The sequence below is a fragment of the Notolepis coatsorum genome, assembly GCF_963971535.1.
Source record: "Notolepis coatsorum genome assembly, chromosome: 4".
Classification (NCBI taxonomy): Eukaryota; Metazoa; Chordata; class Actinopteri; order Aulopiformes; family Paralepididae; genus Notolepis; species Notolepis coatsorum.
In genome coordinates, this window is record NC_140168.1 from 115289894 (window position 1) to 115361982 (window position 72089).

Below are 72089 nucleotides of genomic sequence, written 5' to 3' on the forward strand. Positions count from 1 at the left end.
CACTATATCGTCGAGTTGGACGTAGTCTATTAAGCTAATAATAGTCTGTTAATATATAGTGCTTCGTGCGGTGAGAATACTACCGTAGTCAGTACCCCATCGTTTCGGGCAGAGAACTGGCTGCTTACCCAGGGTGGTTGACCCTATGTGAAGCTGCACCCGAGGAGCCCCAGAGCCGACGAGCGAGTGGACCTGTATACCGGATTATTCTACCGACGACAGCCCGCCTTCCCAGGCACGGATTATGCTTTGTATACTTTGATTATTCCATGGATAAAGACCCCCGACACTGCCGTGTGTTGGAACCCCCCCCCCTGGAGAGGACGCAAGGTGAGGAGACGCTCTGCAAGACGAGGTCGCTTCACGTCTCTCCCCCGTGGACCGGAGAGAGCCGGCCCACAAAGAGTCCACCTGCTTTCATCTGTGGTCCAAGGATCGCCGGCGCATTGAACGGCACTACAGTGGGTTCACCTGGGATACCCTTGGCCGGACGAGGCAGCCGGATTCTACCCCCCCCCCCCTCCTACTCCTGTCGGCTTACAAGCGACCGGATTAACCCCCTCTAGTGTATCTAGTATAATCATTAAAGTATCATTGCTGTTATTCCTTAACTATTCCAGGTCGTATATTTACCACCTGCGCCTTCAGAGATTGGACATTCTCTATTGATATACCGACGAATACTCCTTGCCATAAAAGTGCATACTATTTCAATTCATAAATGTAATTAAGTGATTAAGTGCTTGTTCTACACACCATCGCTGTGTAGAAATAAAGACCTGTTTCGACTTCGTACATTTGTGTTGGATCCGTTTCATCTACGTGAGAGTGTTTATGATAATATATTTATGCCGTGTACTGGGTGGCCGAATATTAAGTACAAAGGTAGTGGTAGTAAGTATCATATCTAGTAATACAGTCAGGGAATTGTACCCCTCAGTTACATTAATCATATCAATGAATCCTTTTCCTAACCCCATCCTTTCTAGTACTGCCCATAGATACGACCATTCCAGCCTGTCAAAGGCTTTCATAGCATCCAGGGACAGCATCGCCTTAGGTATGGTGTCATCCTTGTCGGCATCTAGTACGTGCAGTATTCGTCTTATGTTATCAGTGATCAGGCGGCTTCTTATGAAGCCAGTTTGGTCCGGGTGAACTAAAGACGTCATATGCTTTTGTAATCTGATGGCTAATACCTTAGAGTACAGTTTGATATCGGTTCCGAGGAGGCTTAAAGGTCTATAACTACCGCACTCGTTGGGGTCTTTGTCTTTTTTAAGAACTGTTATGAGTGCAATATTGTCATTCTTATGGAAGTTCCCCTCCTTGACTGAGTATAAGATCATATTTAGTAATAAGGGACCAATTATGTCCCAACAAGAAAGGTACATTTCTGATGGGAAACCGTCTCTTCCAGGAGCCTTACCACTTTGCATTGCGGTTATGGCCTTCTTGAGTTCCTCTAGTGTGATCGGTGTTTCTAACTGTTTAGCGTCATCCTCTGAAAGTTTAGGGAGAATAATTTGATTAAGAAATGTGTCCATTTTGTTTTGATCGAAGGTCGTTTCTGATTTATATAAGTCGGAGTAGAATTCTTTGAATGTATCGTTTATTTTTACAGGATCTGTTACAAGTACTTGTTGTGCTCTAATGGTAGTTATATCTGCAAATTTTGCATTAATTCTTAATCGCATGGCTAATAGATGACTAGGTTTGGAACCTTGTGAGTACTGCTGTTGTCTTGTGCTGCGTATTTGTTTTTCCGATTGTTGTCTGTATATGGCATTGATCTCTATTTTTAGTACGTTAACTTGATTCTCTAGTCGAGTTGAGTTGTTGTATTTTAGAGAATTAAATAACGTTGAGTAAAGCGTTTCCAGCTCAGCCAGTTTTGTGCATTTATTCTTGCGCATTTTGGAGGAAAAGCTATCCGTGAAATCTTTGATCATTCCCTTTACCGACATCCATATTATTCTGGGGTCTTGCACCGAGTTTGCATTCTCCCGTTGGAATACTATAAGAGCTTCTTTGAGTTGTGTAATGAATTCCTTGTTATTAAGCAGCAACGAGTTAAATCGCCATCTTGGGGCTCGGGAGGATAGTATACCAAATGTACCTTTAAGGAGTAAATAACAGTGATCTGATCTGCGTTGGGTATCATTTCCACTTCATAATTATCAAATAATCTCTGTGATGCAAAGACATAATCTATTCTGGATAATGTATTATGTCTCGTAGATCGACAAGAGTACTTTCGGGTCGTGGGATTAAGTAACCGCCATAAGTCATTTACACCTGTAATCTTCGACCAATCCTTTAATGCCTTCGATGAATTCTTTTGTTCGCTGGAAAAGGCGAGGTAAGATTTGTCCATCCTTGGGTTCCAGATGGCATTAAAATCCGCACCTATTATAAATGAGTAATCGGGAATGTCTAACATTGCATTGGTTAGTGTAGTGAAGAAATCTTCTTCGTACAAATTTGGGGCGTATACCGCTACCAACGCTATTTTCCTGTTCTTATGTTCAATCTTAGCTATAGTTATCCGACCTTCTACATCAGACCATACTCCCTTTAGTACAATATTCAACTTACGTTTAACGACTATGGCTACACCCCGAGTTCTCGTACCAATAGAAGAGTGACTAATATTATGGTATGTGTTGTCCGCTAATTTATCTATGTCTTTCTCTAGAATGTGCGTTTCGCTTAGCAGAGCAATGTCCACATGTTCTTTTTTCATCAGTGTGAGCACGCTTTTGCGTTTGAGTTGGTTATTTATTCCCCCGGTGTTCCATATCATTATATTCAAACTAGCCATAATCTATACATGTTGTAGTGTAATTTTTGGTAATGCTTCTAGAGTGCGAGGCAATAATAGATATACATCCCACTAGTGAGGTCCCGTTGAGCGCCGAGCTTAAAAACATACATATATACAAATAAAAATCCCCTACCCTTCCCTCCCACGAGAGTCATACAGGATTGTGTTCCATGAACACAACCTTTGCGTATGACTCCCTCCCTTGCACCACCGGATATCCCAGAATGATCCAATTATCCTTAACATTCCTATGTATACCATAGGATCTAACACTCTACCATAAGTAGAATGTCGACTGTGGCTTGGCCACTTTCCCGTAAAATAAAAATTTAAATAAGATAAAACTAAAAATAAAGACCAAAAATAAGCTTCAATTATCATGCCCTAATCACTTACATTTTATATGAACTTGTGTAATTTATAGTAACCCATGAATAATATGGAGTATTCTGGTAGTATGTCTGGCCACGTATTGCTGTTATTCCAGAATGTTCCCTATATCAAATAATGTTTTAGATGTTCTAGATTATTCCAATATGTCGTTTTTACATTGTTTGAATGTTCCAGTATGTTCTGGAGTGTTCCAATCTTGAATCCAATTATGTCCGCAATAATAGAAACCCGACGGGGAAAGCATTCACTAACTCTGAGCTCGTAGGTCTCTCTGTCCCAAATCCTCGGTTCATTAAAGATTATACTATATGGTGTCCTTGCATAACAGAGATTAAAAGGCCATTTATACACTATCCTGCGTGTTGTGCAGACAAGTATTTGGCTGCATCTTCAGGCGAGTTGAGGAAAACCCTTGCTCCTTTTTTATCGACAATGCGAAGTATTGCAGGGTATATTAATAGGGGTCTGTATTTCTCCAGATAGAGTTGAGACATCACCGTCTTGAACTTGGCACGCAGGTCCACTACATCACGACAATAATCTTCAAAGCAGTGTATTGGTACATCCATGTATTTCAGATTGCCTTTCATTCTGCGAGTTTCACGAATAATAATTTCTTTTATTCTGACTTGGCGCAGGATAACCAATATCACTCTGGGCTTAGCGTTATTGTCAATGGCACTGTTCCACCTCTGGTACTTTAGGAAGGATCTCTGTTCCCAAGATTTTCTGTAATTCTGTGGCAAACTCTTCAGGGTGAGCACATCTCACTGACTCGTCCAGACCGACTATACGAATATTCAGCTTGCGTTTTTGATATTCCATCTCGAATATTTTGGCTTTCTGTTCTTCATTGATTCGCTTAAGCTCCATCGTTATATCGTTGAGCTCCGTCTTGATTTCTTTGTAGTTTCCCTTCATCTCAGCAGTTAGGTTAACGTTGATAACCTCTACTTCTTTGTAGATTTTAGAAAGGTTTTTTACATTTCTATAACCTTTATTTACCCAGGCAAGCAAGTAAGAACAAATTCTGATTTTATTTATTGTCAAAAGTATGCATAATGTTGTGTTAATTCCACAACAAGAGATATGTAATGTTAATTACCTGAAATTATTCAGTTTTTTGGGGGGGGGAAACCCTGCATATATCAGTATCGGTTGATATCGGTTGATATTGGTATCAGAAATTAAGAGTTGGACAATATCGGTATATCGGTATCGGTAAAAAAGCCAATATCGAGCATCCCTAATATCGATTCTTCGGACAACGATATGATATTTGCCGATATCTGCCACGATACGATACAATGCAGGTGCCTGCAATCGATATGAGATGATATCAGCCCATTTAATTTAATTTAACACAATCAGTAACATTTAGATCAACTCAAACAAATATAATTTGGAAAAAAAATGTAGCTCTTCCAGACATTTAAATGAAAAACTATTTATTGTTTTTAATACAAATAGACCTCCTGTTCACTATAAAGTGCCACGTTTTGATGTATTGAGTGAAGAACACGCAACCTAAAACCCCTTCCTCTCCCAAACCGTTCCTGCAATTGTTTTCTGTTGCATGATGATCATGCATACATTTATTATGTATTGTATTTTTTATGTTTAAATATCATCTGTGCACCCTCAGTACATTTACTATCAATATAATATACTCGTCTGACTTCATCATATCTTTTCAAACGCACACGCACACAGACAGAATGCCTCCCCCTCCTTCCCAGTCCCCACTCTGCTGTTCTCTGTCGCTCTGAACAGGGTTTTGGCTTGTGGTTAGCTTATGCTAACGCAACGGTAATTCCGGTCTTAAACACGACGTGGTCATAAAGAAATGGCGAGGATTGCAAAGCATGTTATATGCATTTGACCCGTTGCGGAATAAAACAGCAGGGATTTGTTTTGGGTCGCGAAATAAGCACACTAGCCTTGCTATGTTGCAATGTCCGCGTTCCAGACGCTACTGCTACTACTGAGACGAGTACTGCTGTGTGCTGTGGAGCGGATATGAGTCACGACACCACGGATTTTCAAAATAAGAGTATCGATATGAACTGAGCATTGCTAGCTGCCGGAGCCATAGATATTATAGCTGGAGCTGCGCTTAGGCGAAAATGAGACCCGCGACAGGATTTTCAAAATAAGAGTATCTATATGAACCGAATGCCTATCGCACCAGTGCTACTGAAGTAAATCCATTCATCGCACAGACCGCTGTTGCTGTAGCACGTGCAACATATATCTCGCACTGTACAGCCCTGCCATAATGCCCTGAGTGGCATTATGGCATAGATGGTGCTCTAGTCTGTATATTATGGTCTATAGATGGTGCTCTAGTCTGTATATTATGGTCTATAGATGCTCCTCTAGTCTGTATATTATGGTCTATAGATGGTGCTCTAGTCTGTATATTATGGTCTATAGATGGTGCTCTAGTCTGTATATTATGGTCTATAGATGCTCCTCTAGTCTGTATATTATGGTCTATAGATGCTGCTCCTCTAGTCTGTATATTATGGTCTATAGATGGTGCTCTAGTCTGTATATTATGGTCTATAGATGCTGCTCCTCTAGTCTGTATATTATGGTCTATAGATGCTGCTCCTCTAGTCTGTATATTATGGTCTATAGATGCTGCTCCTCTAGTCTGTATATTATGGTCTATAGATGCTGCTCTAGTCTGTATATTATGGTCTATAGATGCTGCTCCTCTAGTCTGTATATTATGGTCTATAGATGCTGCTCCTCTAGTCTGTATATTATGGTCTATAGATGCTCCTCTAGTCTGTATATTATGGTCTATAGATGCTGCTCCTCTAGTCTGTATATTATGGTCTATAGATGGTGCTCTAGTCTGTATATTATGGTCTATAGATGCTGCTCCTCTAGTCTGTATATTATGGTCTATAGATGCTCCTCTAGTCTGTATATTATAGTCTATAGATGCTGCTCCTCTAGTCTGTATATTATGGTCTATAGATGGTGCTCTAGTCTGTATATTATGGTCTATAGATGGTGCTCTATTCTGTATATTATGGTCTACAGGTATATAAATGTTGTTATAGATACATGTATAGTTAACAATGTAGTAGTTAGTAGATAGATGGATACCAGTGCAGTCCTCTTGTTCTCCAGATGGTGGCAGTGTTGGAGCTGTTTGTCCACAACCTCAGTCTCTTCTGACAGAGCATCTTCCAGCTGACGCACCACCTACACAACAATACACAATATAACACACACCACCTACACAACAATACACAATATAACACACACCACCTACACAACAATACACAATATAACACGCACCACCTACACAACAATACACAATATAACACACACCACCTACACAACAATACACAATATAACACTCACCACCTACACAACAATACACAATATAACACACACCACCTACACAACAATACACAATATAACACACACCACCTACACAACAATACACAATATAACACACACCACCTACACAACAATACACAATATAACACACACCACCTACACAACAATACACAATATAACACACACCACCTACACAACAATACACAATATAATAAACATTAAAACACACCACCTACAAAACACACAATATAATAAATACACCACCTAAACAACAATACACCTACATTCACTCCCTCACATACCAGTGTGTGTGTGTGTGTGTGTGTGTGTGTGTACCTGGTTGTGTGTGTGTGTGTGTATACCTGGTTGTGTGTGTGTGTGTGTGTGTGTATACCTGGTTGTGTGTGTGTGTGTGTGTGTATACCTGGTTGTGTGTGTGTGTGTGTGTGTATACCTGGTTGTGTGTGTGTGTGTGTACCTGGTTGTGTGTGTGTGTATACCTGGTTGTGTGTGTGTGTGTGTGTGTACCTGGTTGTGTGTGTGTGTGTATACCTGGTTGTGTGTGTATACCTGGTTGTGTGTGTGTGTACCTGGTTGTGTGTGTGTGTGTGTGTGTGTGTGTGTATACCTGGTTGTGTGTGTGTGTGTATACCTGGTTGTGTGTGTGTGTGTATACCTGGTTGTGTGTGTATACCTGGTTGTGTGTGTGTGTATACCTGGTTGTGTGTGTGTGTGTATACCTGGTTGTGTGTGTGTGTGTGTATACCTGGTTGTGTGTGTGTGTGTACCTGGTTGTGTGTGTGTATACCTGGGTGTGTGTGTGTGTGTGTATACCTGGTTGTGTGTGTGTATACCTGGTTGTGTGTGTGTGTATACCTGGTTGTGTGTGTGTGTGTATACCTGGTTGTGTGTGTGTATACCTGGTTGAGTGTGTGTATACCTGGTTGTGTGTGTGTGTATACCTGGTTGTGTGTGTGTATACATGGTTGTGTGTGTGTATACCTGGTTGTGTGTGTGTGTATACCTGATTGTGTGTGTGTGTATACCTGGTTGTGTGTGTGTGTGTATACCTGGTTGTGTGTGTGTGTGTATACCTGGTTGTGTGTGTGTGTATACCTGGTTGTGTGATTGTGTGTGTATACCTGGTTGTGTGTGTGTATACCTGGTTGTGTGTGTGTATACCTGGTTGTGTGTGTGTATACCTGGTTGTGTGATTGTGTGTGTATACCTGGTTGTGTGTGTGTGTATACCTGGTTGTGTGTGTGTGTACCTGGTTGTGTGTGTGTGTATACCTGGTTGTGTGATTGTGTGTGTATACCTGGTTGTGTGTGTATACCTGGTTGTGTGTGTGTATACCTGGTTGTGTGTGTGTGTATACCTGGTTGTGTGTATATACCTGGTTGTGTGTGTGTGTGTATACCTGGTTGTGTGTGTGTGTATACCTGGTTGTGTGTGTGTATACCTGGTTGTGTGTGTGTGTATACCTGGTTGTGTGTGTGTATACCTGGTTGTGTGTGTGTGTGTGTGTGTGTGTATACCTGGTTGTGTGTGTGTGTGTGTATACCTGGTTGTGTGTGTGTGTATACCTGGTTGTGTGTGTGTATACCTGGTTGTGTGTGTGTGTGTGTGTATACCTGGTTGTGTGTATGTATACCTGGTTGTGTGTGTGTGTGTATACCTGGTTGTGTGTGTGTGTGTGTGTATACCTGGTTGTGTGTGTGTGTGTGTGTATACCTGGTTGTGTGTGTGTGTGTGTGTGTATACCTGGTTGTGTGTGTGTGTATACCTGGTTGTGTGTGTGTGTGTATACCTGGTTGTGTGTGTGTGTGTATATACCTGGTTGTGTGTGTGTGTGTATACCTGGTTGTGTGTGTGTGTGTGTGTGTGTGTGTGTATACCTGGTTGTGTGTGTGTGTATACCTGGTTGTGTGTGTGTATACCTGGTTGTGTGTGTGTGTATACCTGGTTGTGTGTGTGTATATACCTGGTTGTGTGTGTGTGTGTGTATACCTGGTTGTGTGTGTGTGTGTGTGTATACCTGGTTGAGTGTGTGTGTGTGTGTATACCTGGTTGTGTGTGTGTGTGTATACCTGGTTGTGTGTGTGTGTGTGTATACCTGGTTGTGTGTGTGTGTGTGTATACCTGGTTGTGTGTGTATGTGTATTAGTGGTCTGCCCGTGCCCAGCCCGAGCCCATGACGTTCAGGCCCTGCCCGACAATCAGCCCGACTGTAATGCAACATTTGAAGCCCTAGCCAGAGTGAAAGCCCAAAAAAAAAATATTAGACTTAAAAAGTTCTTTTTTATTTGTATTTGTTTTAAATATTCGAAATACGGTTTTATATGAACTTAATAAATAAACAAAAACTAAAATGTCCAATATGTCTACCTAAATAACAGATAGGCGCATATCGCGCTGAAAACGAATGAAGCATTATAATTACATATTAAAATATTAAATAATTGTTTTGTTTTAAATATTCGAAACACTGTTTATATATTAACTTAATAAATAAACAAAAATGTCCAATAGGTCTACCTAAATAATGCTGAAAACGAACAAGCATTATAGGCCTATAGCCTGTTTCGCGAATGCCTTCTATTTCCATTTCCCAGCACGCGTGTTACTGAACACGGTGCCTCGTCATCACAATCAGTCCAAAAACTGCTCGGATGCTACCGAATCCGATGTCGCGAGTACAGAGGTACTGGCAGACACAGACTAAAACACTAATGTCATCATGACACAAAAGTATACAGAAAAAACTCGACCGCAGCAGCCAATTATAATATAAAATAAATCAGGACTCACCACGCTGTTGACGTCAGCAGCAAAAACGTCTGCCGTTGAATAACGTTAACAAAACTTCGCCAACCAGCTGCTACATCCAAGAACAAATTAAAACGTTCGCCAACTGGCTATATTCCAACTTCAAACAACAATTGAAGTTATTGAACCACTTTGTTCGGTCTGCTCTTCATTTGTCCACCATCCACCGTTGATGTCCTTCAGCACTGTTCTACTGTCCTCGAATTCTCCCTGCGGTAATTACATCCAAATGTTTCCAAAAATGCAGCTTTCCCAGACGCATTGGGAACTTTCAAAAGCTCTCCCTTTCCCTAATTCCATATCTGTTAACTTATCCATCGCGACTCAGAGACACGAGGCTCTGACTCTCTGATCTCTGATGACAGCTGGCGCAAAACAGAAACTGAAAGCGTAAGGTTATCCTATAACCCTAGTTATACGAGTATAGCGAGCGCGGAATATTTTTCTTTTTAAAGAGGGCGCTGCCCGGCCGAGCCTGAATTATTTATTTAAAAACAAAGCCCTACACAGCCCGAACCCGTCGGGTCGGGTAGGGCCCCGTCGGGCTCGGGCAGGGTTGCAGTGCACTAGTGTGTATACCTGGTTGTGTGTGTGTACCTGGTTGTGTGTGTGTGTGTACCTGGTTGTGTGTGTGTGTGTGTGTGTGTGTGTACCTGGTTGTGTGTGGTCTTCATCTCGTCTTTCTCCTCCTGATATTTCTTCATTGCTTCGTTCCTCTCCTCTTCCTGACACCTCCAGCCCTCCACCAGCTTAGCCAGGGTCTGTGCACACACACACACAGACACACACACACACAATGTGGAAAAACAAATGACTATGACTAATCATGACTTTCACAAAGCTTGTGAAATATCCAGAATAACAGAGAGTGTGGAAGAGTGATTCAGTTTTCATATCACCTAACGTTATATACATAATATTAAAAAAAGAACGCAGACATTTTTATGACGAAAAGTGTGTAAAAGATGAATTTGAAACGACTGACTGGAATCAGAAAGCTGGAGACGAGCGAGTGAAACAGACGGTTGTAGGACGTCGTCAAAATAACCAGAATTGAAAGAGAGAACGTTTTACGTAGATGAGGAAGAAATTCCACCTATAAGGGAGAAGCCAGGGACGTTTGTTTAATAATGAGGAGAGGAATGAGTGAACAGATAGAGACACTCAGGAAAGAGGTTGTAGAGGGGATGGGAAGGGTAGAGAGGGCAGGGCGTCCAGGCAAGTTGAGGTTATGGTGTTTGCAGTTTGGTTTATTCCCTTTAAGTCCAATGCACACGGCGGGCGACCGACGTCGCCTGGCGATGCGATCGTCTGTCGCTCAGCGACAATCGCTTAGCGCCCCACACCAGACCGTTCACAGGTATAATAAGCTATTATGTGTCGCACTGTTTAGCTGGGGGTGTGGTTTCCCCCCGGGAGATAGGCTGTCGTGAAGCGAACATGTTAGCAGGTAGCTGTGTTGTGCATTACGAGGGAAGTATTAACCTGTAAAACCCATATTGAGCTGGAATTAAACCACCATATACGAATACAACCCCTCCTCATTGTTCCCGACATTACTGCACGACTGATCGCTACAATACGTTCACTACCACCGATTGGACAAGTATTGTTATGCACCTGCTGAGAGAGAATGTTTTTTCACGGAAGACGCAAACTGTTCTGTTCTCAACCATCATTTTCTTTGGACAATAAACCTTATAAACCACATCAGCTGCAGCCTGGACATTAAACTATGTCAACATCCACAACTTCTTTTGTTACCCGAGTATAAAAACATCTAGTAGGTGCATCGTGGCGCATTGTCAATTTATTAGTTAATGACAAGCGGCCACTATAGCTTCTCCAAATAACGTTATTTATTTAAATTGTTCGCGTTAATAATAATTAACATACGTAGCATGGTAATAATACGTAGGTTATTGATCAATGAATGTATTGATAAATTAATTTATATTACAAATGATACACCAGTAGAAGTCATGTTATTTGCTCATTGTCCTTGCTGTGTCGCCTGCCGTCGCCTCAAAAAATAGGATTGAGGTGATGTTTAGCCAGGCGACAGAAGTTGCTCCGCGATCGTCGCTAGAAAATCTCCAATTCTGTCGGTCGCCTCGCTTTAAAAAATCGGTCGTCTGGCAAAAATCGCCCGCCGTGTGCGTTGGACTTAAGTTGATGTGGTCAGCGTCAGTATACACACAGTATGAAGTGCCAATATCAAAGGTGGAAATGCTTGAGCGGTTGGTTCATTTGTAGGAGATGGCGAGGAGTTCCCCTGTGTATAAGTAGTGTGGCGTTGTATGGGAAAGGTATTCTCCAGCTACCAGTAACTAGTCTAACTAGAGGAGTATACTTGTGTGAAGGTGAGAACAGAGTTGTTGCTATCAGGGAGTAAAGATACAGTAGTTAGTACATTTACATTTAGTCATTTAGCTGACGCTTTTATCCAAAGCGACTTACAAGTTCTGTACGACAAGTCATCAGGAAGGGCACAACTCTAACAATAATGAACAATGTTCATCAAAGTGTTGAGTGCTACAGTGTATGTTAGTATATTAGGACAAGTGCATGACAGTAAGGTTAGTTAGGGTTAGATTATTATTATATATTTTTTTTCATTTCAGATAATGGTTGAGGATGTGCGTCTTTAGTCTACAACGAAAGATTGGACGGGTTTCGGCTGTCCTAACTGTGGTGGGCAGTTCGTCATTCGAGAAATGTAGTTTTTTTAGGCAGGCTTGAGTCAGGCCACCTAAAGGCAGCTTGAGTCAGGCCACCTAAAGACAGCTTGAGTCAGGCCACCTAAAGACAGCTTGAGTCAGGCCACCTAAAGACAGCTTGAGTCAGGCCACCTAAAGACAGCAGCTTGAGTCAGGTCACCTAAAGGCAGCTTGAGTCAGGTCACCTAAAGACAGCTTGAGTCAGGCCACCTAAAGACAGCAGCTTGAGTCAGGTCACCTAAAGACAGCTTGAGTCAGGCCACCTAAAGGCAGCTTGAGTCAGGCCACCTAAAGACAGCTTGAGTCAGGCCACCTAAAGACAGCAGCTTGAGTCAGGCCACCTAAAGACAGCTTGAGTCAGGCCACCTAAAGACAGCTCGAGTCAGGCCACCTAAAGACAGCAGCTTGAGTCAGGCCACCTAAAGACAGCTTGAGTCAGGCCACCTAAAGACAGCTTGAGTCAGGCCACCTAAAGACAGCTTGAGTCAGGCCACCTAAAGACAGCTTGAGTCAGGCCACCTAAAGACAGCTTGAGTCAGGCCACCTAAAGACAGCTTGAGTCAGGCCACCTAAAGGCAGCTTGAGTCAGGCCACCTAAAGACAGCTTGAGTCAGGCCACCTAAAGACAGCTTGAGTCAGGTCACCTAAAGACAGCTTGAGTCAGGCCACCTAAAGACAGCTTGAGTCAGGCCACCTAAAGACAGCTTGAGTCAGGCCACCTAAAGGCAGCTTGAGTCAGGTCACCTAAAGACAGCTTGAGTCAGGCCACCTAAAGACAGCTTGAGTCAGGTCACCTAAAGACAGCTTGAGTCAGGCCACCTAAAGACAGCTTGAGTCAGGCCACCTAAAGACAGCTTGAGTCAGGTCACCTAAAGACAGCTTGAGTCAGGCCACCTAAAGGCAGCTTGAGTCAGGCCACCTAAAGACAGCTTGAGTCAGGTCACCTAAAGACAGCAGCTTGAGTCAGGTCACCTAAAGACAGCTTGAGTCAGGCCACCTAAAGACAGCTTGAGTCAGGCCACCTAAAGACAGGTTGAGTCAGGCCACCTAAAGACAGCTTGAGTCAGGTCACCTAAAGACAGCTTGAGTCAGGCCACCTAAAGACAGCTTGAGTCAGGCCACCTAAAGACAGCTTGAGTCAGGCCACCTAAAGACAGCAGCTTGAGTCAGGCCACCTAAAGACAGCTTGAGTCAGGCCACCTAAAGACAGCTTGAGTCAGGCCACCTAAAGACAGCTTGAGTCAGGCCACCTAAAGACAGCTTGAGTCAGGTCACCTAAAGACAGCTTGAGTCAGGCCACCTAAAGACAGCTTGAGTCAGGTCACCTAAAGACAGCTTGAGTCAGGCCACCTAAAGACAGCTTGAGTCAGGCCACCTAAAGACAGCTTGAGTCAGGTCACCTAAAGACAGCTTGAGTCAGGCCACCTAAAGACAGCTTGAGTCAGGCCACCTAAAGACAGCTTGAGTCAGGCCACCTAAAGACAGCTTGAGTCAGGCCACCTAAAGACAGCTTGAGTCAGGCCACCTAAAGACAGCTTGAGTCAGGCCACCTAAAGACAGCTTGAGTCAGGCCACCTAAAGACAGCTTGAGTCAGGTCACCTAAAGACAGCTTGAGTCAGGCCACCTAAAGACAGCTTGAGTCAGGTCACCTAAAGACAGCTTGAGTCAGGCCACCTAAAGGCAGCTTGAGTCAGGCCACCTAAAGACAGCTTGAGTCAGGCCACCTAAAGACAGCTTGAGTCAGGCCACCTAAAGACAGCTTGAGTCAGGCCACCTAAAGGCAGCTTGAGTCAGGCCACCTAAAGGCAGCTTGAGTCAGGTCACCTAAAGACAGCTTGAGTCAGGCCACCTAAAGACAGCTTGAGTCAGGTCACCTAAAGACAGCTTGAGTCAGGCCACCTAAAGACAGCTTGAGTCAGGCCACCTAAAGACAGCTTGAGTCAGGTCACCTAAAGACAGCTTGAGTCAGGCCACCTAAATGCAGCTTGAGTCAGGCCACCTAAAGACAGCTTGAGTCAGGTCACCTAAAGACAGCAGCTTGAGTCAGGTCACCTAAAGACAGCTTGAGTCAGGCCACCTAAAGACAGCTTGAGTCAGGCCACCTAAAGACAGGTTGAGTCAGGCCACCTAAAGACAGCTTGAGTCAGGTCACCTAAAGACAGCTTGAGTCAGGCCACCTAAAGACAGCTTGAGTCAGGCCACCTAAAGACAGCTTGAGTCAGGCCACCTAAAGACAGCAGCTTGAGTCAGGCCACCTAAAGACAGCTTGAGTCAGGCCACCTAAAGACAGCTTGAGTCAGGCCACCTAAAGACAGCTCGAGTCAGGCCACCTAAAGACAGCTTGAGTCAGGTCACCTAAAGACAGCTTGAGTCAGGCCACCTAAAGACAGCTTGAGTCAGGTCACCTAAAGACAGCTTGAGTCAGGCCACCTAAAGACAGCTTGAGTCAGGCCACCTAAAGACAGCTTGAGTCAGGTCACCTAAAGACAGCTTGAGTCAGGCCACCTAAAGACAGCTTGAGTCAGGCCACCTAAAGACAGCTTGAGTCAGGCCACCTAAAGACAGCTTGAGTCAGGCCACCTAAAGACAGCTTGAGTCAGGCCACCTAAAGACAGCTTGAGTCAGGCCACCTAAAGACAGCTTGAGTCAGGCCACCTAAAGACAGCTTGAGTCAGGTCACCTAAAGACAGCTTGAGTCAGGCCACCTAAAGACAGCTTGAGTCAGGTCACCTAAAGACAGCTTGAGTCAGGCCACCTAAAGGCAGCTTGAGTCAGGCCACCTAAAGACAGCTTGAGTCAGGCCACCTAAAGGCAGCTTGAGTCAGGCCACCTAAAGACAGCTTGAGTCAGGTCACCTAAAGGCAGCTTGAGTCAGGTCACCTAAAGACAGCTTGAGTCAGGCCACCTAAAGGCAGCTTGAGTCAGGTCACCTAAAGACAGCTTGAGTCAGGCCACCTAAAGACAGCTTGAGTCAGGCCACCTAAAGACAGCTTGAGTCAGGTCACCTATAGACAGCTTGAGTCAGGCCACCTAAAGACAGCTTGAGTCAGGCCACCTAAAGACAGCTTGAGTCAGGCCACCTAAAGACAGCTTGAGTCAGGCCACCTAAAGACAGCTTGAGTCAGGTCACCTAAAGACAGCTTGAGTCAGGCCACCTAAAGACAGCTTGAGTCAGGCCACCTAAAGACAGCTTGAGTCAGGCCACCTAAAGACAGCTTGAGTCAGGCCACCTAAAGACAGCTTGAGTCAGGTCACCTAAAGACAGCTTGAGTCAGGCCACCTAAAGACAGCTTGAGTCAGGCCACCTAAAGACAGCTTGAGTCAGGCCACCTAAAGACAGCTTGAGTCAGGCCACCTAAAGACAGCTTGAGTCAGGCCACCTAAAGACAGCTTGAGTCAGGCCACCTAAAGACAGCTTGAGTCAGGTCACCTAAAGACAGCAGCTTGAGTCAGGTCACCTAAAGACAGCTTGAGTCAGGCCACCTAAAGACAGCTTGAGTCAGGCCACCTAAAGACAGCTTGAGTCAGGCCACCTAAAGACAGCTTGAGTCAGGCCACCTAAAGACAGCTTGAGTCAGGCCACCTAAAGACAGCTTGAGTCAGGCCACCTAAAGACAGCTTGAGTCAGGCCACCTAAAGACAGCTTGAGTCAGGCCACCTAAAGACAGCTTGAGTCAGGCCACCTAAAGACAGCTTGAGTCAGGCCACCTAAAGACAGCTTGAGTCAGGCCACCTAAAGACAGCTTGAGTCAGGCCACCTAAAGACAGCTTGAGTCAGGCCACCTAAAGACAGCTTGAGTCAGGTCACCTAAAGACAGCTTGAGTCAGGCCACCTAAAGACAGCTTGAGTCAGGCCACCTAAAGACAGCTTGAGTCAGGCCACCTAAAGACAGCTTGAGTCAGGCCACCTAAAGACAGCTTGAGTCAGGCCACCTAAAGACAGCTTGAGTCAGGTCACCTAAAGACAGCAGCTTGAGTCAGGCCACCTAAAGACAGCTTGAGTCAGGCCACCTAAAGACAGCTTGAGTCAGGCCACCTAAAGACAGCTTGAGTCAGGCCACCTAAAGACAGTTTGAGTCAGGCCACCTAAAGGCAGCTTGAGTCAGGCCACCTAAAGGCAGCTTGAGTCAGGCCACCTAAAGACAGCTTGAGTCAGGTCACCTAAAGACAGCTTGAGTCAGGCCACCTAAAGACAGCTTGAGTCAGGCCACCTAAAGACAGCTTGAGTCAGGCCACCTAAAGACAGCTTGAGTCAGGCCACCTAAAGACAGCTTGAGTCAGGCCACCTAAAGACAGCTTGAGTCAGGCCACCTAAAGACAGCTTGAGTCAGGCCACCTAAAGACAGCTTGAGTCAGGCCACCTAAAGACAGCTTGAGTCAGGCCACCTAAAGACAGCTTGAGTCAGGCCACCTAAAGACAGCTTGAGTCAGGCCACCTAAAGACAGCTTGAGTCAGGCCACCTAAAGACAGCTTGAGTCAGGCCACCTAAAGACAGCTTGAGTCAGGTCACCTAAAGACAGCTTGAGTCAGGCCACCTAAAGACAGCTTGAGTCAGGCCACCTAAAGACAGCTTGAGTCAGGCCACCTAAAGACAGCTTGAGTCAGGCCACCTAAAGACAGCTTGAGTCAGGCCACCTAAAGACAGCTTGAGTCAGGTCACCTAAAGACAGCAGCTTGAGTCAGGCCACCTAAAGACAGCTTGAGTCAGGCCACCTAAAGACAGCTTGAGTCAGGCCACCTAAAGACAGCTTGAGTCAGGCCACCTAAAGACAGTTTGAGTCAGGCCACCTAAAGGCAGCTTGAGTCAGGCCACCTAAAGGCAGCTTGAGTCAGGCCACCTAAAGACAGCTTGAGTCAGGTCACCTAAAGACAGCTTGAGTCAGGCCACCTAAAGACAGCTTGAGTCAGGCCACCTAAAGACAGCTTGAGTCAGGCCACCTAAAGGCAGCTTGAGTCAGGCCACCTAAAGACAGCTTGAGTCAGGCCACCTAAAGACAGCTTGAGTCAGGCCACCTAAAGACAGCAGCTTGAGTCAGGCCACCTAAAGACAGCTTGAGTCAGGCCACCTATAGACAGCAGCTTGAGTCAGGCCACCTAAAGACAGCTTGAGTCAGGCCACCTAAAGACAGCTTGAGTCAGGCCACCTAAAGGCAGCTTGAGTCAGGCCACCTAAAGACAGCTTGAGTCAGGTCACCTAAAGACAGCTTGAGTCAGGTCACCTAAAGACAGCTTGAGTCAGGCCACCTAAAGACAGCTTGAGTCAGGCCACCTAAAGACAGCTTGAGTCAGGCCACCTAAAGACAGCTTGAGTCAGGTCACCTAAAGACAGCTTGAGTCAGGTCACCTAAAGACAGCTTGAGTCAGGCCACCTAAAGGCAGCTTGAGTCAGGTCACCTAAAGACAGCTTGAGTCAGGTCACCTAAAGACAGCTTGAGTCAGGCCACCTAAAGACAGCTTGAGTCAGGCCAACTAAAGGCAGCTTGAGTCAGGCCACCTAAAGACAGCTTGAGTCAGGCCACCTAAAGGCAGCTTGAGTCAGGCCACCTAAAGACAGCTTGAGTCAGGCCACCTAAAGACAGCTTGAGTCAGGCCACCTAAAGACAGCAGCTTGAGTCAGGCCACCTAAAGACAGCTTGAGTCAGGCCACCTAAAGACAGCAGCTTGAGTCAGGCCACCTAAAGACAGCTTGAGTCAGGCCACCTAAAGACAGCTTGAGTCAGGCCACCTAAAGGCAGCTTGAGTCAGGCCACCTAAAGACAGCTTGAGTCAGGTCACCTAAAGACAGCTTGAGTCAGGTCACCTAAAGACAGCTTGAGTCAGGCCACCTAAAGACAGCTTGAGTCAGGCCACCTAAAGACAGCTTGAGTCAGGCCACCTAAAGACAGCTTGAGTCAGGTCACCTAAAGACAGCTTGAGTCAGGCCACCTAAAGACAGCTTGAGTCAGGCCACCTAAAGGCAGCTTGAGTCAGGTCACCTAAAGACAGCTTGAGTCAGGTCACCTAAAGACAGCTTGAGTCAGGCCACCTAAAGACAGCTTGAGTCAGGCCACCTAAAGGCAGCTTGAGTCAGGCCACCTAAAGACAGCTTGAGTCAGGTCACCTAAAGACAGCTTGAGTCAGGCCACCTAAAGACAGCTTGAGTCAGGCCACCTAAAGACAGCTTGAGTCAGGCCACCTAAAGACAGCTTGAGGCAGGCCACCTAAAGACAGCTTGAGTCAGGTCACCTAAAGACAGCTTGAGTCAGGCCACCTAAAGACAGCTTGAGGCAGGCCACCTAAAGACAGCTTGAGTCAGGTCACCTAAAGACAGCTTGAGTCAGGCCACCTAAAGACAGCAGCTTGAGTCAGGCCACCTAAAGACAGCTTGAGTCAGGCCACCTAAAAACAGCTTGAGTCAGGCCACCTAAAGACAGCTTGAGTCAGGCCACCTAAAGACAGCTTGAGGCAGGCCACCTAAAGACAGCTTGAGTCAGGCCACCTAAAGACAGCTTGAGTCAGGCCACCTAAAGACAGCTTGAGGCAGGCCACCTAAAGACAGCTTGAGTCAGGTCACCTAAAGACAGCTTGAGTCAGGCCACCTAAAGACAGCAGCTTGAGTCAGGCCACCTAAAGACAGCTTGAGTCAGGCCACCTAAAGACAGCTTGAGTCAGGTCACCTAAAGACAGCTTGAGTCAGGCCACCTAAAGACAGGTTGAGTCAGGCCACCTAAAGACAGCTTGAGTCAGGCCACCTAAAGGCAGCTTGAGTCAGGCCACCTAAAGACAGGTTGAGTCAGGCCACCTAAAGACAGGTTGAGTCAGGCCACCTAAAGACAGCTTGAGTCAGGCCACCTAAAGACAGCTTGAGTCAGGTCACCTAAAGACAGCTTGAGTCAGGTCACCTAAAGACAGCTTGAGTCAGGCCAGGCCACCTAAAGACAGCTTGAGTCAGGCCACCTAAAGACAGCTTGAGTCAGGCCACCTAAAGACAGCTTGAGTCAGGCCACCTAAAGACAGCTTGAGTCAGGCCACCTAAAGACAGCTTGAGTCAGGCCACCTAAAGACAGCTTGAGTCAGGCCACCTAAAGACAGCTTGAGTCAGGCCACCTAAAGACAGCTTGAGTCAGGCCACCTAAAGACAGCTTGAGTCAGGTCACCTAAAGACAGCTTGAGTCAGGCCACCTAAAGACAGCTTGAGTCAGGCCACCTAAAGACAGCTTGAGTCAGGCCACCTAAAGACAGCTTGAGTCAGGCCACCTAAAGACAGCTTGAGTCAGGCCACCTAAAGACAGCTTGAGTCAGGTCACCTAAAGACAGCAGCTTGAGTCAGGCCACCTAAAGACAGCTCGAGTCAGGCCACCTAAAGACAGCTTGAGTCAGGCCACCTAAAGACAGCTTGAGTCAGGCCACCTAAAGACAGCTTGAGTCAGGCCACCTAAAGGCAGCTTGAGTCAGGCCACCTAAAGGCAGCTTGAGTCAGGCCACCTAAAGACAGCTTGAGTCAGGCCACCTAAAGGCAGCTTGAGTCAGGCCACCTAAAGACAGCTTGAGTCAGGTCACCTAAAGACAGCTTGAGTCAGGCCACCTAAAGACAGCTTGAGTCAGGCCACCTAAAGACAGCTTGAGTCAGGCCACCTAAAGGCAGCTTGAGTCAGGCCACCTAAAGACAGCTTGAGTCAGGCCACCTAAAGACAGCTTGAGTCAGGCCACCTAAAGACAGCAGCTTGAGTCAGGCCACCTAAAGACAGCTTGAGTCAGGCCACCTAAAGACAGCAGCTTGAGTCAGGCCACCTAAAGACAGCTTGAGTCAGGCCACCTAAAGACAGCTTGAGTCAGGCCACCTAAAGGCAGCTTGAGTCAGGCCACCTAAAGACAGCTTGAGTCAGGTCACCTAAAGACAGCTTGAGTCAGGTCACCTAAAGACAGCTTGAGTCAGGCCACCTAAAGACAGCTTGAGTCAGGCCACCTAAAGACAGCTTGAGTCAGGCCACCTAAAGACAGCTTGAGTCAGGTCACCTAAAGACAGCTTGAGTCAGGCCACCTAAAGACAGCTTGAGTCAGGCCACCTAAAGGCAGCTTGAGTCAGGTCACCTAAAGACAGCTTGAGTCAGGTCACCTAAAGACAGCTTGAGTCAGGCCACCTAAAGACAGCTTGAGTCAGGCCACCTAAAGGCAGCTTGAGTCAGGCCACCTAAAGACAGCTTGAGTCAGGTCACCTAAAGACAGCTTGAGTCAGGCCACCTAAAGACAGCTTGAGTCAGGCCACCTAAAGACAGCTTGAGTCAGGCCACCTAAAGACAGCTTGAGTCAGGCCACCTAAAGACAGCTTGAGGCAGGCCACCTAAAGACAGCTTGAGTCAGGTCACCTAAAGACAGCTTGAGTCAGGCCACCTAAAGACAGCAGCTTGAGTCAGGCCACCTAAAGACAGCTTGAGTCAGGCCACCTAAAGACAGCTTGAGTCAGGTCACCTAAAGACAGCTTGAGTCAGGCCACCTAAAGACAGGTTGAGTCAGGCCACCTAAAGACAGCTTGAGTCAGGCCACCTAAAGGCAGCTTGAGTCAGGCCACCTAAAGACAGGTTGAGTCAGGCCACCTAAAGACAGCTTGAGTCAGGCCACCTAAAGACAGCTTGAGTCAGGCCACCTAAAGACAGCTTGAGTCAGGTCACCTAAAGACAGCTTGAGTCAGGTCACCTAAAGACAGCTTGAGTCAGGCCACCTAAAGACAGCTTGAGTCAGGCCACCTAAAGACAGCTTGAGTCAGGCCACCTAAAGACAGCTTGAGTCAGGCCACCTAAAGACAGCTTGAGTCAGGCCACCTAAAGACAGCTTGAGTCAGGCCACCTAAAGACAGCTTGAGTCAGGCCACCTAAAGACAGCTTGAGTCAGGCCACCTAAAGACAGCTTGAGTCAGGTCACCTAAAGACAGCTTGAGTCAGGCCACCTAAAGACAGCTTGAGTCAGGCCACCTAAAGGCAGCTTGAGTCAGGCCACCTAAAGACAGGTTGAGTCAGGCCACCTAAAGACAGCTTGAGTCAGGCCACCTAAAGACAGCTTGAGTCAGGCCACCTAAAGACAGCTTGAGTCAGGCCACCTAAAGACAGCTTGAGTCAGGCCACCTAAAGACAGCTTGAGTCAGGCCACCTAAAGACAGCTTGAGTCAGGCCACCTAAAGACAGCTTGAGTCAGGCCACCTAAAGACAGCTTGAGTCAGGCCACCTAAAGACAGCTTGAGTCAGGTCACCTAAAGACAGCTTGAGTCAGGCCACCTAAAGACAGCTTGAGTCAGGTCACCTAAAGACAGCTTGAGTCAGGCCACCTAAAGACAGCTTGAGTCAGGTCACCTAAAGGCAGCTTGAGTCAGGTCACCTAAAGACAGCTTGAGTCAGGCCACCTAAAGACAGCTTGAGTCAGGCCACCTAAAGACAGCTTGAGTCAGGCCACCTAAAGACAGCTTGAGTCAGGCCACCTAAAGACAGCTTGAGTCAGGTCACCTAAAGACAGCTTGAGTCAGGTCACCTAAAGGCAGCTTGAGTCAGGTCACCTAAAGACAGCCTGAGTCAGGCCACCTAAAGACAGCTTGAGTCAGGCCACCTAAAGACAGCTTGAGTCAGGTCACCTAAAGACAGCTTGAGTCAGGCCACCTAAAGGCAGCTTGAGTCAGGCCACCTAAAGACAGCAGCTTGAGTCAGGCCACCTAAAGACAGCTTGAGTCAGGCCACCTAAAGACAGCTTGAGTCAGGCCACCTAAAGACAGCAGCTTGAGTCAGGTCACCTAAAGACAGCTTGAGTCAGGCCACCTAAAGACAGCTTGAGTCAGGCCACCTAAAGGCAGCTTGAGTCAGGCCACCTAAAGACAGCTTGAGTCAGGCCACCTAAAGACAGCTTGAGTCAGGTCACCTAAAGACAGCTTGAGTCAGGCCACCTAAAGACAGCTTGAGTCAGGCCACCTAAAGACAGCTTGAGTCAGGCCACCTAAAGACAGCTTGAGTCAGGCCACCTAAAGACAGCTTGAGTCAGGCCACCTAAAGACAGCTTGAGTCAGGCCACCTAAAGGCAGCTTGAGTCAGGCCACCTAAAGACAGCTTGAGTCAGGCCACCTAAAGACAGCTTGAGTCAGGCCACCTAAAGACAGCTTGAGTCAGGCCACCTAAAGACAGCTTGAGTCAGGCCACCTAAAGACAGCTTGAGTCAGGTCACCTAAAGACAGCTTGAGTCAGGCCACCTAAAGACAGCTTGAGTCAGGCCACCTAAAGACAGCTTGAGTCAGGCCACCTAAAGACAGCTTGAGTCAGGCCACCTAAAGACAGCTTGAGTCAGGCCACCTAAAGACAGCTTGAGTCAGGCCACCTAAAGACAGCTTGAGTCAGGCCACCTAAAGACAGCTTGAGTCAGGCCACCTAAAGACAGCAGCTTGAGTCAGGCCACCTAAAGACAGCTTGAGTCAGGCCACCTAAAGACAGCAGCTTGAGTCAGGCCACCTAAAGACAGCTTGAGTCAGGCCACCTAAAGACAGCTTGAGTCAGGCCACCTAAAGACAGCTTGAGTCAGGCCACCTAAAGACAGCAGCTTGAGTCAGGCCACCTAAAGACAGCTTGAGTCAGGCCACCTAAAGACAGCTTGAGTCAGGCCACCTAAAGACAGCTTGAGTCAGGCCACCTAAAGACAGCTTGAGTCAGGTCACCTAAAGACAGCTTGAGTCAGGCCACCTAAAGACAGCTTGAGTCAGGCCACCTAAAGACAGCTTGAGTCAGGCCACCTAAAGACAGCAGCTTGAGTCAGGCCACCTAAAGACAGCTTGAGTCAGGTCACCTAAAGACAGCTTGAGTCAGGCCACCTAAAGACAGCTTGAGTCAGGCCACCTAAAGACAGCAGCTTGAGTCAGGCCACCTAAAGACAGCTTGAGTCAGGTCACCTAAAGACAGCTTGAGTCAGGCCACCTAAAGACAGCTTGAGTCAGGCCACCTAAAGACAGCTTGAGTCAGGCCACCTAAAGACAGCTTGAGTCAGGTCACCTAAAGACAGCAGCTTGAGTCAGGCCACCTAAAGACAGCTCGAGTCAGGCCACCTAAAGACAGCAGCTTGAGTCAGGTCACCTAAAGACAGCTTGAGTCAGGCCACCTAAAGACAGCTTGAGTCAGGCCACCTAAAGACAGCTTGAGTCAGGCCACCTAAAGACAGCTTGAGTCAGGCCACCTAAAGACAGCTTGAGTCAGGCCACCTAAAGACAGCAGCTTGAGTCAGGCCACCTAAAGGCAGCTTGAGTCAGGCCACCTAAAGACAGCTTGAGTCAGGCCACCTAAAGACAGCTTGAGTCAGGCCACCTAAAGACAGCTTGAGTCAGGCCACCTAAAGACAGCTTGAGTCAGGTCACCTAAAGACAGCTTGAGTCAGGCCACCTAAAGACAGCTTGAGTCAGGTCACCTAAAGACAGCTTGAGTCAGGCCACCTAAAGACAGCAGCTTGAGTCAGGTCACCTAAAGACAGCTTGAGTCAGGTCACCTAAAGACAGCTTGAGTCAGGCCACCTAAAGACAGCTTGAGTCAGGCCACCTAAAGGCAGCTTGAGTCAGGTCACCTAAAGACAGCTTGAGTCAGGCCACCTAAAGACAGCTTGAGTCAGGCCACCTAAAGACAGCTTGAGTCAGGCCACCTAAAGACAGCTTGAGTCAGGTCACCTAAAGACAGCTTGAGTCAGGTCACCTAAAGACAGCTTGAGTCAGGCCACCTAAAGACAGCTTGAGTCAGGCCACCTAAAGACAGCTTGAGTCAGGCCACCTAAAGACAGCAGCTTGAGTCAGGCCACCTAAAGACAGCTTGAGTCAGGTCACCTAAAGACAGCTTGAGTCAGGCCACCTAAAGACAGCTTGAGTCAGGCCACCTAAAGACAGCAGCTTGAGTCAGGCCACCTAAAGACAGCTTGAGTCAGGTCACCTAAAGACAGCTTGAGTCAGGCCACCTAAAGACAGCTTGAGTCAGGCCACCTAAAGACAGCTTGAGTCAGGCCACCTAAAGACAGCTTGAGTCAGGTCACCTAAAGACAGCAGCTTGAGTCAGGCCACCTAAAGACAGCTCGAGTCAGGCCACCTAAAGACAGCAGCTTGAGTCAGGTCACCTAAAGACAGCTTGAGTCAGGCCACCTAAAGACAGCTTGAGTCAGGCCACCTAAAGACAGCTTGAGTCAGGCCACCTAAAGACAGCTTGAGTCAGGCCACCTAAAGACAGCTTGAGTCAGGCCACCTAAAGACAGCAGCTTGAGTCAGGCCACCTAAAGGCAGCTTGAGTCAGGCCACCTAAAGACAGCTTGAGTCAGGCCACCTAAAGACAGCTTGAGTCAGGCCACCTAAAGACAGCTTGAGTCAGGCCACCTAAAGACAGCTTGAGTCAGGTCACCTAATGACAGCTTGAGTCAGGCCACCTAAAGACAGCTTGAGTCAGGTCACCTAAAGACAGCTTGAGTCAGGCCACCTAAAGACAGCAGCTTGAGTCAGGTCACCTAAAGACAGCTTGAGTCAGGTCACCTAAAGACAGCTTGAGTCAGGCCACCTAAAGACAGCTTGAGTCAGGCCACCTAAAGGCAGCTTGAGTCAGGTCACCTAAAGACAGCTTGAGTCAGGCCACCTAAAGACAGCTTGAGTCAGGCCACCTAAAGACAGCTTGAGTCAGGCCACCTAAAGACAGCTTGATTCAGGTCACCTAAAGACAGCTTGAGTCAGGCCACCTAAAGGCAGCTTGAGTCAGGCCACCTAAAGACAGCTTGAGTCAGGCCACCTAAAGACAGCTTGAGTCAGGTCACCTAAAGACAGCTTGAGTCAGGCCACCTAAAGACAGCTTGAGTCAGGCCACCTAAAGACAGCAGCTTGAGTCAGGCCACCTAAAGACAGCTTGAGTCAGGCCACCTAAAGACAGCTTGAGTCAGGCCACCTAAAGACAGCTTGAGTCAGGTCACCTAAAGACAGCTTGAGTCAGGCCACCTAAAGACAGCTTGAGTCAGGTCACCTAAAGACAGCTTGAGTCAGGCCACCTAAAGGCAGCTTGAGTCAGGCCACCTAAAGACAGCTTGAGTCAGGCCACCTAAAGACAGCTCGAGTCAGGCCACCTAAAGACAGCTTGAGTCAGGCCACCTAAAGACAGCTTGAGTCAGGCCACCTAAAGACAGCTTGAGTCAGGCCACCTAAAGACAGGTTGAGTCAGGCCACCTAAAGACAGCTTGAGTCAGGTCACCTAAAGACAGCTTGAGTCAGGTCACCTAAAGACAGCTTGAGTCAGGTCACCTAAAGACAGCTTGAGTCAGGTCACCTAAAGACAGCTTGAGTCAGGCCACCTAAAGACAGCTTGAGTCAGGCCACCTAAAGACAGCTTGAGTCAGGCCACCTAAAGACTAATTCAATGACCGACGTTAAATGATTCATGTAGTATGGGTGATATATAGATCAGAGCAGTTTGTATGGATAATAATAATCAAAAACGCTGAAACTCACGGCAGCCTCCTCTTACCGTTGGGCGATCACACTGGTGCAAACAGATCCCAGTTATGGTTTGTATAATACTAATATACGTCCAATCATGTTGTTTATTGAGTTATGGCAACGGATCGATATGCATGGTGTCTGGATTGAGTCTCGGGAGCGATAGCGAGTGGCCGGACGGAATAGGGGACGGACTAAGCACTTCCGGCCACTTCCGGTTTTGGCAACTCGCCGATTGGCCACCAGGTGGCGGTATTGAAGCGTTGCAGAGTTGAGCGGAGTCCTACAATACCAGCCAAGACTCCGTGGGTGAAATGTGAATACCATGACGAAAATATGAAATATTGATCTCAAAGATTGGCAGATTACGCATGGTGGAGAATGACATAGCGGAGAATGGGTTAACTAGCCCTTTATTAGTTTAATCAGGTGTGCTGGTGGTGGAATTTAACAAATACATGGAACGGCTGGGGTGTCTCGAGGAGAGGTTTGGGAACCACTGGACTAGAGCAGACATTTGAGCCATCAAAGAAATGAAGCAAAAGTGGTTACCTGTGTTGAACTGGTTTATTTTTTTGAAAATAAAAAAAAATACTGGATTACTATTACGACTACTACCACTGCCAATACTACTGATACATCACTATTGGCAAACTTTATATTTAAATGTTTCCTTTTTTTTTTTTACACTTTTTTTTTTGGTTCATTATACAACTGTGGCGGGACTAATTAGACTGTGCGGGCCGCCACCGTCTAGGTAATTACTGGGAGACACTGACTGTTTAAACACGCCTGGCATCGTGCATCTGGTTTGAAATGTGTTTGTAGAAAGTGTAATGGTGCCAGTATCAGCTTCCCCTCCTTTGCCTGGCTGTCTTTTGGTGGCGCAGTGTTTCCTTCAACCTAGTTGAACTTTGGGTGCAAGCCCACCAAGGAGTGCCCTGCGCCTGTGCTTTGCTCAGCACAACAGAAAGACGCCATTACGCAGTGCAAAACATTCTAAATAATGACTTCTTTTAATTTTGTGTGGCGTCTTTTTGCTGTTATCTTTGCTATAATGAAAGGCACATAACAGAGAGAACTTACTATTAACACACTAACCCTGAGCTGACTCTGTAAAAATCACCTGCTCCGCTTGTTCAAGAAGAAGAAGAAGAAGAAGAAGAAGAAGAAGAAGAAGAAGAAGAAGAAGAAGAAGAAGAAGAAGAAGAAGAAGAAGAAGAAGAAGAAGAAGAAGAAGAAGAAGAAGAAGAAGAAGAAGAAGAAGAAGAAGAAGAAGAAGAAGAAGAAGAAGAAGAAGAAGGGGAGGAAGGGGAGTGATTTGTACCCTGTCCAGCTGTTCGATCATGATGTCCTTCTTCCTGTCAGCTGACACGGCAAGAGCCAATCGCTGTTGGACTTCTAGAAACCTGGACTGTAGCGCCATCAGCTGGCTTTCACACTGCTGCGCGTTACACAACAAACACAAGATACTCAAGATACACAACAAACAATATACACAATATACACAACAAACACAAGATACTCAAGATACACAACAAACAATATACACAATAAACACAAGATACTCAAGATACACAACAAACAATATACACAATATACACAACAAACACAAGATACTCAAGATACACAACAAACAATATACACAATATACACAACAAACACAAGATACTCAAGATACACAACAAACAATATACACAATATACACAACAAACACAAGATACTCAAGATACACAACAAACAATATACACAATATACACAACAAACACAAGATACTCAAGATACACAACAAACAATTTACACAATATACACAACAAACACAAGATACTCAAGATACACAACAAACAATATACACAATATACACAACAAACACAAGATACTCAAGATACACAACAAACAATATACACAATATACACAACAAACACAAGATACTCAAGATACACAACAAACAATATACACAATATACACAACAAACACAAGATACTCAAGATACACAACAAACAATATACACAATATACACAACAAACACAAGATACTCAAGATACACAACAAACAATATACACAATATACACAACAAACACAAGATACTCAAGATACACAACAAACACAATATACTCAAGATACACAACAAACAATATACACAATATACATTTATAATTTTTTTTTATCATTCTTTCGAAAAGAAAAGAGGCATAGAAGCGTGGCTAACGCTAATGGCACGCATACCAGAGGCTAACTGCCTACGAAAACAGGCACAGAGGCACTGAAAGAGGATTTCACCCATCTAATGAACACACTAGACTAGACAAATATCAAGATGTATCCATCAGTGGACCAATTGCATGCTTTTGCAGAGGACAAGAAGCCTTCAGTCGACTCCTTCAGACATTAAGCACCCCCCACAGCCCAAATGGAATGAAAAAAAAAAAAAAAAAAAAACATTTAACTTTTTTTTGTTTAATTTTGTACTTTTTTTTCTTTTTTTTTAACCAATAGTCGACTAACGGCAAATTTTGGCCAATCATAGTCGACCATCCAAATCCTTAGTCGGGGACAACCCTAAAATACATATATATAGTATATATATATTATATATATATATAACTGTATATTTATACGGTATATTAGTTATATTATATAAATATATATATTAGGGCGGCTGGGTGGCACAGCGGACATTGCGCTCGTCACCAACGCAAGAGACACCGGGTTCGACTCCGGCTGTCGGCGTTGCCTCCGGCTTGAGCCAACCGTCATACTGACTCAATGGCAGAGTTAGCGGGTGGAAGTCGATGGGTGGTAATCTGGACGTTGTGGACAGCGACTCCTACAGGTCGGTTGGGGGACGCCTGCACAGCAGAGACAGGAAATGGTGGGGGCAGTGTGAGCCTCCCACACGTTACACCTCGCCACTGAGAGTCCGCGCTGGCAGGTGAAAAGATGTGACAGGCTGCCTCCTCGTGTACCGGAGGGGACATGCGAGCAACCTTCAAGACAAGGGAGGGGAGAATTGGCACGGCAAAATTGGATGGTAGGAAAAATAGAAAGTGGATCAAAAAAAAAATATATATATATATATATTATGTATATTTCAATATATACAGTATGTTATAGTTATATATATATATATATATATATATATATATCCTCATCTGTTACCTTCCACCTGCTCCTCTCAATCTAGACTCCAACTAGATATTATATATATATATTATGTATATAATAATATAGACATATATACAGTTATATTTCTATATATTTATGTTACTTTCTGTCTGCCCCTCGATCACTCCAGACTAAGACTATTATATATAAGACTAAGACTAGATATAAACTCCTCAAAAAAAGTTCGGAAACGTTATTTCGGTCGATTATTCCTCCCCTTTAATAATACCAATTGGTATTGTATTTTATATATCTCTGGAAAGGCTGATTAGTCACCTTTACAACGAGGTACAACTTGTAAGGATTGTGCATTCGTGGAATGAGCAACACAGCTAACCGTGTGGGTAGCGGCCCAAAATAATTTGCCAAAATCCCCTGCAATATTCTTCCGTTTGTATTGTTTTGAGTTGCTTGGTGGATTGGATGATTGCACTCTCCCACAGTAATAAGGAAAACACAACACATATTGGCCATTTTTACACTTTATTCATTTGACACTGTGGGGGACCTCAGTAGCGTGTGGAAGATCCATACACAGCCTGGCAGCTTGGCACCTCATGCTGGTCACCAGCGTGGTCACACACTGCTGTGGGATGGCATCCCATTCCTCAACCAGGATTTGTCGCAAGTCAGCCAAGATGGTTGCGTTGTTCACTCTGGCACGTACAGTACAGCACGCCCAAGCTGATCCCACAAGTGTTCAATTGGGTTGAGGTCTGGACTCACGGCAGGCCATTCCATCCTCCCCACTCCCAAAGTCTGGAGGTACTCTGTGATGATCCTGGCTCTGTGGGGGCGACTCGGGCGAGCGTTGTCATCCTGGAGGATGGAGTTAGGTCCCCAGATTCCAGAGATATGGGATCGTCACTGGCTCCAGAATCGCATTCCGATATCTCACTGCATTGAGATTGCCTTCGATGATGACAAGTTCTGTTTTGCCTGTGAGAGAGATACCGCCCCACACCATGACACTGCCTGTGAGAGAGATACCGCCCCACACCATGACACTGTGAGAGAGATACCGCCCCACACCATGACACTGTGAGAGAGATACCGCCCCACACCATGACACTGTGAGAGAGATACCGCCCCACACCATGACACTGTGAGAGAGATACCGCCCCACACCATGACACTGTGAGAGAGATACCGCCCCACACCATGACACTGTGAGAGAGATACCGCCCCACACCATGACACTGTGAGAGAGATACCGCCCCACACCATGACACTGCCTGTGAGAGAGATACCGCCCCACACCATGACACTGTGAGAGAGATACCGCCCCACACCATGACACTGTGAGAGAGATACCGCCCCACACCATGACACTGCCTGTGAGAGAGATACCGCCCCACACCATGACACTGCCGCCGTTGAAAGGTGTCACGCGATCTCTGCAGCAATCTGCATAGCGTTCTCCACACCGTCTCCACACTTTGATCCTGCCATCCAGCTCCCGCAGACATCACCAGTTTGACTTCATCAGTCTCACGGAACTTGGTCCTAAGTTTGGAAATGGTACCAGGGCTGACACCAGGGCTGACACCAGGCTGACACCAAATAATGCTGCCACTCTGCGTACCGGAACACCAGCTTCCAGTTGCCCTATTGCACAGACAAATGTGGCATGTTTATTATGCTTGGAGCACACTAGGGTTGTCCCCGACTAAGGATTTGGATGGTCGACTAGGATTGGCCAAAATGTGCCGTTAGTCGACTATTGGTCGACAAAAAAAAAATATATATATATATATAATATTTTAAATTCTTTTATTTTATTACATTTTTTTATTTTTTTATCATTCCATTTGGGCTGTGGGGGGTGCTTAATGTCTGAAGGAGTCGACTGAAGGCTTCTTGTCCTCTGCAAAAGCATGCAATTGGTCCACTGATGGATACATCTTGATATTTGTCTAGTCTAGTGTGTTCATTAGATGGATGAAATCCTCTTTCAGTGCCTCTGTGCCTGTTTTCGTAAGCAGTTAGCCTCTGGTATGCGTGCCATTAGCGTTAGCCACGCTTCTAGGCCTCTTTTCTTTTGGAAAGAATAATAATTTTTTTTTTTAAATAATAATAATACATTTTTTTTATTTTTTTTTATTATTATATTCGACTAAGAGGTTGGCCAGTCGACTACGGCTCATTTCGACCGATTAGTCGACTAATCGATTAATAGGGGTCAGCCCTAGAGCACAAACAAACTCAACAGAGTTGCAGGACCCACGAGCTGTCAATTAGGTGCCAATCAGGTGCCAGTCACACACCTGTGATTGGCATACACCTGCCAGCACTTGAAGCTCAAAAGGAGAGTGAATACCAACAGAAGAATATTGCAGGGGATTTTGGCAAATGTCTTTGGGCCGCTACCCACACGGTTAGCTGTGTTGCTCATTCCACGAATGCACAATCCTTACATGTTGTACCTCGTTGTAAAGGTGACTAATCAGCCTTTCCAGAGATATATAAAATACAATACCAATTGGTATTATTAAAGGGGAGGAATAATCGACAGAGATAACGTTTCCAAACCTTTTTGGAGGAGTTTATATGATCTCTAAGTGTATACAGTACCTTCCGTCGGCCTCGCTCTTGCTCCAGACTCTGTCTCACCAGGAGGTGTTCAGATGGACAGATGGTTCCATCGGACAGCAGATAGGAGGAACGAGGGAACAGCTCCTCCACTCCTCCAAGAGCTCCTCCTAGAGCCGACAGTCTTCCCGTCAGGCCTGGAGCTCCTCGTCTCCCTCCATGATTACCTCCTAGCCCTCCTCCTCCTCCACCTCCAGCTAGCCCTAAACCACATCCTCCACCTCCCCCAGCTAACCCTAAACCACCTCCTCCACCTCCTCCTCCACCTCCAGCTAGCCCTAAACCACATCCTCCACCTCCCCCAGCTAACCCTAAACCACCTCCTCCACCTCCTCCTCCTCCTCCAGCTAGCCCTAAACCACATCCTCCACCTCCCCCAGCTAACCCTAAACCACCTCCTCCACCTCCTCCTCCTCCTCCTCCTCCTCCAGCTAGCCCTAAACCACATCCTCCACCTCCCCCAGCTAACCCTAAACCACCTCCTCCACCTCCACCTCCTCCTCCTCCTCCTCCTCCTCCAGCTAGCCCTAAAACACCTCCTCCTCGCCTGCCTCCACTGGCTAAGCTCAGAAAGCTTCTGGGACCCCCTTCTCTCTCTGACCCATCAGAGTCTAAAGAAGCAACACCTCCCCCTCCTCCTGTAGCTGGCCCTGTCCCAAACCACTCCGCTTCTCCTCCTCCGACCCCCACCCTGCACTGGAGAGGAGAGGAGAGGAGACAATATCAGTTTGCAAACAATGGAATTATGTTTGTTTTTTGTGTGTGTGTGTGTGTGTGTGTGTGTGTGTGTGTGTGTGTGTGTGTGTGTGTGTGTGTGTGTGTGTTACCATAGTAACTGAGAGGTATTATCACTCCACACAGAACTGTTGGGACTTCCTGCTTCACTGCTGCCCCCTGTTGGAATAAAACAAGATCGTTGAAACAAGATTAGATTAAGATCCGCTGGTGTGTATAATCTGTATAGGGAGGTGTAGTCGGACGTCACCCATATAGGGATTCATCATTGGGAAAATGGATTATCGGCTATTGTAACAATTCTGCCGCATGGAAATTGAAAAGCTTTCATTTTTGCACAAAATGAGTTCCCTTCTATCACTAACATTGTTTGAGCATTTTTGGTTGAAATAAAGGTAGTTATAAGGTTTTTAATTTGTTTGGTATTACCAGTGCGGCCTGTCCTTCAGTGTTGTCGCCTACCTCACGTCACGGCCAGCTGATACCATGCTAGCTAACTAACGCTAACGTTATAAAACTGGGAACGAGGTTAAGGTTACCTAGCTAAACGTACTAGACGTTAGCAATGTCTACTGTCGTGTCCATAAGTTCCCTGGCAGAATACTTTCTTGGTGAGGACAAAAGTATACAAAGAGGAGAGAACCATTTTAAATCGGGGCATGTGGAGGAGTTTCGGGAATGCCGGCTAGCAAGCTAGCTACTACTAACGTTACGTAAAAAACAATAACGTTATAAACTATACACAATATGTACAACAAAACAATGATTTACATTAGTATTTACAGTGATTTAATATGCAGCGAAATAACGTTATATGATTTAAAATATAAATACAAATATGGTGACATGGTTGGTAAAAATGGTGGTTGGCTTTAGAGATTATGATCACCAGAGAGATACTAGCCACAGATTCAGGGTCAGTTATTTTCCCATTGTACGAATTGTTAAGCTTATGGAATGTAAGGGAAATCTGATCCTAGGTCTGCGAATTTACCAGTGTGTATATTTAGTGTGTATATTTAGTGTGTATTTAGCAGTGTGTATATTTAGTGTGTATTTAGCAGTGTGTATATTTAGTGTGTATTTAGCAGTGTGTATATTTAGTGTATATTTAGTGTGTATTTAGTGTGTATATTTAGTGTATATTTACCAGTGTGTATATTTAGTGTCTATTTAGCAGTGTGTATATTTAGCAGTGTGTGTATTTACCAGTGTGTATATTGAGTGTGTATTGAGCAGGGTGTATATTGAGTGTGTATTTAGCAGGGTGTATATTGAGTGTGTATTTACCAGTGTGTATATTGAGTGTGTATTTACCAGGGTGTATATTGAGTGTGTATTTACCAGTGTGTATATTGAGTGTGTATTTACCAGGGTGTATATTGAGTGTGTATTTACCAGGGTGTATATTGAGTGTGTATTTACCAGTGTGTATATTGAGTGTGTATTTAGCAGGGTGTATATTGAGTGTGTATTTACCAGTGTGTATATTGAGTGTGTATTGAGCAGGGTGTGAGTGGGTCCGCAGGTCCTGGAGCTGGGTTCTGACGGCCTCCATGTCTTCGATTTGTCTTCCAGCCTTCTGGACCAGAGACGACACACACAGACAGATTTCAACATTGACTGACTAAAGTCCAGGGCCCTCATTCATCAATGTGTGCGTAGAACATGTTCTATTTCCACACGTAAGCACGGAATGTAGAACCAGTGTACGCACAGGGAAGTCGGGATTCATCACACGTGCGTACGCAGGCTCTATGCTCCTCCGTGTTGATGAATACCACTTTGTTCTACCGTCAATGCTCGTGCATGATTATCCATATATGGTCATGAAAATGAGGAAACACCCCCCATGGGATGTGAAATAATGGACTGACCCGAGCGGAACTCTGAGAAACTCCACGAAGATTGTTCACTGCTGTCGAACCAAGAAGACACTATCGCGTATTATGGGATAAATAAAAGGCGGACTTGTAAACGGTGATGTCAGATATCAACGGCTCCCTAAGACCATTGCTGCAATTCTGCCTGGACAGCTCAAAATACTAACAAAGACCGTTCGTTGACCACCGTTTGGCGTTGGTTGTGTGTCATTATAACCGTGCTGTAATATGAATGCCTTTATTAGTTGTGTTCGATTGGCTATATGATTTTTAGAGGCATCTATTTTGTTGTCGGCTAATAAAGACCGCGCTGGAATATGACTGCCTTTTCCTGTGTTGTTTGATTAATACCCAGGGATTAAAGTTCTCCTCAATTTTATTCCAAATCGCGATGGATCTCCCGTCAATTTTCTACCTGCTGCATATGATTTCTAGAGGCATACTACAATCTATTTTGATGTCAGTATTGGGTAGCCTACATAAACAATAATACGAGAGCATATACAAGAACAATGAATCTTACTGCCATGTATGATGTAGCAGATACGCCATGTGTAGCCTGCCTATATGTGATCAATACAAACATGAACTTGAATTCCATCATATACATAGTCTGTCCACTATCTGGTGTCATTGCAATGCGTTTTCTATTCTTTCTTATACAGTAAAAAGGGGGAAGAACACTATATTCATATGACTTGTATTCTGCTTACAGCTTCGAAATTCCACTTGTTTCGTTTAACGTAAAGCCTTTTAAATATAATCAAAACGTTCCCGTGTTTCTGCGGTCTGCGCAAAATAATAACGAGTTGAGCTTTATGATTTATGATGAATTGAAAATGGGGGACCCTGATGTAAACAAGACGAAAGTCTTTCTCTGGTCTGCATCCCCAATTAACAATTGTATGTACTGAGCTGTACTGTACTGTACCCATTCTGCAATCTGTTAATAAACTTTTCAATCAATCAATCAATCAAGCTACGCGGAGCGCAGTCAGTCAGTAGCCTACACCCCGTATATTCCGATAACGCTATATAAACCATGCTGCATTCATTCTGAGAAAGATCTATTATTCCAAATGCTATTTATAGGGTTTTGACCATAATTACACTACTGTTGCTATTTTACAATGAACTATAATGAACTACGGTTCGTACAGAACATGCCAGTGTTATTATGCACAGAAGCTCATTTCCTTGTTGTAATAATATATTCTACCACTGGGCGCCAGGTACGCATGGTCTGACCTGTGCGTAGACGTAAGCACGGAGTCAAGTTCAAGTTGAAATTGATGAATCCCACTCTTTGCTTAGAAATGATCGTACGCACAGGGTAAGCACAAATCTGTGCGTAGAACACGTTGATGAATGAGGGCCCAGAACCCTTCAGAGCAGACAGTTAAGGGTTAAACTGTTTGGTTACCGATGGCGACAAAGTCTCCATGTTCTTCAGACTGGACTCTCCCAGGATCCTCTCCTCTCTCTGTCTGTCGGAGTGGTCAGTGGTCAGCTGGTCAGACAGTCTGGAGGAGAGAGAGGAGGAGAGGAGGGGAGAGAGAAGAGGAATAATAATAATAATAATAATAATAATAATAATAATAATAATAATAATAATAATAATAATAATAATAATAATAATAATAATAATAACTTCGTTTTATATAGCGCCATTCAGAGGACCCAAGGTCGCTTTACATAGGGGGGGGGGGAAAGAAAGATAGGAAGATAGGAGAGAGGAGGAAGAGAGAGGAGAGGAGAAAAAGAGGAGGAGAGGAAGAAGATAGGAGAGGAGGAAGAGAGGAGAGAAGGAGAGAGAAAGAGGAGGTGAGAGAGATGAGAGAGAAGGAAGAAAGGAGAGGAGAGAGAGGAGAGGAGAAAGAAGAGACAGTAGAGGGTACCATTCACATTTGAACCGGTACCTCAAGTTTCAAGTTTGTTTATTATTTGTCACAATAAAATACAGAATACTTTGATGAAATGCTTGTTTCTGTATGAGCCCCCCCCCCCCCCCCCCCCCAAATTGAATAATTTCAGGTCATTAACATTACATGAATGAATGAATGATTTTATTTCGAATGTTTACAAATAAATAAACAAATAATTTTTCGAACATTTTCACAAATAAACAAACGAAAAGGATAGGTTTGAAGCCGAAGGCTTATAGAGCAACCTACCCCTAATTAAAAAAAAAATCAAAAAAGTTAAAGTTTTCAAAATATAAACAAAAAAAATAAATCAACAATCAAAAATCAACAAAAAAACTATCCAGAAAAGAACAAAAAATGCTAAAGTTTGCAAGATAAAACAAACAAACAAAAAATCAACAATCAACAAAAAAAAACGTTCCTGAAACATATCTCTTGTTGTGGAATTAACACAACATTATGCATACTTTTGACAATAAATAAAATCAGAATTTGTTCTTACTTGCTTGCCTGGGTAAATAAAGGTTATAGAAATGTAAAAATAAATAAAAATAAAAATAAAATTGAAAACCGATACCGATATTTTCCGATATCAAATTTTTATGCCGATATCGGCCGATAATATCGGTAGGCCGATAATATCGGTAGGCCGATAATATCGGACATCCCTAGTGTTAACTCTTTCCGCGCCAACCACGTAATATTACGTGCTTGCCCGCCAATCGTTATATTACGTTTTTGGATCGCTTAGTGTGTATTTTCGTATAACCTCGATGTTACCATTGGAACCCATTATGAGACCTCGAGAGTGCAATACCGGCCAAATCCAGTAGCAGTATCACCTACCCTTTGAAACCTTATTCCACACTGTGTGTTACATCTCATATGGTCCGGGCGGAGAATTTGGACCCAGGCAAGTGAAACAGTTCATCCGAGCACCTTGGAACGCGCCTAGCACACTTGATGCGTATTTTGTGCCATTTCATGTCAGGGACCCGATGGACATCAATACTGGAAATCGCGATCAGACAATTGAAATATCAATTTTGGAATAACCCCTAGCAAAGGTAAGGACTATATGGCATCAATCCTACCTTGATCCTACAATGATTTCACATCGATCCAGCCGATCAACGTAATGTAGTATTCAAAACGTATGCCGCTTCTGACGATCAGAGCATCACAAAACGACCCCCCCCCCCCCTTTGATGCATTCATGATGAAACATAATACCTATTATATACAGCGTGTCCAGGCGAGCAACGCGAACAACGTTAGCTAAATTCACATAGCACTCCATGACTCAGCTTCCAGGAATTAGCCCGGATCACTCTGAAACTATACAATATTCACCACGGGATAACACGCAAACGTATACTAGGGATGGGCGTGAGTAATCGATTAATTGATTACTGGCGGCTAGGAGAATACTCGCGGCTATGAGAAAACTCGAACCAGCTTGTGAGAATTTGTTGTAGCCAGCTAGTGTTGATGCTATTCAATGCTATCAACATTAGCTAAATAGCTAACCAACTAACGTTAATGCCATTCAGAATGTATAACATAGCTACAACACACAATAACGTTAATACAATTACATGCATCATTGTTTACAATGAACGGGTGGGGCTAGTGACCGAAAGGACTGGACACGGGGACAAGTTAGACATCAATTAATTTAATACAACAGGTAGTTTTGATCTGCACTGTCGTGCTATTCTATTATATACGGCTTTGATGTGCTGCCGATTAAAATCAGCAGCTCTTCCTCCTCGTCGATTGCCTGTAGCTGCATCTAACGTTAGCTAACATTAAAACTAACCTAAAGTTAGTTGTTCACCAACAATCTCAACATTTGTATTAAGTCGTTAACCCAAAAACACAGAACCGAACGACACAAGTTGTCCGCTCATAGATAGGTTCCGCTAGCGATAATAACAACAATACTTGTCATGTATCCCAGAGCTCCACCATAAAAAAACTCAGTCATTTTTTATTCCTCCCTCTCATTTAATGCACATATAAAAAATGTCACCAAAATTGCCTTCTTCCATCTTCGTAATATCGCAAAAATTCGCCCCATTTTAACTCTGGCTGATGCTGAAACCCTAATTCATGCTTTTGTCTCATCACGTCTAGACTACTGTAATGCACTTTTTTCAGGCCTACCTAATTCAAGCATCAAAAATCTTCAACTCGTGCAAAATGCGGCTGCACGGATACTAACTAAAACTAGAAAATTTGATCACATCACACCAGTTTTGTCCACCCTACACTGGCTTCCTATTCAAGCCCGATCTGACTTTAAAGTGCTACTCCTCACCTACAAAATTTTAAATGGGCTTGCACCGCTCTATCTATCCGATCTCATCTCCCGATACTCGTACTCTGCGCTCACAAAATGCGGGGCTTCTATCGATTCCTAGGGTTAAAAAGAAATCCGCCGGCCACAGAGCCTTTGTCTACCGCGCCTGTGGAACAAATTACCTGCCATCGTCAGGGGGCGCCTGCTGTCGAAGCTTTTAAATCCCTGCTTAAGACCCATCCTTTCTCTCTCTCCTTGAACCTACCCTGATCTCACCTGGTCGGGGACTGACCCTTAGATTAATCTGTGTCGACTGGAGTTTCAAATTAAAATGTTGAAAAAGGAGATTAACTCCATCTTAAGACAACAATCTGAATTTCAAATACACAGAACAAGACAACATTATTACTTTCATGGCTCTACACCTAGTCACCTACTAGCTATGAAGATACGGTCCAGTGAACAATTTGCGGATATCCCTGCCATTAACACATCCTGCGCCAAAAACGCCGTACAACGTGATTCAAGTTCATGCTAATTCTGCCATTCCACGGCGTACAACGTTATTTTGATCATATTTCATTTTTTCGCCATGGTATTCATATTTCCCTCACGGAGCCTGGTCTGATGATGTGTGAGCCGGCACAACTCTGCAACGCTTCAATACTGCCCCCTGGTGGATGATCGGCGAGTTGCCAAACCGGAAATGGCCGGTTGGGTCTCGGTGCGTCTCCGAAATGCGTCCGGCCACTCGCTTATTGTTGCAGGACTGTATACACACGTCCCTGTGTATCGCTGCCATAACGCAATAATCGATACGATTTGGCCGTGTATTATGATTATACAAACCGGAAATGGATTTAGGCGATCGCCGTCAAATAAGTGGGATGTTTTTGCTCCAGGCTCATCGCCCAACGGTAAGAGGACGCTGACGTTACTTTCAGCCTGTTTGTTTATTATTATCCATGGAAACTGCTCCGATCAATATATCACCCATACTACATAAAGCATTTACCGACGATCACGGAATTATAAACGACCCGCCCCCCGTTCGAAATTTTTAATATAGCGTGTAACGCCAACAAACGGCATTTGATAATCTATATATGCGTTTATGCCTATATCTCACGTTCTAGGAATTACTGCAGAAAACGATAAAAACATATTTATATTCTAGACGGTATTTTCGTATGAACCTGTGAATGAAAAAGTAAAACGTTCCTACACCCTGAACGATAGATAATCGATGTTGAATGGGCCATAGTAATGTTAATTTAGCAATACAATTTAAAAAGTTATAGCCCTGCAAAGAAGGTAAACATCTCCATAGGCTTAGACTGGTGGCAGTGATCAAACATTGATGGATATAAGCGTGGCAGGGAATGTGTTAAGGACCAACAGGGGATGGTTACCACTGACCCCAAAAAAATCAACAAGACTTTTCGTACGTTTTATTCTAACCTGTACGAGTCAGAAGTGATCTTCGATCATAATAAACTGGAGGAATTCCTTGATCAAATTAACTTACCACAACTCTCAGAAGAAGACGCGAAATGGTTAGATGCACCTATTACACTAGAGGAACTTAGGGAGGCTATTTCTGACTTGCAAACTGGTAAGGCCCCTGGCTGGGACGGCATTCCACCCGAACTGTACCTCTCATGCTGGGATGTAATTGGACCCCTATTACTTGATATGATTTTACACTCAGTCAAAGAGGGAACATTTTCCAGGGATGTCAATATGTCATATCTGTCCTACTTAAGAAAGATAAGGACCCCACCGAATGTGGCAGTTATAGACCCTTAAGCCTCCTTGGAACCGATCTCAAGCTGTACGCTAAGGTACTAGCCATCCGACTTCAAAAGCATATGACATCTTTAGTTCACCCTGATCAGACAGGCTTCATAAGAGGCCGCCTGATCACGGATAATATTAGACGGTTACTGCATGTGATAGATGCCAGCAAGGATGCCGCGCCTCCTACGGCTGTGTTATCCGTAGACGCGATGAAAGCCTTTGACAGGTTGGAATGGTCTTATTTATGGGCAGTACTTAGAAGGATGGGGTTAGGTGATGGGTTCATTCATATGATCAAAGTACTATATACAGGTCCATCGGCCATGATTTTAAACAGGTAAACTCTGCTCTCCACTCTTCCCTGTGTCGCGCTCGTCCAGACAGGGTTGTCCTCTTAGTCCCGGACTATTTGCTCTATCCCTTGAACCTTTAGCACAGTATATAAGACAATCCCAGTCCATAGCACCGATCTCAATTAAGGGCACACAGCATCACATTCGCTTATATGCAGATGATGTAATCTTGTTCATGCAAAACCCTGTCACCTCCCTACCTCATCTTCTCAAAGTAATAGATGATTTTGGAAATCTATCGGGATTTAAGATAAACTGGCCAAAATCGGCCTTCCTTCCACTTAATGTGACTGCGAAGGCTACCTTCCTCCCAGCAAATATACCCATGGTAGAACACTTTAAATGTGTTGGAGTTGAAATATTCCCCACTATTAGCCAAACGGTGAAGTATAATTATTTCGGATTGCGAGACAGGTTCACGAATGACTTCGGCATGTGGTCACAATTTAAAAACTCATTACAGGCCCAAGCGTCAAAAGTTAAGATGAATGTTTTGCCCAGAATTAACTTCATCAGTTCGATGTTGCCGTTACCCCCCCCCCCCCCCCGCTGGTTACTGGCAAAAACTACACTCCGCTGCATATACATTTATTTGGAACAACAAACGTCCATGATTAAAAAGATCCACTGCACAGAGAAATAAAACCGACAGGGTTTAGCCTTTCCAGACTTCAATTATTACTTTAAAGCGTTCTCTTTAAGACCACTGATCACCTGGTTTGACTCTCAAGCAGCGGTATCCTGGAGACCATTAGAGGAGAACATAGTGGCACCACATAGACTGCAGGATATAGTGTACACCAACATATCAATTAAGCAATGCAACTTAAGATTTGGCCTTCTTATTACACATGTGATCCGGATATGGCGGGACACACAGAAAACGTGTACTAACCAATATAAATGGCACAGGCATTCCCCCCTATTTAATAACAATTTACTCCTTTTTGAACAACAACCTATCAGATACCCTGGATGGGAAAAGAAAGGCATACACACATTGGGGGATATCTTCGATGACCATGGTCTCCGCAGTTATCGAGATATATTCAACAAATTTGAACCAAACCAGTTCCACTTCTCTTCGATCTACAAATAAGAGCAGCTTTGAAGGCTTACGGAGTCCCATTAGATGTTCCACTTGAGCACCACAGATTTCACAAATTATTTTATGACAAGGAGACGTCGAGAGGCTTCGTCTCTGACTTTTATCGCCACTTACTTACGTCCTCATATAAGGTCCTTCCCCTAGACTCGGTTTGGAGGAAGGATATCCCAAACCTGGAAGTAGATTTTGATTGGGATGCAGTCTGGGAAAATGTTCGGCTATCATCACGCAACCCAGATCACCAACAGATTAATCTTAACTTTGTTCATAGGACTTACCTGACCGCTAGACGATTGCACCTAATGGGTCTCAGACCGGACTCTCAATGCTCCTTGTGTTCAAACTATGCTATTGGTACATATATGCATATGTATTGGCAATGCCCTCCTGTCAAGACTTTCTGGGAAAATGTCACCACTCAATTATCAGAATTTTTGTCTCTGACCATACCGACACTGCCTTCTGTATTGTTGTTGAATGATGTTTCTCAGTTATCGACCTCTGTACATGTAAAGAGACTCATTTTGGCGATCTTACGGCTGCCAAAAAGTTGATAGCGTCACGCTGGATTCAACCGGATAAAATGTGCCGGAAGGTATGGATTCTCACCTATCTCGATGTGATTTATCTAGAGATATCCACTGCACGAATTTTAGGTGTTAACGAAGCCAGCATAGCAGTCTGGGTAGCTGTGGTGGATAAGATAAAGGAACGCAGATAGATTTGGAATTTTCTGATGTTGAATGAAGTAGTGGATGTATAGTCCAAGTGGGGGTCCTGAGGGGGGGGGGGGAGAGCGAGCAAGAGCCCATGTATTGTATTTATTATTTTTATGTCTTTTAATCTTTTAATCTACTTTCATTCTGATTTCATTACTGGACTGTCATTATTGTTATTATTATTTCTGTTATTGTCCTGTGATTTATCGTTGATTATTACGGTTACTGTATTGTTTGTCTTGTTTCATAAAATTTTTTAAACATTTGTTAAAAAAAAAGATTAATCTGTCTAGTTTAGTTAGTAGAGTTGTTCCGATACCGATACCAGTATCGGAAATGCCTCCGATACAGCCTAAAATGCTGGTATCGGCGAATACACCGAAAGTCTAGCCTCCGATATCATATGACGTAATTTATCAACAACACGTGCGGTATCCTCCTGCTGAGAGTGAGCATCATCGACCGTGAATTAAAGTGTCAATGCTGTTTGTCATTTTAACAGCAGATACTTTCTTAAATGCCATCATCCCGACAGAGCAGTGTTGACGGGGAGCTCTGATGTCTGATGCTTGCTGGTGTTATTAGTATTAGCTGAAGAGCTATCTGAAAAGCTAGTTTTAGCTTAACGTTACCTTGGCTAAAATTGGGACTATTCATAATCCAGCAATAATGGCTGCAGACCTGCAAGCAAAGTACAGCAAGTTGGCAAAGGAGTATTCCAAGGTAAATGTATGCATATGCTCACTACATGTATTTATTGCTCCATCTCCGCCCACTACAAACATGGGAACTCTCTAACCCCTGTCCTGTCCCAACCGCGTGAATACTTTCGGCAGCCAACATGCCCTTCCGTGTTGCTCTGATTGGCCTCCTCAGAGGCAGGAATACTAAACTCCCCTTAACGCAATTTATACAAATGGAAGTATTGATTACGCCGTAGCGAATCATTAAAAAAATATACCGTTAACTGGAATATGTTGTTTCTTTACACATATGTTGGATTATGTAATTGGTTTGTCATGACAAACCAATAAAAAATCGTGAATTAACCGGTGGCTACAACAACACACAGTACCTACATGCATCATTGTTTACAATGAACGGTGGGGCTAATCTAATTGACATCCAAGGACAACGATGTAAATAAGTAATTGCGCCTTTTCGTTCCTATCCTTGACAAAAGCAAATATGTGATGTAATGATCTGTATATGTTTTGTTGTCTAAAATAAATACCATACCATACCATGCATGTAGTTACTGTGTGTAAAAATATCGTAAAAACATCATACTTTCACCTCCGCAACATTGCAAAAATCCGTCACTGCCTCTCCCCCCCTGCTGCTGAATCCCTCATACACGCCTTAATCTCCTCCCGCCTGGACTACTGTAACTCCCTCCTCACTGGCATCACCTCCCGCTCCCTCCATAAACTGCAAATGGTCCAGAACTCAGCCGCCCGCCTCCTCACTAACACCCGGTCCCGCGAACACATCACTCCTGTCCTCCACTCTCCACTGGCTCCCGATCAAACACTGCATAAACTTTAAAACACTACTCCTCACCTTCAAAGCCCTCCACAGCCTGGCCCCCCCCTACCTGACTGATCTCCTTCTTCCCTACCGCCCCACCCGTTCCCTCCGGTCCTCCTCCACTGCCTCCCTCACTGTCCCGACATCCAAACTCAAAAACGTTGGTGATCGGGCCTTCTCTCGCACTGCACCCCGACTCTGGAACTCCCTCCCTCAGTCCATCAGAGACTCCCCTACACTCTCCACCTTCAAAGCTTGCCTCAAAACCCACCTGTTCTCCCTTGCCTTCAACCCCCCCCACCCATAAACCCCCCCCCCCTCCAACCTGATTGATGTCTGTCTCCTGTCTTTTGTGCTATCATGCTGTCTTCCCTGTTCCCCCCATGGTCTCATCTTCCTTTTGTTTTTGTTTCTTTGTTGCTTCTTTGTTTTTGTTTCTTTGTTTTTACTTTGCTCCCGACTATTGTCAGCGACTTCGGGTCATTGAGAAGCGCTATATAAATTAAATGAATTATTATTATTATTACTTCATATATCTATTCTATTCACATATATGCTTACCACTTGTATCTATTGCTATGTCCGCCCATCACAATCACGCAAGCTGTCTAACGCCTGTCCCATCTCCCTGTCTCCCTGTGAGTGGCTGTCCCGGAGTGATGACCGGAGTGTTGGACGTCCCGTGATGAAGACCGGGAGGATGCGACCCTCTCTGCATGCCCCCCTGTCTCCGGCTGTCTCGTAGTGATGACCGGAGTGTTGAACGTCCCGTGATTAAGACGGGGAGGACGCGACCCTCTTTGCGCCGCCCCTGTGCCTCAAATAGATCCGCTATCAGCTCTATCTTTAATCTTTCAAAATTTTCAGTTGCTATCGCTATCAGCTCTATCTTTAATTTCTTCTAAATGTTCAGTTGCTAGTTGTTGTTGTTCTGTGTTTCATTACACACATGAGTGCATGCTTACTAACTGTTCGCCTGTTTTTACTGCAACACTACCATCACCGACATCTAAGAAGGGAGATCCCCCCTTGAATGGCCCTCCTAAGGTTTCTCTCCTCCACATTGCCTGTGGTGCATTTTTTCCTATTGCTAGGTTTTAGTGAATTTTTCCTTACCTTCGCGTGGGGTATGTCTGGGAGTGTTGCATTTATTTATTTTGCATTTATTTTAAAAAATTTGGACCTTATGGTGTTCTTGTTTTGTTCTGACTTATTGTGATGTTTCTTCTTGACTTGTTTAAAGAAGACGTGTACGGCCCATGGGGACATTAACGTGTGTTGTCGGGCCTTACAAATAAATTTGATTTGATACTTCCGGTCGGGGGGTTTCAAAATAAAAGAGCAAAGTCTAAAACACCGGAAAAGGCGTTTATTTTGTACAGCGTTTTCCTCCACGAGTAATTCACGATCACTCGAGTATAGCATGCGATCAATCTATCTGTATTTTTCTTAAAAATGCCCATCCCTAACGTATACATGAAAAAATTAACTCTTTTTTACATGTTGGATGAGCGATAGTGACTGTCAAATGAGCCATAGTATTGTCTCCATAGCTATAATATAGAATATAGATATAGCTCTGCAAACATCGTGATGCACCGTGAAAATGCCTATCTTTAGCGTGGCCCATTGAGAACAGGGATGAGGATAAACGCTGGCGCTGAATGAGTTAAGGTGAGTGTTTGTTTAAAGTGAGTGTGTACATGTGGATGTGTGTGCCGTGAGTGTAGATGATGGGTTGTTAGTTACATAGTGTCCTGTAAGGTATTGGCTCGTGTGGCTACACGTACATGTTTATGTGTTGCACGGTACTTCCTGACTTGACTACTACGAGTAAACAATCAATGTGATAACACACTCTCCGTCTCTTATTATATGTGAACTAAAGAGTACAAGGTTTACACAGAAGAAGCGGGATAACTTAATGAGAAGACGAACTATACATGGGAAGGAAAAAAAAGAAGAAGAAAGAAAGAGAAAGATGACAGAATTGGAGAAGAAGCAGCCCCGTTGCTGTCGCTGCCACAGCTGGCTCCGCCAGGCAGGTTCGACTTCAATAACATTAATGACTGGCCGAGATGGATGAAGCGATTTGAACGCTATAGAATAGCGTCTGGTTTGGATAAACAGTCAGAAGAATTCCAGGTAAATGCCTTCATGTATGTGGTGGGAGACGACGCCGAAGACATACTAAGTGTTTTGCCGCTCACAGAGTGTTACGACCCCTGTGAGTCTAAGGGTAAAGGGCTGTAACATAACAGTTGGTTGACAGAAAAGATGGACCAGGTTTGTAAACAACAATGATATTTATTGAATAGAGGCAAAGGAAGCACATGTAGCTCAGGGGTGAGCCCAGGCCAAAACAACAAACAAACAAACACCACTATACTCCAAATAAACACAATCTAATCTATGGTAAAAGAGATTACATTACCTAAACTACTCTTACCTAACCAAAACAGGAGAAAACAATGTCCAAAGGAAATGGCAGCTCACCCCATCTGTGCTTCCTGAGAAAGAGAGAAAAACACATTAATTATACAGAAACAAAAGCAGAATATATACAAAAACAAACTATGGCTGACAATGCTCTCTCTGTGGCCATACACACACAAGGAAATTACTACTAAGCACCAAAGGCAATAAACGAAATGCAATACTGTCAAAGTTACAGGTTTACCAAAAACACAACATGCCTAGCCTCATGCCAGAGAGAGAGAAAGACTGAAGTGAGAAGCCATGTTTTAACAGGTGTGGGGTGATCCATGATTGGGTGGTGTGGATTGAGTGTTGGAGTCTGAAGCCATCCACCAATCGGTGCTGTATTGCAATAATGGAAGAATTGACCAATGGTGAAGGGAACAATGGCTGGAGGGAGGAAACAAACAAAATGGAGAACACACACACATGGAGACACACACTGGGGAATATATACATTGGGATGTAACACCCCCATACATAAGACAAAAAACATGCCTACATAAACTACCAACTAAACATGTTTTTTTTTTTTTCTTTAACAATGAGATAACATCCCCGAGATAACATGCACTCCAAAACAAAGAGCTATGAAAAAACTAGCAGCAACATAAAACGAGTCCACAGCAACATAGACCGAGTAGACAGAAAAAATAGATCAAGTCGACAGCAATATACAGTAGAACGAGTCGACAGCAAAATAGAACAAGTCGACAGCACGAGAGATTTAACTCCGAGATAGAGCATCCGCCAACACATTCTCAGACCCCTTCTTATGCTTTATGCTGAGGTTATAATTTTGCACTATGAGCGCCCAACGCATGAGGCGCTGATTGTGGTTGTACATCCGCAACAGAAAAACCAATGGGTTGTGGGTTGTGGTCGGTGTATACTACCACTGGTAATACGCTCGAACCGACATACACTTCAAAATGTTGCAACGCATACAACATAGCCAAAGTCTCCTTTTCAATAGTGGAATAGTTTAGTTGATGTTTGTTAAATTTCCGGGAGAAATAACAAACCGGGTGACTGACACCATCATGATCTTCCTGTAATAACACCCCTCCAGCTCCCACCCCGCTGGCATCCACCTCCAGCTGGAACGGCAGGGAGAAATCTGGAGCAGAGAGAACAGGGGAACTGCATAAGAGAGCTTTAACACTATCAAATGCATTTTGACAATCAGCTGTCCAAATGAATGGTTTGGACGGGCTACACAGGCTAGTGAGAGAAGTGACGACAGAAGAAAAGTTCCGGCAAAAACCACGGTAATACCCAGCCATCCCAAGGAATCTACGCAATTCCCGCCTAGTAGTAGGCACTGGAAAAGTTGTGATTGCAGATATTTTTGCATCCACCGGACGCACTTGGCCTTGTCCTACCTGCTTACCAAGATAGGTAACCGTAGCCTTGCCGAACTCACACTTGGCAAGGTTAAGGGTCAGGGAGGCTCCAGCTAAGCGGTCAAAGACAGTTTGCAAGGTTGTCATGTGGTCACGCCAATTGGTCGAATAGACAACCAGGTCATCGAGATAGGCATTACAATTTGGAACACCAGCCAGGACTAGGGTCACCAGTCGCTGGAAAGTGGCCGGGGCATTACGCATTCCAAAAGGCATTACAGTATATTGCAAAAAATTGTCAGGAGTAACAAACGCAGAGATTTCCGAGGCACGGGGGGTCAAAGGGACCTGCCAGTAACCCTTTAACAAATCTAGTTTGCTAACATAGGTGGCAGATCCAAGGTTGTCAATACAATCTTCCATGCGGGGCAGTGGGAAGGAATCAGGCACGGTGACAGCATTTACCTTTCGGAAATCAGTACAAAATCTAGGAGTTCCATCCGATTTGGGAGCTAACAAGCAAGGTGAACTCCAGGGACTGCAACTTGGCTTGGCTAAACCATGTTTTAACAAATAGTCAACCTCCTGTTGCATCATGGCCCTCTTGGTGATGTTAACACGGTATGCATGTTGCTTGATAGGCACAGCATTGTTAACTTTAATATCATGGGCCAATACAGAAGTACAGGAGGGAACATCACCAAACAGAGCCATGTAGGCCTGAATCAAATTTGTGATGTCCTCTCGCTGCTCCTCAGGTAAGTGTGCTAAGTGAGTGGGCAGGTTCAATAACATCTCAGTGTTGGACAATCTAGCACCCTGATGGGCTGCATTGCGCAACTCTAAGCCATCTACATCCTCACCACTAACGTCAGGAGAGTCCGGAACTATTGGAGTTGAGGCAACAGCAGAGACGGCCAGTCCGGCTGTCTGGTCTGAGGTCTTCACCTGCACACTATCTCTGGAAAAATATGGTTTAAGCATATTGATGTGGCAAACACGAGAGTGACGTTTACGATCAGGGGTGCGAACCACATAGTCTGTATCACTTATCTTCTTGTCTATTGCATACGGTCCGGAAAAACGAGCGGAAAGAGCAGAACCAAGGATAGGTAACAGGACTAGAACCTTATCACCTGGCTGGAAAGATCGAGAAACAGCTTTCTCGTCATAGTGCCGTTTCATAGTTCTCTGGGAAGAAGAGAGCGCTTCTTTTGCGAGAGAGCACGCCTGATGCAGTCGCTCTCGAAACTGGCTAACAAAATCTAGAACATTAGTGGGTGTGCTGGCACCCTTTGACATGAACCGTTCTTTAAGAACTTTCAGAGGCCCTCTAACAGTGTGCCCAAAAACGAGCTCAGCAGGACTGAAACCAAGAGACTCCTGTATGGTCTCTCGCGCAGCAAATAGAACAAGGGGGACACCCTCATCCCAATCTTTCTCTGTGTCTAAGCAATATTTACGCAGCATGGACTTTAAGGTCTGATGCCAACGTTCTAGAGCCCCCTGAGTTTCAGGGTGGTAGGCACTGGACACTATATGTCGGATACCCAGGGACTGTAACACTTGCTCAAATAACCTAGACAGGAAGTTGGTGCCTTGGTCCGTTTGTACTACCTTAGGCAGTCCAAACGTGGAGAAGAACTTAGTCAAAGCCTTAATTATTACAGGCGCTGTAATTCTGCGAAGAGGGATAGCCTCAGGGAAACGGGTGGCGGTACACATTATTGTCAACAAAAACTGATTGCCGGCTTTGGTCCTTGGCAACGGACCAACACAGTCAACTATGACATGTTCAAATGGTTCACCGACCGCTGGTATAGGACAGAGGGGAGCAGGTGGAATTACCTGGTTTGGCTTTCCGGTGATCTGACAAGTACTACAGGTACGACAGTACTGTGCTACATCGGACTTCAAACCGGGCCAAAAGAAATGTTGAAGTATTCTGTTGTATGTTTTAGTGACTCCCAAGTGTCCAGACCAAGGGTGGTCATGGGCCAAGAACAGTACATGCTGACGATAAACTGCAGGGACAACAATCTGATAAACAGTGCTCCAGTCTGGTACCTGATCTGGTAGCCCTATCTCCGATTGTGCATGCTCTGCCAGTCTAGTACCATGGGACCTCCATGTACGCATCAAAACTCCTTCATCCACAAAATAAGAATGCAACTCTCTCCTCTGTTCTGTTTCAAGAGAAGAGAAACATTTTGCAAGAGAAGGGTCAGCCTTCTGGGCAGTAATTAGCATTTCACGAGTAACGGGTAACTTCAATGCGTCGGAACTAGTTACAGTTGTCTGTGGGGGTACCTTACTATGAGTCGGTGGTTTGTCAGCGGTATCAGAAGTTGGAGCCAGCAACTCCTCCCTGACAAAGGCTGAAGCAAAAACAGAGTCAGACAAATTAATTTCATCACCTCTCTTTTTCAATTGAGCCCGAGTGACAACACTTGCAGAAAAAACTTCAGGGAAGTTCTGTGACAAGTCATCAGGCAGAGAATCTGTGTCTGGGTGATCCAACACTTCCAGCACAGCGTTCACCTGTCCTCCAGCTAAATCATTTCCCATGATAAAGGAAATGCCTTTAACTGGCAAGGAAGGTCTCACCCCTATTTTAAAGAACCCAGTGACCAAATCAGATTGTACATGAATACAGTGTAACGGGGCTGGCACGAAACCCATCTCAATACCTTGAACTAGGACACTAGAACCACAGGAAGATTTCTCAGACAGAGGTAGTACATCAGAGAGGATAAAGGATTGTGAGGCTCCAGTATCTCGTAAGATCTGAACTGTACACTGATCTTTTGGATCCCCTGTCAAGGAAACTAAACCCTTGGAAGTAAATGGCCTGAAACAAGGATCGAGAACATCCTGATCATTGTGCATCTGTTGATCGGAATCAGGTGCCATTTTAATCAGACCAACCCCTTTGGGTTGCCTAAAGTTCTGAGAGGACGGTTGCTGCTTACGTTTCAATGTTAAACAGTCAGAAATAACATGACCAGATTTATGACAGTAGTAACATGTCCGCTCCTCTTTTGAGCGTGGAGGTGACATTTTTGGTCGGGGGTGTGTGAATTCTGAATGGTTGGGGACAGAAGGTCTCTGAGAGAAATCATGGGGGGGAAACGAGTCACGCCTATCTACAAACACAGTTTTATGGGTTAGTGCAAACTCATCAGCTAATACAGCAGCTTGCTGCAGAGTGGACACTTTCTGCTCACTCAGGTAAATTACAATACGCTCTGGCAAACGATTCTTAAACTCTTCTAATAGAATGAGTTCTCTGAGAGAGTTAAGATCTGAGGCCTTGCTTGCTGCACACCATTTATCAAAGAGAGTTCCCTTCTCTCTAGCAAACTCTACAAAGGTCTGGTTGACAGCTCTCTTGTGACTGCGAAACCTCTGCCTATAAGCTTCGGGCACAAGCTCATATGCACGAAGGATGGCAGCCTTCACAGTATCATACAATAGACTATCTTCTAGGGAAAGTGTTGAACAAACCTCTTGGGCTTTACCAGTCAATTTGCATTGAAGCAACAAAGGCCAGACCTCTCTTGGCCAGCGCAATGAAGCAGCAATATGCTCAAACACATTAAAATAAGTATCAACTTCTGTCTCTCGGAACGGAGGCACCAAAGCAATGTGTTTACTTATATCAAAAGTGTGTGATGAATAAGCTGTGGAGGAGGACATACCCGGGCCTTGTGGAGGAGTCGGTGTAGCAGAGTTGGATCCACTCCTTTGGTCTCCCAGCTCCAACTCCCGCAGTCTGAGCTCTTTTTCCACCTCAAGCTCCAACCTACGGATGTTAATAGCCCTTTCATTTTCCGCCTCAAGCTCCATTTTACGAAGCCGATACTCCGCCTCACGTGCTTGTGCCTTCTCCTGAGCCTCCATCTGGAGACGTGCTATTCTAACCTTGACCTGGGCCCTTCTCGAGACCCAGTTGACACAGGAGAGGTCAAGTGAAAATGTGGCAATGTGACGTTCACACCTGCCTTTTCAGCACCATGGGCTTGCTCCTCAGAAGGCGGTGCTTCTGTAAGTTCACCAGGAGGACTTGCATGTTCATCAGAGACCGCAGGTAAAACAAGCGTCCCCTGCTCCAACAGCTTATCTACCACAAGACACCTGATATCCTGCTTAAGATGCTTTTGTTGAACCGAGAGTTGAAAATGTGTGGCAATCTCCACTAAGTCTGCCTTGCGGCAGCTATCTAGCGCTTCCCAAGTAGGATTGCTCAAGAATTTCCCCAGATCAAAAGTACTAACTGACATTATTTTTTCTTACACAAATGCCATTTTTACACAAAGTAATTAATAACTATACAAGTGTAAACAAACACAGTTCACCAAATCCATCAACCAACAATTGAACACGGGTTACAAAATCCCGGACGAGCCCCCATTTATGTTACGACCCCTGTGAGTCTAAGGGTAAAGGGCTGTAACATAACAGTTGGTTGACAGAAAAGATGGACCAGGTTTATAAACAACAATGATATTTATTGAATAGAGGCAAAGGAAGCACATGTAGCTCAGGGGTGAGCCCAGGCCAAAACAACAAACAAACAAACACCACTATACTCCAAATAAACACAATCTAATCTATGGTAAAAGAGATTACATTACCTAAACTACTCTTACCTAACCAAAACAGGAGAAAACAATGTCCAAAGGAAATGGCAGCTCACCCCATCTGTGCTTCCTGAGAAAGAGAGAAAAACACATTAATTATACAGAAACAAAAGCAGAATATATACAAAAACAAACTATGGCTGACAATGCTCTCTCTGTGGCCATACACACACAAGGAAATTACTACTAAGCACCAAAGGCAATAAACGAAATGCAATACTGTCAAAGTTACAGGTTTACCAAAAACACAACATGCCTAGCCTCATGCCAGAGAGAGAGAAAGACTGAAGTGAGAAGCCATGTTTTAACAGGTGTGGGGTGATCCATGATTGGGTGGTGTGGATTGAGTGTTGGAGTCTGAAGCCATCCACCAATCGGTGCTGTATTGCAATAATGGAAGAATTGACCAATGGTGAAGGGAACAATGGCTGGAGGGAGGAAACAAACAAAATGGAGAACACACACACATGGAGACACACACTGGGGAATATATACATTGGGATGTAACACAGAGGAACAGAAAAAGAAATACAAGGACGTCACGCAAGCTTTCAACGCACATTGTGTCAGTAAGAGGAACGTCATATTTGAAAGAGCATGTTTCAACAGACGGAACCAAGAACCGGGTGAGAATGTTGAATCCTTTATCACTGCTGTACACACACTGGCTGAACATTGTCAATTTGGAACCCTAAGAGAAGACTTGATAAGGGACAGAATTGTAGTAGGCATAAGAGATGCCAAGCTATCAGAAAACCTGCAAATGGATGCAGATTTAACTCTGGAAAAGGCAATGACTAAGGTGAAGCAGAGTGCAGCAATAAAGAAGCAACAGCCCGTCTTAAGAGGCACTGAGCAGCAGGCAGCTGCACATGTAGAGGCCATACAAAAAAATGAATGGCAGAAAGCACAACAATACAGAACTGACACACAGTCTCCTGGATGTGGCAGATGTGGAAATATAAGAAGACATATGTGGAAAGAATGCCCTGCCCGTGATGCTGAGTGTAGAGTGTGTTATAAAAAAGGACACTTTGCAAAGACATGCAGAACAGAGAAAGGGGTTCATGACATCACACTGGCACACACAGAGACTTCTCAAGATGAAGAGGAGGACATTGCGTTCCTGAACGTAGTAAAGCTAGAGGAACCTGAAGATGAATGGCTGGAACTGTTAGAGCTGAATGGACAGGAGGCCATATTCAAGCTGGATACAGGGACCCAGGTCACAGCGGTGCCGAGCAGCACGCACTCAGTTGAAAGACATGGAAATCTACAGCCACCACAGAAAGTACTGTATGGACCAGGAAAATACAAGTTAAATACAAGAGGCTGCTTCAGTGGTGAGCTAACCATTAGAAAGAGAACAACAGCACAAATAATCTACGTTGTGGAAGAGCTAACCAGGCCCCTCCTAGGCCTTCCTGCAATAGAGGCGCTTGGACTCATAAAGCGGCTGCACACAGTCGCAGCCCAGCGAGAGGATGTCAAGGTTCAGTACCCAAAAGTATTCTCAGGCTTAGGGAAGCTAAAGGAGCCCTACAAAATTTTGCTAGAGCCCGATGCTGTCCCACACGCCCTGTCAACTCCACGTCGTGTGCCCTTGCCCCTGCGAGAGACAGTGAGAGCAGAACTGGAGCGCATGGAGAGGATGGGCGTGATTTCCAAAGTGACACGACCCACACCGTGGTGCGCAGGCATAGTCGTGGTTCCCAAGCCGACTAAAGGGAAAATACGGCTGTGTGATATGACACCTTTGAACAAATATGTCAGAAGAGAGAGACTCATCCTCCCAGCGGTGGATGAGACACTTTCCATGCTTGAAGGGGCGAAGATATTCACAAAGTTGGATGCTACTGCTGGCTTCTGGCAAATCCCGCTGTCAGAGGAAAGCAAGCTACTCACAACCTTCATCACCCCGTTCGGGCGGTATGCGTTCAATCACCTCCCATTTGGGATTTCATCTGCCCCAGAGCATTTTCAACGCTGTGTGTCACAGATGATAGAAAGCTGCACAGGTGTCCAGTGTCATGCTGACGACATACTGGTGTATGGAAAGGACATACAGGAGCATAATGAGAGATTGCACAGGGTCCTAAAGACAGTGCAGGCAGAAGGCCTGACACTGAACAGTGAAAAATGTGAGTTTGCAAAAAGCAGCATAATGTTCCTGGGTCACCGCATCACAGCAGACGGGGTGGCCCCGGATCCAGCTAAGGTCAGAGAAAGACCGTGGCATTCAACGGTCGGGGCGTAAACCCGAGAAAAGCCGTGAGTGGTGAAAGGAATATCAACCATCAAATTCCTGTCATACCCTTTTGATAAGGTGATAGAATTAAGATGTGATAGAATTAAGATCCTACATTGTGTTCTATGTCTGTTCTCTCCTCTCCCGCATTTTGGGTTGACCTACTTACTCGTGGTGCAGGCTGAGGCCCCAGTCTGTTTTACACACAGCTTGGTTTGACCTGCCGACCTTTTGACTCCGGACCCCTCTCCCCACACACACCCACACATGCACACACGAACAGATCTCTTGCTTGCTGCTTGCGTCTGACTGATAGGTTTTTCAGTTGAACATGCAAAATCATGTAGCAGTTATGCAAAACCTAATACAAAGACACATTCATTCCCCCAAGAACGTTGGAGCATATAGCTTTAACTCCCTCCCTTTCAGCACACACACACACACACACTCTAGCAGTTACAGTTATACATGCAAAATCATGTCCCTCCCTTTCAGCACACACACACACACACACACACTCTAGCACACACACACACACACCAGCACCCACACACCAACACACACGCACGCACACACACCAATTATATGATGTGCCGTGGAGAGGGGCGATAAGGAGAACGGAGGAAGGGAGTCAGGGGACTGCTTTTCCATATTGAAAACAGCCCCTCCTTCTACTCCGCTTCCCGCCTAAGATCCTTTGTCCTCAAACTATGACGCGACAATTATCAATCATTAAGCCAGGAGGAGGGGTGGAAACGACAAATGTATAAATGATGTGACGAGGTATTGACGAGACCACCACTTGGCACTGGCTCGCTCCATGTGCGGAGGTGCGTGGTCCGGATTGTGATCTACTTGTGCTGTGAGGGTTCAGTAAAACTCTACAGACTGCCATCTGACTCTGTCTCATCTCTCTGTTCACCTCGCCGACATTCAATTAAAAGAACCCAGGGTTAATTTACAGTATATCTTGATCCTTATCAAGTGGAGGCACCGTGGCTAAATTTAAAGGGCTCGTCCGGTGGGAATAACCTTTCAATTGGAGGCGCCGCTGAGATTGATGATCGGAAATAGGTGAGCAGAGACCGAGTAGATTATCTGCAGAGTTGGCACAGGATGAGTAGATCATAATCTGTATTTTTATTTTTTTTTGGATTTGTCTTCTTGTCCGTTTCGTGCATTTCGTCCTGGGACGGTCTGACGAGTTGAATGGCTGTGTGCGGCAGATCGGATGACGGACCCCGGGGCTGTTTCTTCAATGACGAAAGGTGAGCAGAATACCAAGTTTCTGCAATTGGCTATTCCAAATTTAGAATAGGTTTGTCATTTGAATGAAATATGCCTGCGTCTGCGAGATCTGTGGCCACACACTGTACATAGGATTTCGTGCAGTTGTTGTTTTCTTTATCGAGTGGAGGTCTGATATATGGTGAAAGGGATGGTTAGAGTCCTCTGTGGTTAAAGTCCTCCGTGGTTAAAGGCCTCCGTGGTTGCTCAGTGGTTAAAGGCCTCCGTGGTTAAAGGCCTCCGTGGTTGCTCAGTGGTTAAAGGCCTCCGTGGTTAAAGGCCTCCGTGGTTGCTCAGTGGTTAAAGGCCTCCGTGGTTGGATAAATAGGGTTTAAGGCCCAGGGTTAAAGGCCTATGATGATCCGTGGTTAAAGGCCTCCGTGGTTGCTCAGTGGTTAAAGGCCTCCGTGGTTGGATAAATAGGGTTTAAGGCCCAGGGTTAAAGGCCTATGATGATCCGTGGTTAAAGGCCTCCATGGTTGCTCAGTGGTTAAAGGCCTCCGTGGTTGGATAAATAGGGTTTAAGGCCCAGGGTTAAAGGCCTATGATGATCCGTGGTTAAAGGCCTCCGTGGTTGCTCAGTGGTTAAAGGCCTCCGTGGTTGGATAAATAGGGTTTAAGGCCCAGGGTTAAAGGCCTATGATGATCCGTGGTTAAAGGCCTCCGTGGTTGCTCAGTGGTTAAAGGCCTCAGTGGTTGGATAAATAGGGTTTAAGGCCCAGGGTTAAAGGCCTATGATGATCCGTGGTTGACGGCATCCGTGGTTGCTCCGTGGTTAAAGTCCTCCGTGGTTAAGGGCCTAAGTAGCACCTTTCCATAGTGTGGGTTAGAGTCACTATTGAGTTGCCGTGGTTAAAGGCATATTGGGTTGCCGTGGTTAAAGGCATATTGGGTTGCCGTGGTTAAAGGCCTATATAGCACCGTTCCACGTGGCCCACGTCGTCACGGCTGCATTTACAAAACCAGTGCGTTGTGTTGTTGATAAGGAGGCCATTATCATTATATTAAAATGAATAGTGGTAGGGAGGCCAACCTATTATTATTAAAATGAATATCGTCCATATTGCAGTTTCAGACTATGCATTGACAACCTAGTTGATTAAATATAGGTGGGTATATATGCTCCGGGTCTGAGAAGGAGCGGGTGTTATATTGTATTATATTATATGTATTATGTTGTGCTATATGTGCAGTTGTGGTTAGTTTATTTGCATGAACCGCTCTGGACACCGCCGTGCGCTCTGCGGTGGGACCGGCGCTTCGCTTTCGCTCCCCCCACGGGCGCGCGGCTTGGGGGTGGAAGCGGTTGTTTTCGCATGGTTGGATTCGGAGGCGCGCCACGCGCATGTTCACAGAAATACACTCGATATCTGCATTGTTACCACAAATATGGATGTTGTTAGAGGCGAGCATGTTCACAGAAATACGGTACAGTGCGGCTCGATACGTACAATTGTTAAGGGGATGCGGACCAGTGATGGAGCTTTCGTCATCAGGGTCCCCATTTTCATTTCAACATAATCATCACCATTATTATTTCGTTGGTGCCGCTTGCTGTAAACGTTGCGGGACCACACGTAAATTCACATGGGTCTGCACTCTGCATTGATAAAGACACTTCAAATTGATACAACATTTTATTGGAGCGACGCGCGCTCGGTCCTGCCGGCAACACGGCAGTAGGAGCTGTTCCCTCCGTGGTGGTGCTGAACTCGAGTGAGCCAGCACGTTCTGGGTGAATCTCACTCTCTCTCTCTCTCTCCCACTCTCTCTCTCTCTCTCGTTCTCCCACTCTCTCTCTCCTTCTCTCTCTCTCTCTCTCTCTCTCGCTCCCTTTTTTTTTTCTTTCACACTCTCTCTCTCGTTCCTTCACTCTCTCCACTCTCTTTCTCATTCTTTTTCTCTCTCACTCTCCCCCTCCCCTGCTCTCTCTCTCTCTCTGTCTCTCTCTCTCACTCTCTCGTTCTCTCTCTCTTCTCCCGCTCTCACAGGACCCATTCAGAGTGTTTGCCTAATACGATACTAAGTGCATGTCTTAAGATTCCAACTAAAACATGTGTGTGTTGATACCGGTGTGAAAGGTTGTTGTGTTTGAGTGGTAGATTTTGTTTGTCATGGTTTATTGGTAAATGCATGGAGTGCATGTGTGTCCTGAAGTATGGGTGTGAAGGTTATGTTTGGTTTTAATTTGGTTCATATTTCCTGGTGATAGAGGATTCAATTACTGCATGTTTCTATGGTTGTGGTAGGAGACTGGATGTTGTTGCTTGTATTTTCCTTTTTTCCTGCTCTCCTCTGAAGAGGCCGTGGACCATCCAGCTTGGATGCTGGAATATACCCCTGGTCTGTAAAATGCTGTATACCTCATTAGAATGCAGTGCTGTATACCTCATTAGTATGCTGTATAACTCAGTAGGATACTGTATACTCATTATAATATGTATACTCATTGGAATACTGTATACTCAGTAGACTACTTTATGCTCAATAGATTAGATCTGCGTTAGGAATGCACTGATATAGGACAATGTGTGTTTTGTTTGGTTTTGATTTGATTTATGCTATGTGTTTCCTTGGAATATGTGTTTCTGGTTTTGTCCTTGGAATATGTGTTTCTGATTTTGTCCTCTCTTGGGTTTTTTTTCCATTTGTGAAATGGGTGATGATGAGCACGGAGTATGGCGCTGATGTGCCGGAACTGGAAATCTGAAAGTTGAGTGGTTCTTTACGCATTTTGTATGTGTTTCAATCAATGGGTTTTTTCATAGAAAGAGTCTAGATGAATTGTAATCTGCTTGTGGTTGTTGAGTAAGCTGTGGTGTTCTGTGTGCTTTCAGGCTGTCGGGTTGGGGAGTGGCTGAGCGACCATGGACGCGATGGGGAACGGTCAGCTGTCGTCCGCTTCCTTGGGGACGCTGTGGTCATGCTGAGAACCGTACCGAGGCCCTTCTCCTCTCCATACCTCTGCCGGTGGTGACGGAACTGATCTTGGGGTGGAAATGCCTTGAGGTGGGTTCGGGAAACCCCGGACGATATCACGAGCTGTCGCTCGATGGTCGCCTGAAAATGTAGGGCTGGTGCCGAATTGAGGGGGAGCAACAGGACTTCGGCCTGAATTCAGTATGATGCAGTGTCCTCTGGGGGTGATGGCTGACTGACGAGGATGGAGTGTCGTTCGGCGCTCTCTGCCTGATGGCCTGCGGGGTGACTGCTGGAGATTGGTGTTGAGACTGTGGGATTCACAGTCTCAAGGGTGGGTGTGTGGACTCTGTGTGGACTCAACAACTGAATAGTGGACTCAACAACTGAATAGTGGACTCAACAACTGAATAAATTGAACTGAATTGGACTCAACAACTGAATAAATTACTGAATTGAAATAATTAATTGAAATAAGAATATTAGAATAATAGATGAGAAAGTATAAATTGATTGAAATTATGCAAAATGTGACTGAACTAAAACTGGACTGTCTTAAAATATGATTGATATTGTGCAAAATAAGACTGAACTGTCTGAACTGTCTTAAATAGTATTTCAAACATGTACATTGTGCGAGAGTTAGGGAGGGGATTAGGCACCCCGAACCTCTAGCTCTCAACAGGCGGCAGTGGGCTCGCAAGGGTCTGGGCGCACGTTAAACACACAATATAGTGCTGGGGAGTTACTGAAGGCCTCCGTGCGTAACGAGGTATGAATTAACATACCACTGTGGAACCGCCTAGTCGGCCCAGGGAACGTCGCACGTAAGTTGGTGTGGGCACTGGGTGGTACGTGGGCGACAGTCCACACCTAGGAGCAGGGCGGTGCACCGGAGGGGGCACAGCTCCTGCCGTGAACAGGCAAGGCTGGCGAAAACGGTCAATATTTCCATGCCCAGAGCAAGCGGGGTGGGGACAAGACCGTCGGTTTCTAAACTGAGTGGCTGATAGGTACTACGGACAGTCAGCCGCTTGGGGTCCTGACTTGATGACGGACTATGAGGTCGCTATCGACTGGGTCGCCAGCCGGTTTGGAGAGCGTTATGACCCTGTTTATAGTCACAGAAACGCGGGATGTGGGACCATGAGTGACTGGACAACAGTGGCATAAATGCACCTGGCTCAATGTACAGTCAGGCCACAGTATCCTTACTAGCCGATACAGGGTTAATAGGTGAGTTGTGCTTCTGTGATCAGTGTTTTTGAAAAGAAAATGCTGGGAAGCAGAGGGATGAGGGGTGTCAGTTCAGAGGAATCTGAATTGTCTCTCCTAAGATTGGAAAGGGACCCAGCCTTAAACTGCACCTGAAGGTAAAATAAGGGGACTTCTTCCGTTCATGTGAGGAGACCTTACCGCCGGAAGTGGAGACCTGCATCTCTGTGGGGGGAGAGGGGCCGGCGTCGGACAAGGCAGTCCTAAGAAAGGAGCTGGTTGTACCGTCGTAGCGGACTGCCTAAACCTTACGGGGAGAGGTGCATCTGAGTAGGGGAAGGAGTGCATCCGAACGGGAGGGTACTCTTACCTGGAAGGAGGTTAAAAGGGTCAAAGCGGTCATGCATCATTTCCATATTTTACAGATCCTGGTTAATGTTAAATCGACGTCAGTTTATTGGTAGATTATTTTTTTGTTTTTATTCCTCTATAAAGTTACGGCAATGAATTTTTGTTTATTCCTCTATAATGTTACGGTAATGAATTTTGATGACTGTTCGAATTGGTAGTGTACCCTCAAATATGTTTCCTGGCTTGTATTGTATAGCTGTCATTAGCATTTTATGGGTTTTTAGTCTGATGTGTTAGCCTGGAGGAGCAGGGCCCAGTAGTGCATTGTGGCAAACACAAGATTACAACCGGGCATAATGGATAAATGGGAAATCGATTGAACGGGTCATCGAGGTCCTGGGTGGTCCTGGGTGGGCCTATGTCAGGGGTAGGACTGGGTAACACGAAGGGCCAAGGTAAAGTTGATGATGTGTATTAGAAGATGGACGATTGAAGTGGAAAAAAGAAGACTGTTCACTCCACTCTCTTCCCCTCTGGTCCGTTCCATCATCTGCCCACCTACGATCCCTCCTGTCTAAAGACACTAGACTCTACTGGCAAGATGGAGGCAGTCGTCTCGGGGGACATCGCCTCCCTCGTCTCCCTCTACCCACTGACTGTGCAGGGATCAAGGACTCTGAGATCTCCAACACCCGAGGGGGTTTTGCTAGGACTCTGTTTCGTTCTGCGGGACTCCCACACCTGCATTGTATTGATGATAGTATTGGTGGTCATCCATCCTTGTGTTTGATGGTTGATGGTTGTGTCATAAATTATGTATTATGACAAAAGGGGGACTGAAAGGAATATCAACCATCAAATTCCTGTCATACCCTTTTGATAAGGTGATAGAATTAAGATGTGATAGAATTAAGATCCTACATTGTGTTCTATGTCTGTTCTCTCCTCTCCCGCATTTTGGGTTGACCTACTTACTCGTGGTGCAGGCTGAGGCCCCAGTCTGTTTTACACACAGCTTGGTTTGACCTGCCGACCTTTTGACTCCGGACCCCTCTCCCCACACACACCCACACATGCACACACGAACAGATCTCTTGCTTGCTGCTTGCGTCTGACTTTTTTTTTTATGGTTTTCTTTTTTTCCATGAACAGTCATTGACCCCCCCCCCCCCCCCCCAGTCTCTCACATACCCAATCTAAGTGGAGGACGTGACACTCTGCCAGAGGAGGTCACAAAGGGCACTTTGGTGTTATCACCGGGATGTCTGTCATTTTTTTTTTTTTTTATCTACTTTTTCTCCCATTTTCTATTTTCGTATCATCCAATTCTACCCTCCCCTGTCTCAAACGCTGTTAGGCCATGCCTCCCACAAGCCGGCTGCAATGTGGACAAAGCCTTACATCACGTGTCCCCTCCAGTACTCGAGGAAGCAGCCGTCGCATCTTTTCACCTGCACAGCGCGATCTCTCAGCGTCGGGGGTCTGCGTTTGGAGGGCGCGCCGCCCCCGTCGCTTCCTTATTCTACTGCGCAGGCGCACCAACCAACCTGTAGGAGTCGCTGTCCACAACGTCCGATCCCCACCCATCAGCTTCCCACCCCCTAATACTGCCAATTGTATTAGTATGAACGACCAGCCAAGCTGATAGCAATGCGGAGAGCTGGGCTCGAACCCAGCGTCTCCTGCATTGGTGGTGAGCGCCTTGCCCACTGCACCACCTAGCCGCCCAATGTCTGTCATTTCTAATGTCACTGGCACTTTCACCATACTTTCCACATTTCTTCCTACCTATACCATGCATCTTTCTAATAATAATAATAATACATTAAATTTGTACCGCACTTTATATTTGTGAAAATCTCAAAGTGCTACAGGAGATAAAGATAAAAAGTTAAATGAATAAAAACAATTAAAATGAATAAAACAACCAATGAAAGGCGGCTGGGTGGCGCAGCGGGCAAGTCGCTCGTCACCAACGTAGGAGATACTGGTATCGAGCCCAGCTCTCGGCATTAAAGAATAATTCAGGCAAATGCCTTGTTAAAAATAAATGTTTTAGGCCCCTTTTAAAAACCTCAACGGACTGTGGTGCTCTCAGATGGTCGGGGTTCTGAATGTGTTGGAGCTTCTGGATGCTCTTGCTAGGGATCCCGATGAGCAGAGCGTTGCAGTAGTCAAGCCTTGAGGAGACAAAAGGCGTGAACGAGCTTTTCCGCATCTGGCAGGGTGAGTGTGGGACGGAGTCTTGCTATGTTTCTAAGGTGGAAGAATGAGGGGTTTCTACAGAGTGGTTTGTTGAAATATCATTCATAGCCTGATTTATAGTACATTTATACCAAAAGAACTGGCAAAAATAGATTTTTGTATGACTGTAGAGACAGTATTTCCTGATTTATGGGATGATAAAAAGACATCGAGGTCCTGGGTGGTCCTGGGTGGGCCTATGTCAGGGGTAGGACTGGGTAACACGAAGGGCCAAGGTAAAGTTGATGATGTGTATTAGAAGATGGACGATTGAAGTGGAAAAAAGAAGACTGTTCACTCCACTCTCTTCCCCTCTGGTCCGTTCCATCATCTGCCCACCTACGATCCCTCCTGTCTAAAGACACTAGACTCTACTGGCGAGATGGAGGCAGTCGTCTCGGGGGACATCGCCTCCCTCGTCTCCCTCTACCCACTGACTGTGCAGGGATCAAGGACTCTGAGATCTCCAACACCCGAGGGGGTTTTGCTAGGACTCTGTTTCGTTCTGCGGGACTCCCACACCTGCATTGTATTGATGATAGTATTGGTGGTCATCCATCCTTGTGTTTGATGGTTGATGGTTGTGTCATAAATTATGTATTATGACAAAAGGGGGACTGAAAGGAATATCAACCATCAAATTCCTGTCATACCCTTTTGATAAGGTGATAGAATTAAGATGTGATAGAATTAAGATCCTACATTGTGTTCTATGTCTGTTCTCTCCTCTCCCGCATTTTGGGTTGACCTACTTACTCGTGGTGCAGGCTGAGGCCCCAGTCTGTTTTACACACAGCTTGGTTTGACCTGCCGACCTTTTGACTCCGGACCCCTCTCCCCACACACACCCACACATGCACACACGAACAGATCTCTTGCTTGCTGCTTGCGTCTGACTTTTTTTTTTATGGTTTTCTTTTTTTCTTCTTTTTTTTCATGAACAGTCATTCCCCCCCCCCCCCCCCCCCCCCCCCCCCAGTCTCTCACATACCCAATCTAAGTGGAGGACGTGACACTCTGCCAGAGGAGGTCACAAAGGGCACTTTGGTGTTATCACCGGGATGTCTGTCATTTTTTTTTTTTTTATCTACTTTTTCTCCCATTTTCTATTTTCGTATCGTCCAATTCTACCCTCCCTGTCTCAAACGCTGTTAGGCCATGCCTCCCACAAGCCGGCTGCAATGTGGACAAAGCCTTACATCACGTGTCCCCTCCAGTACTCGAGGAAGCAGCCGTCGCATCTTTTCACCTGCACAGCGCGATCTCTCAGCGTCGGGGGTCTGCGTTTGGAGGGCGCGCCGCCCCCGTCGCTTCCTTATTCTACTGCGCAGGCGGCACCAACCGACCTGTAGGAGTCGCTGTCCACAAGGTCCGATCCCCACCCATCAGCTTCCCACCCCCTAATACTGCCAATTGTATTAGTATGAACGACCAGCCAAGCTGATAGCAATGCGGAGAGCTGGGCTCGAACCCAGCGTCTCCTGCATTGGTGGTGAGCGCCTTGCCCACTGCACCACCTAGCCGCCCAATGTCTGTCATTTCTAATGTCACTGGCACTTTCACCATACTTTCCACATTTCTTCCTACCTATACCATGCATCTTTCTAATAATAATAATAATACATTAAATTTGTACCGCACTTTATATTTGTGAAAATCTCAAAGTGCTACAGGAGATAAAGATAAAAAGTTAAATGAATAAAAACAATTAAAATGAATAAAACAACCAATGAAAGGCGGCTGGGTGGCGCAGCGGGCAAGTCGCTCGTCACCAACGTAGGAGATACTGGTATCGAGCCCAGCTCTCGGCATTAAAGAATAATTCAGGCAAATGCCTTGTTAAAAATAAATGTTTTAGGCCCCTTTTAAAAACCTCAACGGACTGTGGTGCTCTCAGATGGTCGGGGTTCTGAATGTGTTGGAGCTTCTGGATGCTCTTGCTAGGGATCCCGATGAGCAGAGCGTTGCAGTAGTCAAGCCTTGAGGAGACAAAAGGCGTGAACGAGCTTTTCCGCATCTGGCAGGGTGAGTGTGGGACGGAGTCTTGCTATGTTTCTAAGGTGGAAGAATGAGGGGTTTCTACAGAGTGGTTTGTTGAAATATCATTCATAGCCTGATTTATAGTACATTTATACCAAAAGAACTGGCAAAAATAGATTTTTGTATGACTGTAGAGACAGTATTTCCTGATTTATGGGATGATAAAAAGACATAGCCACAATCCCTTCTGTAAAAGGTTCACAGACAGTTATGCTACTTGGCTAGCTAGCGAGGTGTACCCAGCAGGCCATTTAATTACATGCCAACCCAGCATGCCAACAGTTAATAGGGTCCCCTCTCAATACACTACACAGTGTAGGTGCTGGCGCAAAAACAAGGGAAAATATATTTTTTGAGAGAAAACGATATTCACAGACACAAACTATTTGATTTTTCTTCGATTTTAATATTCAATGCCCATCCCTAGTGTGTGTGTGCGCGCGTGAGTGTGCATTACGTGTGTAGTTGACCTCCGACCTCAACACTCCCGTGAAGAGCGGAGTGGAGTCGAGCTGTGACATCACTGAATAAAACAGACCAAATAAATGAATGATGGGCTCAACATAAGCCTTAATAACTAATAAATATAATAACTAGGACCAGCTGGTCTGCAGACTGACAGTATATTTATAATAACCAGCTGGTCTGCAGACTGACAGTATATTTATAATAACCAGCTGGTCTGCAGACTGACAGTATATTTATAATAACCAGCTGGTCTGCAGACTGACAGTATATTTATAATAACCAGCTGGTCTGCAGACTGACAGTATATTTATAATAACCAGCTGGTCTGCAGACTGACAGTATATTTATAATAACCAGCTGGTCTGCAGACTGACAGTATATTTATAATAACCAGCTGGTCTGCAGACTGACAGTATATTTATAATAACCAGCTGGTCTGCAGACTGACAGTATATTTATAATAACCAGCTGGTCTGCAGACTGACAGTATATTTATAATAACCAGCTGGTCTGCAGTCTGACAGTATATTTATAATAGCCAGCTGGTCTGCAGACTGACAGTATATTTATAATAACTAGGACCAGCTGGTCTGCAGACTGACAGTATATTTATAATAACCAGCTGGTCTGCAGACTGACAGTATATTTATAATAACCAGCTGGTCTGCAGACTGACAGTATATTTATAATAACCAGCTGGTCTGCAGACTGACAGTATATTTATAATAACCAGCTGGTCTGCAGACTGACAGTATATTTATAATAACCAGCTGGTCTGCAGACTGACAGTATATTTATAATAACCAGCTGGTCTGCAGACTGACAGTATATTTATAATAACCAGCTGGTCTGCAGACTGACAGTATATTTATAATAACCAGCTGGTCTGCAGACTGACAGTATATTTATAATAACCAGCTGGTCTGCAGACTGACAGTATATTTATAATACCAGCTGGTCTGCAGACTGACAGTATATTTATAATAACCAGCTGGTCTGCAGACTGACAGTATATTTATAATACCAGCTGGTCTGCAGACTGACAGTATATTTATAATAACCAGCTGGTCTGCAGACTGACAGTATATTTATAATAACTAGGACCAGCTGGTCTGGTATGTTTAGGCGTGTAACGGGTCATAGCTGATCTGGGATCTGTACAGGTCGCCCCCTGTAGGTGTGGAGGAGCGCACACCTCACAAACACTAGGCTAAACAAAAATAACAACCAAACTAAACTCCACCCACCTCCAGGATGCATCCCCAGGTGACAAGGGCCAGGGGCCAATCAGAGATGAGGTGGGCGGGGCTTCTTTGGGATAGGAGGAAGATGAAGGGATGGAGAGAGGAGAGGAAGATGAAGGGATGGAGAGAGGAGGGGAAGATGAAGGGATGGAGAGAGGAGAGGACGCCAGCAGCTCCACATCACTTAGGGACATGACTCACTAGATGAGAGAGAGAGAGAGAGAGAGAGAGAGAGAGAGAGAGAGAGAGAGAGAGAGAGAGAGAGAGAGAGAGAGAGAGAGACAAATGTGTCACTTATTATGTTTCTGTCCCACCGTTCATGCAACAAAGCAATCTTCCCACAGGTTGGTGGTGGTGGTGGTGATATTACCTACCAGCTAACCACCACCACAGAATTAACCACATCATCACTTGTGAAATTGTTGTGGTTATGATATAACCTACAGACAGGCACACAGAGAGGCAAGATATATCTGTTATATTGTTGACCGACTGACAGACGTGCAGACGTGCGCAGACAGACAGACAGACAGACAGACAGACAGACAGACAGACAGACAGACAGACAGACAGACAGACAGACAGACAGACAGACAGACAGACAGACAGGCAGACAGACAGGCAGACATCAGACTATTGTTGACCCTACTGGCAGGCAGACAGACAGACAGGTTGGCACACAGACAAGAGATCTGGTGATACTGTTGACCCTGCTGGCAGATGATCTGATGGGCAATTTGTTTCTCAACGTAGATGAGCAACAAGCAACACATTTGTCTGAACTGAACCCTATATTATTAACCAAATAAATACCAGTGATGGGAAACTAACTGCAGAGTGGTTGGGATTCAGGAGGACTAGTAATGTTACTAGGTTAAGGTTAGCGTTAACGTTAACATTTTCTGAAAATGATGTATACTTATTTGTAAATACGTCCGTATATTACTTATTTGTAATATGTACACATTTTAAATTAATTTTCATATACATCAATTGATTGATTGATGAAAACTTTATTTAACAGATTGCAGAATGGGTACAATACAGTACGGCTCAATACACACAATTGTTAAGGGGATGCAGACCAGAGAAAGACTTTCGTCTTGTTTACATCAGGGTCCCCATTTTCAATCATCATAACATATATGACATACACGACATACAGATAGACAGTACTGCTACATCTATACATTTATGACATACCAGATCTACAAATACAGTACTGTTTGTGATACAAAAAGAGTCCAGAAAAGAGAGTATTTACATTTAACGTAAACACTGTACATTGGAGGAGGTTGGGTAGGTGGGGTGGGGGGGGGGAACTGTACATTGGAGGTGGTTGGGTGGGTGGGTGGGGGGTTGGGTAGGCATAGTGGGTGGGGGACACTGTACAACTGTACAAGCAAAACTGTACATTGGAATATGGGCAAAACCTTAATGGTCCCAAGAAGAGGGTCTTGTGTATTATTGGGTTAGGTCATTTACTGTACATTGGAGGGGGTTGGGTTAGGACATTTACAGGGGCTAGTTTCGAATTGCAGTCTCCCGTAGGTGCTCTTTGAGAGTCGTTTTGAAAGTGGGTAGTGATTCACATTCCTTTACAGCTTTGGGTAGGGTGTTCCACATTGATGTGGCATAATTGCAAAACGTGTTTAGTTCACTATGAATTGAAAATGGGGGACCCTGATGTAAACAAGACAAACGTCTTTCTCTGGTCTGCATCCCCTTAACAATTGTTTGTATTGAGCCGTACTGTATTGTACCCATTCTGCAATCTGTTAAATAAAGTTTTCATTCATTCATTCATTCACCTTAGTGGTATAGTGTATCTTGTAGACCAGGCCCATTGCAAGTTGCTGTACTCTGTCGTCTACTCTAAGCCATGGTACCAAAGCACCTCAAAGGCGCTAAAAACTAAATTACAAACATCTCAAAACAAACTGGTCAGACTACTGCTTGGCCTTACTCCTAGAACCCACCTCACCCCTGCCCACTTTGACAACCTAGGATGGCTTAGAGTAGACGACAAAGTACAGCAACTTGCAATGGGCCTGGTCTACAAGATACACTACACACCACTAAGATACCCATGTACATGTCAAAATACTTCCCAAAGGTCAGTGAATACCACGATCACAACACCAGAGGGAGCTCCACAAATCATGTTATTCGGCTCAAACAAGGGACTAAACACGTTTAGCAATTATGCCACATCAATGTATGTACTATATTCACTGCTGTCAAGTGAATCATGTTTTTTGTAAACTTTTAATATAAGTAAAAATAATATTCTATATTGTAATAAACTAAATTATGTAAATTCTAGTAATATTAATGGAAGAACAAATACAAATGTAAGGGGGTAGGGATCAATAAGCTAAGCTTCCCCCTACTAATTTTTTTGGACATGTCTGCCAACCAAACACATTGCTCTTTTGTTTATAATTCCTGTTTTTTCTTTGTTCTTTTTTTTTAAATGTTTTTTTTCTTTAAGGATTTTTTTAATTTGTTGTTATGATTGTTTGGTCTGACGGATCAAGACACTGTGAGTTGTTTGAAGAAATAAGAAGAATAACATGTCCAAGAAATAAACTTTTCATTCATTCATTCAATGTGAATGAATGAATGAATGAAAACTTTATTTAACAGATTGCAGAATGAGTACAATACAGTACGGCTCAATACACACAATTGTTATGGGGATGCAGACCTGAGAAAGACGTTAGTCTTGTTTCCATCAGGGTCCCCCATTTTCAATTCATATAGACATTTATGACATACACAACATACATGACATTTATGGCATAGGGACATATAGGTATTTAGAACTGATACATTTGTCACATAAACGGTATTCAAATATACAGTACTGTTACCCCTAGATCCTGACAGAGTATATACATATGATGGGGAGGGGACTGTACATTAGGAGGGGGTGGGTGGGTGGGAGAGAGATATACATACGGCGGGGAGGGAATATATACATGCGGTGGGGAGGAGACTGTCTATTAGGAGATGGTGGGGGTTTTGGGCATTTACGGTGGCCAGTTTCAAATTGCAGCCTCCCGTAGGTGCTCTTTAAGAGCGGTTTTGAATGTGGGTAGGGATTCACATTCCTTTACAGCTTTAGGTAGGGCGTTCCACATTGATGTGGCATAATTGCGAAACGTATTTAGTCCCTTGTTTGAGCCGAATCTGGGTTTAACATGATTTGTTGAGCTTCCTCTGGTGTAGTGGTTGTGGTATTCACTGACCTTTGGGAAGTATTTTGACATGTACATGGGTACCTTGGTCGTGTAGTGTATCTTGTAGACCAGGCCCATTGCAAGTTGCTGTACTCTGTTGTCTACTCTAAGCCATCCTAGGTTGTCAAAGTGGGCAGGAGTGAGGTGGGTTCTGGGGGTAAGGTCAAGTAGTAGTCTGACCAGTTTGTTTTGTGATGTTTGTAATTTTGTTTTAAGGTGCTTTGGTACCATGAGGTGCACGCATAGTCGTAGTACCCTTGAATGAGTGCTCCTGCCAGAGTCTTCAGGGTATTCTTGTTTACCAGAGAGGAGATCCGGTACAAGAATCTAGTTCGTTGGTTGACTTTTTTTATTACATTGGATGCCATTTTGTCACAGGACAGATTTGCCTCTAGGATGGAACCCAGGTAGGTAATTTCGTCTTTCCTTGTGACAATATTGTCACCCACTGCAACTGAGAAGCCGTCGGTCTTGCTGAGTTTGTTATTTGAACCGAAGAGAATGGACTCTGTTTTGCCCATGTGTAATGATAGTTTGTTATCAGCGAGCCATATGCAGATTTTGCCTAGTTCCGAGCTGAGGGTTTTTTCAACCTGCAACTTGTTCTTGTCAGAGACCAGCAGGGCTGAGTCGTCCGCAAACAGGAACAAGTTGCAGTCACAGGCTGACGACATGTCATTTGCATAAATTAGGAAGAGTAGCGGTCCTAGTATGCTTCCTTGTGGAACACCACAGCTCACTGTGAGGGGGGGGGATAGAGTACCGTTTACCTCTACCATCTGTTCTCTCCCCTCCAGGTAGGATTGCATCCAGCTCACTGATAAGCTATCAAAACCAATTGCACAATAATGTACAGTTTCTACGTCAAATGTATATACTATTTTTTTAGACTCTTTTTTTTGTATTTTATTTTTGTATTATTTTTTAAACAAACACATAAACAAACATGACAACACACGATAAGATATACAAGCATTAGTTGTCAGTGCACATCCAATGAAATCACATTTTAGTTAATTGTCTTATATAGGATATACCCTTAATACCTGTTATCTAAAAACCTACACACATATGCTCCAGCTCGTACCCCCCCCTTCCGGACCCCCCATTGGATAATCCATCCATTATCCCTCGCTCCTAACCAGACATTACCATTATATGCTAGCTTTTATTTTCTCCACCACTTCTAACCACAATGTCATTTTGGATTCATTGAGACCCAAAATTCTTGCTGTAGATATTTCTTGATAGATCACATCGAGATATGTAATAATCCAGACCTTTCGGCACATTTTTTCCGGTTGGAACCATCGTGATGCTATCAGCTTTTTAGCCACTGTGATACCCGATAAAACCAATCTCTTTAGCTGTGGATGTACTGCACACTCAAAAACATCATTCAGCAGTAGTACAGAGGGGTGTACAGGTATATTCAGAGTTAAGAGATTTGATAATTGCTGGGTCACCTCTTTCCAGAATATTTTAACTGGTGGGCAGTCCCAGTACATGTGCATAAATGTCCCCTCGTCCCCATTTGTACATAAGGAGCATTTGGAGTCTTGTATAAGACCCATTTTTTTCAGTCTTCTAGGAGTCAAGTATGTCCTGTGAATATAGTTAAGATTGATTTGTTGATGGTCCGGGTTCCTTGATGTGAATCGAATATTTGCCCAGGCTTCTTGCCAATCAAAATCACTTTCCAGGTTTGGTATATCCCTCCTCCAGACGGAGTCTAGGTGGAGGGTTTCATATGAGGACGTTAGTAATTGATGATAAAATCTGAAACAATTGATCTGAGACTCTTTTTGTATCACAAACAGTACTGTATTTGTAGATCTGGTATGTCATAAATGTATAGATGTAGCAGTACTGACTATCTGTATGTCATATATGTTATGATGAATTGAAAATGGGGGACCCTGATGTAAACAAGACGAAAGTCTTTCTCTGGTCTGCATCCTCCAGTCCACTGTTGTTGTATTGAGCTGTACTGTACTGTACCCATTCTGCAATCTGTTAATAAAGTTTTCAATCAATCAATCAATCAATCAACTGTACGTTAGTTAGCGCCACTGACCTGTTGTTGAGTCTGTCTCGGTGAAGAGAAAGAGTTGTTCAAACAAAACAACCTCTGAAGTAAACAGCCATTCGCCTGACAGTTAACTAACAAACTAACCGACTCAACTAACTAAACAACCAACTGACGGAACACGACTAGAACTAACTAAACCACATATATAGAACACTAGATAGCTTACCCGCGCTGCCGGCCAATGGAGAGCGACGTCACTGAACCGCCGCCATCTTGCTCGAGTCAGCCTTGAGTGAGAGTGAGTGAGCTGCACAGACAAAAATACTCATGACTCGCTGAAATATTGACGGATTTACAAACGGTTTGGTTTATTACAAGCATTATTAACGTGGCTATGGTCATGCTGGACCTACAAAAGGCCTTCGACACTGTCAATCACACCATTCTGATTGACAAGCTAAAAGCAATTGGTTTTGATAGTTTATCAGTGAGCTGGATACAATCCTACCTGAATGAATGAATGAATGAATGAATGAATGAATGAAAACTTTATTTAACAGATTGCAGAATGGGTACAATACAGTACGGCTCAATACATACAATTGTTAAGGGGATGCAGACCTGAGAAAGACG